The following is a 72089-nucleotide window of genomic DNA, read 5'->3' on the forward strand; positions in this document are numbered from 1 at the left end:
TTTTCAGATCGCACGGAGCTCAGCATTTCTCTCCATTCTCTGCCATAAAAATCACTTTGAGGTTGAATGAAAACACTTCATTTCCTCTCCAACAGTTGGTGTCAGATGTGACTTTTAACCAAATGTCTGAGACCTTCTTGAAGTGAACCAGCCATCCCATGCCCTTTCCAAACCAGTGGAAGCATCTGGAGAAAGAAGACTGAGAAGCAGCGTTCTGACCAGCACAAGAACCATTTCAGCGCATCCCATGAACAGAAAACACTCAACTGCTCTCCTGGTTTTCCCCTCCACCCACAACACCCATGTTGTTTCCTGTCTGTTTGTCTATGTGTAAGGGAGAGTTTTTAAGAGATTAGAATTAGAACATTGTCTATTGTCACATGTACTCAAGTTCACAACAACAAGAGCACAGTGAAAAGTTTGCAATGGCACCACCTTCAGGACAAACTACCCTAGGACAGTTTTTAGATTCAAGATAGAGAAATAAAGGGTGATAAAAGGAAAAACGTTACATTACTTCCACTTATTCACAGTATTAGTTGGAAAAAAAAATGAAATAAAGTTAAAAAGATAAACATGGCAGTCTTGAAATAAAGGGCTACAGTAGATTAGTGCAGGGTCTGACCAGACTCACAAACTACTGATCATCCGCACCATTCTCCTGTCTATCATCCATCCTGCTCCCCTTGGGCATCTCACCCACTGGCCGTCCCCTCTCCCCTCGGGCATCTCACCCCCTGCCCATCCCCACTCCCCTCAGGCATTTCACCCACAGGCCATCCCCACTCCCCTCAGGTATTTCACCCACAGGCCATCCCCACTCCCCTCGGGTATCTCACCCACTGGGTGTCCCTGCTCCCATCGTGCCTACAGCCCGCTCTACGTCAGGGGAAAACACCGAAAAGGGGGAAAAGGGGCAAATAAAAAGACAAGAAAAAGAGAAATAAACCGAAGGAGGGAGCAGCTCCGGTCGGAGCATCCCACTCCACCTCCATCTTGTCGTCTTCCTGGAGTGTGAACTACACTGTAGTGGAGTTATATGCTGACTGTTCCTATGTGTTTACCTGACACTCCAGTATTACTCAGTGGCAGAAACCAAGTTGCTGACAATCTGGGTCTGAAAGGAATGTGATTTTGGGAATTTTGGATATCTTTTAAAATGCATAATTTGGACAATATGTGCAGGAATAATGGGGCTTTGTCAACCTTAGTGAGCTACAACAATATTTGGGCACTCGTGTGAGATTGATTTGAAGTCGAATCAATGAGGGTTTGGGAATGGTTTACGTGTTGGTGATGGTAAACATCAGGTTCTGTGTTAAATTACAGAGCTGGCACTTCTAAAGGCAAAGGATTTCCTGCAGCTGGCAGAGTTGTCCCTCACAGTTTTCAGGGAAATTACAAAGACCATGTTGCTTGACTTGGTGGGTGACCTCGAGGTGGTATTGCCTGGCAGAGCGAGGAAGGCAGCAATAATTGAAATATTGGCACAGCACTTGGGTTGAGAGGAAATACAAGAAAGGCTGGGTTCTCCAGGGAGTGAAATATCAAATCAGGTGATGCTCAGCAACAATCATAGCAGCTTCAGTGAGAGGAGACAATGGGATAACTAGAGATGGCACAACACGAAAAGGACAGAGCAGAAAAATACAGAGATGAAAAGCAGAACAGAATAAAGAAAAGAGCAAGGAAAGATCAAGAAAGGGAAATGGTGTTGGAAAGAGTGGAATGAGTGAAGGTGAATTAGACCTGCAGAGAGAGGCAATGTGAGAGAATATGTCTATCAGGTTATAATGATACCGTCAAACCAGAGATTTCAGGTCCTGATGTAGAGAATCTGAATAATTTGAATAAGTTGAAGTCGAGCACAGAAATGTTTATCTTTGTCTAGGATCTACCAAGAATGTCCTCCTTCTGAGTGCAGCTGTGATATTCTCCCCAGTCAAATACACAACTCCCACTCCGCTCTTGCCTCCCCTTCCATCCTTCTGGTAACATCTATACCCCAGAATATTGAGCTGCCAGTCCTACTTTAACAGAAATCTACTGGATGCAGCCTGGACAAACCTATATTGAATTCAAAAGAACGGAGCAAAGCAAATTTGACAGATGCATCCGAGAATTAGAACAATTTAAGGACTCACAACCATCCCACGTTGAGGGCCAAAGGCTCGTGACTGATCACCCGGGAGCAGTAAGGGCCAACGATTCGGAGCTAATCCATAAAATTAAACCTTTCCTCAGTCACACTCACAACTTCAAAACAGCTAGAAAATGGCACAGGAAAATGACGGCAATGGAAAGGTAATGAACAGAGAGCTGGAACTGCCCCAAGATCCCCTCGTCAGATCAGAAGCCAAATTATTGAGGGTGAAGGTGAAAATTTGGAGCCAAGGTGTACCCGTTGTACCATAACGAGGCACGATCACTCACAATGTTGGAAACTGAGAAGGAACCCCATGGGGCACATTGGAATTCACAAGAATGAGTCTGAAAAGAAATTGAATAAAATAAATGCCATGGATCAGATTGTAACATTAATGACAAAGGACAATCTGGTGGACACACTCCTGTGAATGCAGAAGGATTGCATATGGTAGACAAGAGAAATGAATTTTTCTTTTCTCTAAGAAAATAACTCCAATTTCTTCAAACGAAGCAACAAACCTCATAACTATACAAAACCATGCAGGAGTGACACAAACTCTCCTGATAGAGAAGCATTTACTTTTCACCACAGAGAGGTTACTGAAGTCAGTCTGTTGGTAAGTAGGATGGATGGAGAGTCTCCCCCATTTTCTCTGTTTAAAGTCCAGTTGGAGTGTGACTTGTTGACTGGACCAGTGGTAGAGCAATTAGCTAAGAAATTTCCTGTGGATGGAGGTGATTTATTCCTCAGTAATGTTTTGATCGGAATAAAAGTCATTCATTCACCGAGAGTCCAGATGAGGCTGAGAGGCAAAACAGTCACAGAAACAGGTTCTGGGTATTTTCTGTCATGTATAATGACCAGAGAAATGGCTCAATAATGTCCACGCTAGTCCAAACCTGGCTCCTCCACATGATAAACAAAGGACATCACCGGAGAATCACAGGATCACTGTAAGTAGATGTGAGGGAAGCTGAAGTTACCATCTTAAACATGCAAAAGAAGCCGTCCTCAACATTCAGTCTCCGTGCATACACAGGATTGGTTCAGAAGAGAACAAATGTGATGGACCTCTGAAGCTTTGGAGGGATGCTCCCATAAGAACAAGATATGATACTCAGCTCATTGATCTCCAGTTCCGACATGACACAGTGAGAAACCACAGTGACCTCCTCAGAAGACAGACACAGGGTAAGACTGATAGAGTACACTTCATTGTCCAGTACTTACACCATGTTCTTCACAGCCCTCAACATGTCATCAATGAGGAGCAGCATCTCGACAAGATCACCCCTACACCTCTTACCTTTAAACAGACCATTGTTTGCAGCAAACTACCCAGCCTTCAGGACAACATCGACTACAACACCACACAACCCTGCCATTGCAACCTGTGCAGAACATGTCAGATCATCGACATGGGCACTACTATCAGACGCGGGAACATCACCCACCATGTACATGGCAGAAACCCATGTGACCCGGACAATGCTGTCTCCATCATACGCTGCAGGCAAGGCTGCCCCAAGGCATGGTGTATTGGTGAGCCCACACAGACACTACAGCAATGGATGAATAGACACCACACAACAATTGCCAGACAGGAATGTTCCCTCCCAGTCAGGGAACACTTCAGCGCTCAGGGACATTCAGCCTCTTACCTTTGGGTAAGTGTCCTTCAGGGCAGATTTTGAGATACACAACAATGCAGAATCACCAAGCAGAGACTGATAACCAAGTTCCGTCCCCATGAAGCCCCCCTGAACTGTGACCTTGGGTTCACGTCCTGCTACAGGTGACCCCCACCACACAGTTCTGTATCTGTAAAATCTTCCTCACTTTCCTGTTGTGTCAGCATTACCTTGATCAGTTGTTCTGATCTCTTTACTACCTTATTAAGTTTTGAATTAATTATTACACTGTCACGCACAATCTCAAAAAAAACACTCACACACAGACCCACACAGACCCTTGCTCACACACCCACATTCTCTTGCACAAACACACACACACACAGACTCACGCAGAACATTTCTCTCTCACACACACACAACACACACACACACACAAACACTCAGATACATAGGATCACACAGAATTTCTCTCACACATACACATTCTCTTTCATACACACACTCTCACATAAACAGAACTTCTCTCTCTCTTTCACACACACACATTCTCTCTCACACACACATTCTCACACAAACAGAACTCTCTCTTACACACGTCCACATTCTCGCCCATATACACACACAAACAAAAATTCTCTCTCTCTCTCTCTCTCACACACACACACATACACACATACATAGGATCACACAGACTTTCTCTCTCTCACACACACATTCTCTCTCATACACACACTCTCTCATAAACAGAACTTCTCTCTCTCTCTCTCACACAAACACATTCTCTCTCATACACACACTCTCACACAAACAGAACTCTCTCTCTCATACACACGCACACATTCTCGCTCATACACACAAACAAACAGAAATTCTCTCTTTCTCTCTCACACACACACACACACAAACACACAGAATTACAGAGACCTTCTCTCACACACGCACACTGTCTCTCAAGCACGCACACGCACACACACTCACAGATTTATGGGGTGAATCATTTCATTCAAGATATTTGTTTATTTGCAGATATATTTTATTTTTTTCAAAAAAGCACACAATTTGTATTCACAGTCAGTCAATATGCAATCCTGTAAATTCCAGCTTCAGAATAAAACCAGCTGGATTCCAAGTTAAAACTCTGGACAGATTCTGGACAGTTCCTCGCACCGACAATTCGGTGTCTAATCTGAGGTATCACCTTTTTCATAATCTTATCGGTCTGCCTGATTACCATGACAGCACAGCACTGACATTGACTTTATAAACACTTTATACACTGTCTAACACCCTTGGTCACCTGCAGAGACATATTACCTGATAATCCACTTACACCAGGTGTATGATCTTTTGCTCTCTCTGCCCTTGATCTCTCGGCCGATAAACTCTGTGTCTTTGCCTTGCTCACTCCCTGTACCTAATGAAGGAGCAACACTCCAAAAGCTTGTGTGATTTCAAATAAACCTGTTGGACTGTATCTGCATGTCGTGTGACTTCTGACTTTGTTTATATCAAGTATTATTTGTGTTACATGAAGTTTAAAACATGTAAACTGAATACCACGAAGATGCTTTATATCAGCATTTTTATCAGTGTGAATATTTCAAGGATTTTTACACAGACATTCATTCACATGATGTGGGCATCATCGGTAAAGACGGTATTTGTTGCTGATGCTGAAATGCCTCTGAGAAGGAAGGAGCAAGTTCAAATGGGGTCACATCAGTGACTGTCATCCCTGTCTTTTAAATATTACAGAGTGAGCAGTTTAAATGTTCTTTATTGTGAGCACATTTAATAATATTTGCTGCAATGATTTCAGTGACATTTGCTGTAGCCATTTTATAGAGTACTTTTGCTTAGTATATGGACTGCAATCAGTGCAAGTTACATCCATGGTGATGATTTAAGAGATATCTGATGGAAGCTTTTTTTTAAGTGATCTCCAGGAACTTTGCAGAGTGTTCCTCAACATGAGGAGTGATGCACAGTGTCGATATGGGCTAATTTGTGCACCTTAACAAAGGGAAACTTTGTGTATGTCTCACTGATCCAGGAAGGTCTGATCGATTGTCCTGTGTCTGTTTCAGGGATCATGGGGAGTGTTGACTGAACCTACTCTGTGTCTCACACAGACGTCAGGGAGAGCAGACTGACCTCACTGAGTATTTATCACTGATCCAAGGAGCCCGGATTGTCCAATTGTGATCCCAGAATGCATCAATCCATCTCATCATTGCATAAACTTCACAAATCGAACAAAAGGGTATTTTACCATGTTCTTCAGCTGTTCTCTGAACTTAGTCTGGGTCACGGCATATATACTCGTGTTTGTGCAGCAATTGAGAAGCTGGAGAATGAATCCTATATCTCGTGAAAAGTAATGTAAATACACAGCCTTGTACCCCAATCGATACATGCGTCTCCACATAGAATACACCAGAAATATTGACCATAATAGGACAAAATTCCCTGAGATAACAAACATTAAAATGATGGATTTCCTTCGGCTCTCTAAATGTCGGTCCTTGGAATGCTGCCCCCTGCTGTCAGACTGGAGTCTCCTGCGGGCTCTGTTGGCCACTAAAATGTACCTCCCAGTGAAAGCATTGAGCAGCAGAATCAAAACAAATGGTAGTGCTGGGGTCAAAATATAGTGACTTAGCTCAATCGATCCCCAGACTCGCGATAATGTAACATATTTTTTTGCCAAACAAAACCAAGGCTGGTTCCTCAGACTATACCAGGGTTGTAACATAAAATACCAGGAAATGTTCTTTAAACAGCTGACCACAGTTATTGTTCCCAGAACCACGGCTGCTGTTTTCTCAGTGCAATAGTTGCCTTTTATCTTTTGACAACAAATGGCCACACATCGATCAAAGGTGAAAGCGACCGTGAACCAGACAGAGCAGTCCATTGCTGCAAAAACCAGGACGGCATGGATGTTACACACGGGGATGGTCTTCAAAAATGTAAATTCAGTTTTATAAATAATTGGAACGTGTCTCAATATCAGATCAATGATCATGAGCAGTAAGTCCACTGCTGCCATGGCCACCAGGTAGCGAGTGATACATTTAGAAAGATCACACTTTCTCTGCGACAGAATCACAATTGTCACTATGTTAACTATGAGAAAGGAAGATAAACAAGAACATGTTATGTGAGGCTGAAAGTACAATGACACCTTATTACATTTACAGTCAAGAAGTTACAGTCGTTATTGAGATATTCAAAAGTGTTATTATATCCAGTAATGATTTAATAATGGAACATTAAGAAACAGTGGATTTATTGAACAGATATTTTGTGTCTGTCTCCAGAATACAAACAACATGCCAGAAAAAAGTTCAAATAACAAGTTGAAAGGAAGGGATGAATTAGGCACAATTACAATTGTGATGAAAATGTTGCTCAAAAAATTATTAGAACCAAAGACTGATATGTGCCAGGTTCTGGCAAAGTGCATCCAATGTTTTTCACAAAAATACTGGATGTGATAGCAGGTGCACTGGTTTTAATTATCTAATAGTCCCGAGAATCTGGTGAGAATGGAGAACAACTTCTCCTCCAATCACAGGCTAGTTCTCTCCATGCTTGGGGTTGATAGGCTCATCAGTAAATCTATCATTGACAAATGGAAGACAGAAACAACTTGTGATCAGTAATTGGGGTTTGGAGGTGGGTCAGCATGCAGCTCGGTAATTGCTGCCAGTGAGGGTCTCTCTGGGGGTAGGTGGATGAGGGCTAGGAGCAGGTGGATGGAGGTCAGGTCTAGGAGGGAGAGCCGGGGGAGGAGCCAAGTCAACCATTGCAGACAGGTCCGGGAGTGTTTTAGGGGCAAGAGGGAAGTTGTAAGTAGACTGGGAGAAGACAAGGAGGTCATAACGATGTGATGGGGAGGCCACAAGAAAACTGTCAGTATCAATCACATAAAGAGTTATGAGGATAGTCTGGGTCAAAGGCATTGAAATGACCAATCAGCCACAATCAAATTAAATAGCAGAGCAGGCTCGATGGGCTGAAAGGTCTCGTCCATTTCCTAGGCTCCTAAAGACCTATAAAGTCAATAATCAGAGCACACAGATTTAATATGATTGGCAAGAGAAGCAGATGGTGACATGAACATATTTATTATACATGATGAGTGATTAGGATTTAAAATACACAGTCTAATAGAGTGACACCTATCGATTCAATAGTAGATTATAAATATGTAACTGGAGAAATATGTGAGGGAGAAGCAGTTAAAGGTTATTGTGAAACAGAGTGTGAAGGACAGAAGAGTGGGCCTAAGACCAGTATTGTAAATGTAAGTGAGGGTAGATGTGCAAGCATGCAAGTAAAGCAAACAAAATAGATCAGGGAAAAGGGGTAAGTCAATGGTGGCACGAATTTAAGGACAGAATTCAGAATATACAGATGAAATACACGCAAAATGAGAAAGGAAAAATTTCAAATGGAGCAGCCGCCATCCATGTTAAAACTGGCATCAAACTTCAATAAAAAGCAGATAGTTGTGAAACATTGGCTGGTAGGTCAGGAACAGAAAATAAAAGTCTGCAAAGAATGACTAAAAGATTAACGAGGAGTGAACAATTTGACTACAAGAGAAACCTAGCGAGCAATATAGGGGCAAGAACAAGGTGGGCAAAAGTGAGAGGCCTTTATTGACATTGCTCATTATTACCCTCATTAACACCAAATCTCACCTCATTAATATGCAGATTCCCATTCTACCACCTACTGGACTGAAACTAGATGCTGATAATTCCCAATGTGGAAGTCAGACTGGGAACCTGGTGACTCCAGCTCACTGCTTGTTCCTCCAGCCCTCCAGCTTGGAACCCAGGCACCAACAGCTCAAGGTACAGTTTCTGGGTGGTGACCGCACACAGCCCATGGTCACAGACATTGGAATCCAACATGTGCCAGTGTCACCACACACCATCCTGGCACATCTCTGAGCCACTCGTTGGGCACTGCCAAAGAGGCCACTCCTGTGGAATGACGGCTGGGAAACATAATAGTGGGAATCAGAGATGGGAAACTGGGGAATGATGATACTGAAGGGAGGCAACTCACTATGTTAGGGGGAGGGATTCAGTGAGAGTCAGCAACACCCTGGATACAAGGAGGGGGCCAGTGCGTTCCCAACCCTGGCATATCGACCCAACGGGACTGGGGTCAGGGCTGGAGGGTACGTAGATGCAGGTGGGTTGTGCGGGGACTCAGGGAGGGATGAAGTCTGAGAGGTTAACAGGGTGGTGCAAAGAAGAAGGGTCAATTTTTCCTTGAGTGTTCCCCTGTGTGCAGAGGAGGAGGCTGGAACTCAGTGTCTGAGGGAAGCCTGCTCTTGCCTTCCATCCCGCTGTGACTCAGAAATGAAAATGGCTGCAACTGAACATGAGGCCATCAGGGTAAGTGTTTGGATGTGCAGCCTCGGGTGGGGGGCGGGGTATCTGCAAGTCCATGCAATGGGAGGCCCCTTGAAAAGGCAAGATCACTCGGATGGAGTCTCTGGGCTGAGAGGTGGCAAATGGAATTCAATGTGGAAAAGTGTGAGGTGATTCACTTTGGAAGGAGTTACAGGAGTGCAGACTACTGGGCTAATATTAAGATGCTTGGTAGTGTAGACAAACAGGACGATCTCTTTGTCCATGTACGTAGATTCCTGAAAGTTATCTCCCAGGTTGATAACATTGTTAAGAAGACATACGGTCTGTTAGCCTTTATTAGCAGAGGGATTGAGATTTGCAGCCATGAGGTCATGCTGCAACTATACGAAACTCTGGAGTGGCCGAACTTGGGTATTGTGTACAGTTCTGTTCACCGCATTATAGGAAGGATGTGGAAAGTCTGGAAAGGTTTTGAGGTGACTTACTAGGATTTTGCCTGGTAGGGAGGGACGCTGATAGACTTGTGGTTGTTTTCATTAGAGAGAAGAAAGTTGAGAGGTGACTTAATTGAGGCATATAAGGTAGTCAGAGGGTTAGATAGGGTGGACAGTGAAAACAGTTTTCCTTGGATGGTGTTTGCTAGTACGAGGGGACATAGCTTCAAATTGAGGGATGATAGATATAGGACAGATGTCAGAGGTAGTTTCTTTACTCAGAAAGTAGTAGGAATATGGAACGTCCTCCCTGCAACAGTAGTAGATTCTTCAAATTTAAGGGCATTTCAGTGGTCATTGCATAGCCATATGGATGAACATGGAATAGGGTAGGTCAGATGGGCTTCAGATTGGTTTTGCACATTGAAGCAACATTGATGGCTGAAAGGCCTGTATTGTGTTGAAATGTTTGATGTTCTATGGTCTAAGGTCACCCCTCAGTCTCCTAGTCTCCAGAGTGAAAAGTCCCAACCTCTCCAGCTTCTCGTTAAAACTCAAACATTCCAGTCCTGGTAGCATCCCAGTATATCTTCTCTGGACCATTTCCAGTTTAATCTTACCCCTTTGATAGGAGGGTGACCAGAGATGCACATAGTAACTTCAACTGTGGCCTCACCAACACCTTGTACAGCTGCACCAAGACATCCCAACTCTGATACTCAATGCTCTCCTCAATGAAAACAAACATTCTGAAAGCCTTCTTGACCACCCTGCTTAGCTGTGGCTCCAGTTTCAAGGAGCAATGATCATGTACCCCTAGATCTCTTTGTTGTATAACACTCCCCATGGCCTGACCAATGACTGGGTATGTCCTGCCCTGGTTTGACCCAGCAAAATGCAACACCTCGCATTTATCTAAATTAAACTCCATCTGCCATTCCTCAACCCAATGGCCCAATTGATGAAGATCTCACTGTATCCCCAGGTAATCTTCTTCACTGTCCACTATATCACCAATCTTATGGCATGCATAAACTTATAATCACATCTCATAAATTCTTATCCAACTTATTTCAAGAAATGCTGAATAACAGCATACCCAACACCACTCCATGTGGCACACCACTGGTCACAGTTCCCCAGTTTGAAGAACAACCTTCGAACACCACCCATTGTGTTCTACCTTCAAGCCAAATGATGTCTCCACTTGACTAGCTCTCCCTGGATTCTGTGAGATTTAACCTTACTCACCAACTTACCATGCAGTACCTTGTCAAAGGCATTTCTAAAATCCATGTACATCAGTGCCCTGATCTACTTTCTTTGTCACCCCTTCGAAAATCTTGATCAAATCTGTGAGACATGATTTCCCATGTCCCTCACACAAAGCCATGCTGACTATCCCAAATGAGTCTTTACCTCTCCAAATGCCTTTCGATCCTATCTCTCAGAATTCCTCGAACAACCTACCCATGTTAGATGTCATGCTCACTGGTTTGTATTTCCCAGGCATTTCTCTTCAGTTTTTCTTAAATACTCACAACATTAGTCACTATTCAAACCTTGGTCCCTTCACCTGTGTTTATCGATGATACAGGTATCTCCTCCATGGCTCCCGCGAGGTCCTACGATACACTTCATTAGGTGCCCAGGATTTATCTACTTTAATGTGTCTTTTGATTTCCAGCATCTCCTCTTCTGGAATGTGGATTCTGTTCAAGGCATCACTATTTACTTCCCCAGGTTCCCTAACATCTCTGCATTCTCAATGGAAAATACTGCCAAGAAACCTTCATTAAAGGATCTCACCCATCTCTTGTAGCTCCTCACATCGATGAACTTGTTGATCTTTAAGAGGTCCTATTCTGTCCCTCGTTACTCTTTTGTCCTTCATGAACTTTTCCGATCTCTTTGGATTCTCCTTTACCTTATATGCCAAAACTATCTTGTGTTCCTTTTGAGCCCTCCTGATTTCTCTCTTAAGTGTATTCCAATACCACCTATACTCCTCAAGGAATTCACTACATCCCAACTGCCTGGGCATATCATATGTCCCATTATTTTTCCTGACCAGGGCCTCAATAATTCGAGTCATTCAGGCCTCTCTACTCTTGCCATCTTTATCCATCACTCTTCCATACTGGCCATGAACTCTTCATTAACTCAATTTGGAAAGGTTCCCACTTTACCAGACTTCATTTAAACTGCAAACAGCCTTCTCCAAACACGTCTGAAAGTTCTGATTTAATACTATCAAAATTTTCCTTGCCCCAATTTAGAACTTAACTTATGACCCAGATCTATACTTTCCATAGCTATTCTAAAACTTATGGAATTGTGTTCATTGGTTCCAAAGTGCTCCCCTACTAACACTTCCATCACTTGCCCGGCCTCAGGTGGGGCATTTTTTTTAAGGGGGCATATTTTAAAGGTGAATAGAGAAAGATACAAAAAACACATGAGGGGCAATTTTTTTTTGAAATGAGAGTGGTTCGTGAGGGAGATGAGCTTCCAGAGGAAGTGGTGGATGTGGGTACAGTCACAATGTTTAAAAGACATTTTGATAAGTACATGAATAGGAAAGGGTTGGAGGGATATGGTCCAAGCACAGGCAGGTGGGACTAGTTTAGTTTAGGATTATGGTCAGCATGGATTGGTGGACCGAGGGGTCTGTTTCCGTTCTGTATGAGTCGACCACACTATTTAGTGGATGATGAGGAGAGCACCGGGAATGGGAATAATTGGACAGGTCAGACCTTGAAAGAATTTGAACACAAAAACGAGAAGATGTTGACCAAGAACTCTTGTTGGTGAAACGCACAAAGGCAAATGGTAAACCGAACGTGATGGGAGTCCAGACAGGGCAGCAGAACTTTGGGTGAGTTCTGGTTTATTGAGGTTTGACACTGTGAGGCTGAAGGTGATATCAGTGGAATACTTGAGTCTGGATTTATCAAACCCACAGACGGTGTAGTATGCAGCATACCGGATGAAGCAGGCAGGAGACAGAGATATTACAGAGGGGATGGTAATGCAATGGAGAGGATGCGGGGTCACACCTCAGGTTCAGGTTAAAGGGAGCACTGAGTTTCCAAACATTTTGGTTCAGCCTGAAGCCAGGGAGATGCATGAAGGAGAATGACAGGAAACTGAATGTGTGATGGGTACCAAAGACAATGGTATAGGTCTTTTCAAGATTAAAGTGAGAACAACAGGAGTTTAGTAGTTTATGAATCTACCGGGGGGAGATAGAGACTTAGTTACAGCAGGATCAGCAAGCAGGTGAATGGGAAATGACAAGAACAATAACAAAGTTAAATCATGATTCATAGAATTACTAGCTAGAGAGAGACACTTACTAGGAATACCAACAGCAGCGAGAGTCGGATAGTAAATGTGTTGAATAATCAGAAGTACATATTGAATCCGACGTTCCAAATACATCTGTTGATATTTTGCAGAAAAATAGTCAATTGTCCCAGAGAGACTCCGGCCCATTGTGGGAACATTAGCAGTCTGCTCTCCTCAGATTCTGATCTGTCATCTCTCCCTGTTTTGAGGAATGTTGTCGCTGAGACTCATTTATTAATAGATGGAGGAATCCATCCAGAGACTCGATTAGGGCCCACAGAGATTGACATTAATTACAGTCGCTGAACAAACAGGTTCATTGAACTCCTTTCAATCAGAATAAAGTACCAGAAAAAAATATTTTTTTATTTTCTTTAAATCTTTCTGTATACACCTTTAAAAATGGCCCACCCGTAGCCAAGGAAACCTGCCATTCACTTCATCTCTGTCCCACGTGATTTTCCAAACCTCCTCCACTTCAGTGAAAAAGTACCAATCTGAGCAGCCTTTGTACCACCTTCTGGTTTTTTTGTCCAATTCCGCTCTAAAAATTTATTTTTTTCACTTTGTGTCTCCCTCTTCCACGTCTTACTTTTCCTGTCTCTTTTCTTTTTGCTGGGTCCTCTTCCTCTTCGATCTCTCCCATGATTCACAGAACCTCAGAATGATAGAAACATTACAGGCTCATTGTACACAGGTCACTGTGTAACAGAATGAGTTGCTCTCTCCCTCTCCTTCCCCACAGCTGGACACATGTTTGCTGTTCAAGTACTTGCCAATTCCCTTGTAAACTCCTTTTGGATCTGTTTTTAAAATGTTTTCAGGAAATTGCATCTCAGATCATTATGACTCATGGTGGCTCAGTGGTTAGCACTGCTGCCTCACGGTACCAGGTTCGATTCCAACCTCAGGTGGCTGTTTGTGAGGAGTTTGCATCTTCTTCCTATGTCTGTGTGGGTTTCATCCAACTGTTTAAAGATGTGTGCATCAGGTGAATTTGCCATGCTAAATTGCCCATAGTGTTAGGTGCAATGGATGGAGAAAAATGGGTCTAGTTGGGTTACTCTTCAGAGGGTCAGTGTGGACTGGCTGGGCTGAAGGGCCTGTTTCCACAGTGCAGGAATCTAATTGTAGAATGAAAGTTGTCCTTATTTTGACTTAAGCTCCAATATCAATGACTTAAATCTGAGTCAGAATTCAGTTTTATTGTCACGTGTACTCAAGTGCAGGAATACAGAGAAAGGTTTAAAAAGTCACCATTCTCAGGTGCCATCTTTAAATACTGAATATAAAGCCAGATATAAACAAAAGAGAAGAAATAAAAGAAAGAGCCAAAAGAAAACAGTCCCGATTTTAAACTCTTCTTTCCCTGGGCCTAGAGCTGACTTGGAGTGTTGGTCAGGATAGTGAGTGTCATTCTCAGGGAATTACATGACAAGCACGCTGCTTCCAGCTCACATCCATCTGGCACCGTTTTTAATGCCCAGCTGGACACCATTTCATGAGAGTGTGAGCCAGCGGCCTAGTGAAGTATAGAGCCTGATCCTGAATGTGCTGCCGAGGAGCTGGGAGCAGACAGGGACCTGGCAGTTGGAGTGGAACAGAGGACGGATGTCCTCATCAAACCTAGACTGCCAGAGGAGGCCATGATCCCAGCCTCTGTCAGCCTGGACAGAGGTTCATCTGTCTCAGGGAATGCCCAGCAACACTGTGAGCAGGGCGATGACCTTCTCCACTCCATCAGGGTAAGTGGTACCATCTTCTTTCTGCAACCTTCCAATCACTGTATCTCTGGGACTGCACCGAGCTCTCCACCAAGGCTTGAGTGCTGCCACTTCCTCTAATACAGCAGCTCCCCTCACTTACTCTCACCATCCCAAATCAGCCCCCCCACCCCCACCGTCATAACCCTCAGGCATGGGCTATGTGCTGCCTGACCACTCACTCAGGCACCTTACCACATTTGTTCCAGTGCAGCAGCACCAATAGCTGTACCACCCCCTTTCAACTCACTCCATTTTCCCCTTTTCACTCTGTCCAGACAGAAAGCAGGTTAAACAGGGGCCAGGATGTTCGAGTGGGGTCCCTGACATTTGGCTCCCCAACCCTTCAAAGAAGGGAGTCTTGCCCCTCTCTGGAGAAGACTGGGACCGCTCCGACAGAGATGCTGAAACTTCCAGGTCTCAGTGACCAAGAATGAAGTGTTGTTCATTGCTGTCATCATTCTCCAGGGCCCCCAATGTGCATTGCACCTTAACGTGTCACAACACGGGGGTCAGCTATCAGGGACCACATTGACATGCCTGAGCAAACACAGGAACAGCAGACAGGCTTGGCAGAGGCACTCAGCAAACAGCCACAACAGTCGCAGGGCTGCACCGATGCCTTTAGCAGCTTCCAGCGTGTGAGTGGCTGCCTCCATGGAGAGGGTAGTGTCTGCCACAGAGAGCTAGGTTCAGCAGGCACAGGGTCTGCTGGATCCATGCACTACATCTACACTCCATCACTCTAATCTAAGGAGCTCAGCACCAATGGCAATGCAACACCAGATCATCAGCATTTGAGGGTCCTGGGGACACATCCATCCCCAGGGTCACCCAACCAGACCCTCCGAGAGCAGTGGGCTCCAGTGTAGGGCAGGTTTCCTCCAGCCCAGCCGCAGACCCCAGGAAGGTACCTAGAACTGGTTGTAGAATGAGAAAGAATATGTACTTGTGGCACTGTTGGCATGTTATTGTAAATAGTTTTCCACGTCTATGTGGATACCTTTTACAACAGCTCTGTCTGAGGGTGTCTGTCTGGCTGCAAATCCTTTCACTTTTCTGCCTCACATACTTTTCATACCATACCATTGAGTCGAAAATGTGTCACTCTATTCGACTGTGTATTCCAAATCCGAATATATTCATGTCACCCTGATTATTGACTTTATAGCCCCAGCCTTCCCAATCCTTCCTCATTGCTCAGCCCCTCCTGCCCAGACAACGTCCTGCCTCTCAGCCAGTTTTACATCCAGCGTGTCACTTTACCTGGGATCCCATTGGCTCTTACTGTCTTGACCAATCTTCATGAGGAACTTTCCCAAAAGCCTTGCTGAAGTCCATGTGGACCACATCAAATGCACTGCCCTCATCCACACGCCAGGTTACCACCTCAAAAATTTCAACAAAGTTATCAAACACAAACTTCCTGTCACAATTCTTGTCTCTGATTAATTATTCTCTCTTCAGTTGCAAATATAGTCTCCCTGCACTGTCCTTTTGGCCTCCTTTGCTGATGTATTTCTCTTGCAGCTGCGAGACTGAAAGGGAACCGAGATTGTCGAGCTTGCCGTTCTGAAACCACATTGGGAATTGGGGGCAGATGCCTTAAGCCAGTGTCTGCAGCCTGACAAGGCCACATGGGGAAATCCTTTTCCAATGCAGGGAGGCTTAGCAGGGAGACACCTCGACAGTTATGGCAATCTCTGCAGTTGCTCTTGTTCATGTACAGGGTCACAATCCTTGCATCACACACTCCCTGTGGAAATGTCCCCTCCTCCAGAAGGAACAGAGAGGGTAGTGCAGAAGCTGCAGGAGTGGGGTTTTCTGTGTTTGATGAGGACAGTGAAAAGTGACTGGAGCTTTGTCCATGAGTGTGTGTCAGTAGCTTTGCTAAACTCCCCCAGCTCTGCCATAACAGGGAGGCTTTTTAATGGTGTCTAGAGCTTCCTCGGTGACAATGTCCTCCCTGTGTTATAGCTCAAGGCGAGGATCTCCACATCTCTCCAACTATTTGTTACAGTGGGTGATGAACTCTCCTGCCTTTGGTTCAGTCGAGCTGTTTCTTTTCCTCATGTATCTTTCATCTTTCCCATCCCTTCATCCATACATTTCCCTGTGACGAAGTAGCTGTGGATATTCCTGCAAGGTTAGAAATGTTATTATTGGATCGTTGCTCAGCATTCTCTTGGACTGTACTTCAAATGGCTCTTTCTGAATTCAGAGCTTTATCACTCAGATCTCTCTTGTAATCGATGAGAGTGGAACTCTTGGCTTCAATGACAGGCTCTATCACAGTAACGTTAACCTCAAACCAGTCTGTGATGTTTCACTGTTGCTTCTTGTCTGTTCAGTGTGTGATATTATAGATGATGATGTCTCACAGAATGTGCCATGTCACTTCTGCTCTCTGAGTGGCCTTTGGTCACGTTGTAAAAAAAGTTGCTTTTTCTTTGAGAAAGCAGTACGTCTGATGTTAACATGAGTGTAGCATTTCTGCTTTGAATGAAAAGTAACTTCAAGGCTTATATCAATATGTTGGTACATATCAGTGATGTGGTTCTTTCAGCACAGTTATGTTTGATACCTGTTCTTGAGTGTTACCATTTGGTGTATAGGGCTGCCTTTTCATTCTCACCAACTCATTTATTAATTGATGCAGTCACCACGTTACCTGCTGTGTATGTCTTGATGCAGTGGATATTTGTATTCACAAGTGAAGTTCAAAGAAATAACCAATATTATCAGAAACTATCAAACCACAATAAAGCGATAATGTACAGGGAAAAAGATTAATTTCCTGGATAAATGCTGCATTTCATTTGGCAAAAGATAACAGTCATAAATTGCAAAATGTTTTTATCCCCAAGAGACCTGACACATACTTCACTACTCACACAAAGTTATTGCAATCAGTGTACTCCCTGTAGACTGGAGAAATGACCTTTCACCTGTTTCCACAGATTTTTTATAAATTTGTAATTTGTTTCACAATGTTGATGCTACGTGTTTTTTTTACTGAGATGTTAGAAAATAAATATTTGCTTGTTTTTTTCATTATTAAATCAAACAAATATCTGAGATGTAAATTTCTGATTTTCATGTAACAATTTCCACAATGTCCATTACAACAGAATCCATTGAAGTCCCCCACGTAGAGTAGCTTCTGAGCATAGATGGCCTGATGCTAGAAATATCACATCAATTTCCTTCATTATCCCGGTGACTTCATGTTTTCCTCATTCTTAGTTCGCTGGAGTTTCTTTTGTTAACAGCTTTGAAACTAGTCTTTCTGTCCACAACGTCCCTCTGACTCCCACTTCACTTGCAAGTTCCCTCTCTCTCTATCTACCCATTGTAGCTTTTATCTCTCTTTCTCCCTCTCGCTCTCCCTCCCCCCCCCCCCCCCCACCACAAAGCTCTTGCAGAGTCAGTTTCTCTCTTCCATTCCCCTCCTTCCTGTCTCACCTGTCCTGTTGTGGCCTCCTACTACACTCCTGGACCTGTCTGCAATGACTGACTTGACTCCTCCCTCTGGCTCTCCGTCCCAGACCTGGCCTCAATCCACCTGCTCCTCGTCCTCAGCCCACCTTCCCCCAGAGAGACCCTCACTGGCAGCAATTACCAAGCTGCAGGCTGCCACCATCCCCAAACCCCAGTCACCAATCACAAGTTGTTTCTCTCTTGCATTTGTCACTGATAGGCTCATCATAAACCTATCAGCAGCAAGCATGGAGAGAACAAACCTATGATTGGAGGAGAAATTACTCTACATTCTCACGAACTTCTCAGGACGTTTAGAAATTAAAACCAGTGCATCTGCTATCTCATCCAGCATTCCTTCGAAAACCATTGGATGTATTTTGTCAGAACCTTGGATATATCTGGTATTTCCTGAGTAACCATTCCTAATGATTATAATTGTTTTTACTTCATTCCTTCCATTCTGTTTTTTTTATTTCAGGCCTTCAACATTCACAATATTTTGCTTTAATTGTACTGTGCTCAGACTTGGATTCTGTATCAACAATATACTATCGAATTGTCAATGCCTCTTTTGTGTTATCTATATTCACTAGGAAGACCACTGTGCCATTAAATTCTCTGTTAATATAATCTTGCTTCTGATAATGTTATCGATTCCCTGTACCTGATTAAATTATAGTTTCCTTGGGACGGTTGGCCTTACTTTAATTTTTACTCTTCCCTTTCCCTGTGATGGCAGAAAAGCAATTTATTAATGATACACCGGTCTCTTCCTTCCTGTTTTTTTCCACACTATTGTGTAAGGTGAAGGAGCCTTGGGTGACAAGAGAAGAGGAGATTCTCATCAAGAGGAAGAAGGAAGTTTACTTAAGGTTGAGGAAGCAAGGGTCTGGCACAGCTTTAAAGGATTACAGGGTAGCTAGGAAAGAACACAGAAGTGGACTGTGGAGAGTTGGAGGGGGGCACAAAAAGGCCTTGGAGGGAAGGATTTGGAAAACCCAAAGGCATTGTACACGAACGTGAGATATAAGTGAATGATCAGTAAGAGGGTAGGGCTGATCAGGGATAGTGGAGGGAACCTGTGCCTAGTGTCTGCAGCGGTCAGCGAGGCCCTAAATGAGCTTTTTGTATCAGTATTATCGAGAGAGGGAGGGGCCTTTTTGATAGTGAGAACACTGTGGACCAGGTCAATGGGCTTGAACAGATTGATATTACAAAAGTGGATGTGCTGGGAATTCTGGGAAGCATCAAGACAGATAAGTTCCCAGGGCCAGACCAGATATATCCAAAGTTACTACGGGAAGCAAGGACTGAGATTGCTGTGCCTCTGGTGATGATCTTTGCATCTTCAATCCACACAGGACTAGTATTGGATGACCGGAGAGTGGAGAATGTTGTTCCTCTGTTCAAGAGAGGGAACAGGGAAATCCCTGGGAATTACAGACCAGTCAGCCTTACGTCTGTGGTAAGCAAGGTACTGAAAAGGATTCTGAGAGGTGGGATTTATGACTATTTGGAAAAACATGGTCTGATTAAAGATAGTCAGCAAGGCTTTGTGAGGGGCAGGTGATGCCTTACACACATTATTGAGTTCTTTGAGGATGTGACGAGACAAGTTGACAAAGTTTGAGCAGTGGATGTACCATATGTGGATTTCAGAAGGCCCTTTGATAAGATTCCTTACGATTGCCTCATTCAGAAGGTTAGGAGGTAAGGGATATAGGGAAGTTTTACTGTCTGGATACAGAATTGGCTGGCTGAAAGAAGACAGTGAGTGGGAGTGGATGGAAAGTACTCCACATGGAGGGTCAATGACCACATGTGTCCCACAGGGATCTGTTCTGGGGCCTCCGCTCTTTGTAGATTTTATAGATGACTTGGATGAAAAAGTGAAAGGTTAAGTTTGCCAATGACACAAATGTCAATGATGTTCGAGATTGAGGGCTGTTGCAGCTGACAACAGGACATTAACAGGATGCAGAGCTGGGCGGGGAAGTGGCAGATGGAGTTTAACCTGGATAAATGCAAAGTCATTCATTTTGGAAGGTCGAATTTGAATGCTGTATACAGGGTTAAAGACAGGATTCTTGGCAATGTGGAAGAACAGCAGGAGCTTGGGATCCACTTACATAGATCCCACAAAGTTGATAGGACTGTTAAGAAGGTGTATGGTGTACTGGCTTTCATTAACAGGGGAATTGAGTTTAAGAGCCGTGAGGTTTTGCTGCAGCTCTTTCAAACCCTGATTAGACCACACATTTGGAATATTGTGCCCAGTTCTGGTTGCCACATTTCAGTAAGAATGTAGATGCTTTTGAGAGGGCGCAAAGGAAATTATCAGAGTGCTGCCTAAATTGGAGGTCATGTCTTATGAAAAAATGTTTAGTGAGTTAAGCCTTTTCACACTGGAGAGAATAAGCAAGAGAGGTGACTTGATAGAGGTGTACAAGGTAGTGAGAGACATAGATCGAGTCGATAGCCAGAGACTTTTCCCCAGGACAGAAATGATTGTCATGAGGGGTTATAATAATAATGTGATTTGAGGAAGGTATCGAGGAGATGTCACAGGTAGGCTCTTTATGCAGAGAGTAGTGTGTGTGTGGAATGCACTGCCAGTTTTGGTAGAAGAGTCAGAGACATTAAGCAACTGTTGGACAAGCACATGGATGGCAGTAAATTGAGAGGTGTATCAGTTAGGTTGACCTTAGATTAAGATAAACGCTCAACATAACATCTTGGGCCGAAGGGCCTGTATTGTGCCGTATAGTTGTATGTTCTATGTTCTTTCAAATCCTTATTTCTGGAATGCAATTTGAGAGACAGGCACAAAATATCTGTTCAGTGCATCCACTATTTCTTCATTTCCCATTATTAAATCATTACTGGATACAATAACACATCTGAAAATCTCTATAAACATTGTAACTTATTAACTGTAACTGTAATAAGGTATAACTTTACTCTCAGTCTAAAATAACGTGTTCATGTTTATTTTCCTTTCTAATAGTTAACATTGTGACAATACTGATTCTGTCTCAGAGAAAGTGTGATCTTTCTAAATGGATCACTCGAGATGGCAAAAGTGGACGTACTGCTCATGATGATTGATCTGATTTTGAGACACATTCTAATTTTTTTATAAAACTGAATTTAAATTTCTGAAGACCACCCCCATGTGTAACATCCATGCCATCCTGGTTTTTGCAGCTATGGACTGCTCTGTCTGGTTCAATGTTGCTTTCATCTTTGATCGCTTTGTGGCCATTTGTTGTCAAAAGATGAAAGCCTACAATTGCACTGAGAAAACAGGAGCCATGGTTCTGGGAACAATAACTGTGCTCAGCTGTTTAATGATCATTTCCTGATATTTTATGTTAACACCTTGGTATAAGCTGAGGTATAAGCTGTATCAGCCCTGGTTTTGTTCGGCAAATGAATATGTAATGTTATCTCCAGTCTGAGGATCAATTGAGCTTATTCCCTGTATTCTGACCCCAAAATTCCCATTTGTTTTGATTCTGCTGCTCAATGCTTTCACTGGGAGGTACATTTTAGTGGCCAGCAGAGCCCGCAGGAGACTCCAGTCTGACAGCAGGGGCCAGCATTCCAAGGACCAACATTTGGAGAGCCGAAGGAAATCCATCATTTTCATGTTTGTTATCTCAGGGAATTTCATCCTGTTATGGTCAATGTTTCTGGTGTATTCTATGTGGAGTCGAATGTATCGGTTGGGGTATAAGTTGTGTTTTTACACCACTTTTTACAAGGATTCGTTCTCCAGCTCCTGAGTTCCTGAAAAAACACGTGTATTCCAACTTTGTGTCCCAGTGGCAATCCCACCCTAAATCCCATGTGAACCATCTCCAATCAGTCTACCATATGGAACCTTATCGAAGGCTTTACTTAAGTCCAAGTAAACAATATCTCCTGCTCTGCCTTCATCAATCTTTTTAATTACTTCCTCAAAAATTCAACCCAGTTTGTGAGACACACTTTCCCTTGCACAAAACCATGCTGACTATCTCCAATCATTCCTTGACCCTTCAAATGTATATGAATTCAGCTTTCAGAATCACCTCCAACAGCTCCAATACCGAAGTCAGGTTCACAGGCTGATAGTTCCCAGGTTTCTCTTTACAGTCTTGTTAAACAAAGGCACAACCTTAGCTCCTCTCCAGTCATCTGGCACCTCACCTGCAGTGATAGATAATACTCTGGATGTCTGATAGATAAAACTTCTACTTCTACAATATGCCTCACAATTTCCTCCCTAAATTCCCAGAATATCCTGGGATATATGTCGATCAGGTCCTGGAGATTCACTACCTTTACATTTTCTAAAATCTCTAGCACCTCCTCTGATGTAATGTGAACTGTTTCAAAACATTCATTTCCCTGAGTTCTCTCGCGTCCAGTTTTTTCTGCACAGTAAAAACTGATCTGAAATATTCATTCAATACCTCTCCCATCTCCTAAGGTTCAAACCATGGTCAGTCACCTCAGCTCCAGGACATCGCTGCAGGAGTTCCTCAGGGAAGTGTCCTCGGCCCAGTTATCTTCAGCTGCTTCATCATGGACATTCCCTCCATCATAAGGTCAGAATTCAGGATGTTTGTTGACAGTTCCACAAAGTTTAATGCTATTCCTTACTTGTCAGCCACGACATCCATCTATAGCAACATAGAGTCACAGACAAGTGCAGCAGGGAAACAGACTTTTCGGTCCAACTTGTCCATGCCGAGCAGTTACCCTAACCTAATCTAGTCCCATTTGTCAGCACTTGGCCCATTTCCTTCTAAACCCTTTATATTCATTTACCCATCCAGATGCCTTGTAAATGCTGTAATTGTTCCAGCACCCACTACTCCCTCTGGTAGCTCATTCCATACACGCACAACCCTCTGCATGAGAAAGTTGCCCTTTAGGTCCCTTTTATATCTTTAACCTTTCACCCTAAGCCAGTGCCCTCTAGTTCTGGACTCCCCTACACCAGGAAAAAGACTTTGTCTACTGATTCTATCTCTGCCCCTCATGATTTTATAAACCTCTATGCAGTCACTCCTCAGCCTCCGATGCTCCATGGAAAACAACCCCATCCCACTCAGCCTCTCCTATCGCCCAAATCCTCTAAACTTGGCAACATCCATTTTAGAATATTTTTAAAAAAGGCATTTTTTGAAATCACGTGGTTTCAGTGAAATGCTGGAGACATTTGTTGTTTTCTGACTAGGGAGAGCTAGTGTCTTGTTTGAACACTATTTTGAGTACAGTGGAGATGGTCTTTGTTTGTAGGTGAGGAACGGCAGGTTGGGAAAACAGCTGCTCATCTCATCTCTGTATCTCTCTGAGATATTCTTTTTGTGAATCTGTCGCTATCCACTTTCAACCCACCAACTCCCAGTTACCTGGATTATACATCCTTACACCCTGCTTCCAGAAGAGACTCTTTTCCATTCTCCCAGCTCCTCCCTCTCTGTCACAGGAATCCCCTGTGGCCATACCCCTCAATGATAAGTATACCACTTTGGATACTGTTGGGTGGGAGTGACCTACCAGGGGAAAGCTGCAGCGCCCAGGTCTCTGGCACTGAGCCTGGCTCTGTGGCTCAGAAGGGAAGGTGGGAGAATGGCAGAGCGATAGTGATCGGGGATTCAATGGTTTGAGGAATGGACTGGAAATTCTGTGGTAATGACCAAGACTCCCGGATGGTATGTTGCCTCCTGGGTGCTCGGGTCAGGGATGTATCTGTTCGAGTTTGCAGGATTCTTAAAGGTGGGTGAAGGGGCGGGAGAGCAGCTAGAAGTCGTAGTTCACATGGGTACCGATGATATCGGTAGCGAAAGGGATGAGGACCTTAAAAGTGAGTATAGGGAATTATGTTGGAAGGCAGGAGCAGCAGACTAATAATCCCAGGATTGCTGTCGGAGCCAAAGACTCAAGAGGTTGGGAACAGATGGCAAGTGCAGCTGAACATGTGGCTGCAGAGCTGGTGTAGGAGGAAGAGCTTTAGATATGTGGATCATTGGGATGCGTTCTGGGGAATGTTGGAGGATGGCGTGCGTCTGAAATGGAGAAACATCAACATCTTGGGTGGGAGGTTTGCTAGAACTCTTCAGGAGGGTTTAAACTAGTTTGGCAGTGAGATGGGATCCAGAGCTACAGATCAGAGGATGGTCTAGCTGGTGAACAGGCAGATACAGTAAGCAGAGAGTCTGTGAGGAGGCATAGACAGTTGGTCAGTAAAGTTGCAGTCGGTGTGATGGGTTGAAGTGTGTCTATTTTAAAACAAGAAGTGTCTGGATGAACTTAGAGCATGGATCAGTACTTGGAGCTGATGTTGTGGTCATTACGGAGAGTTGGATATCACAGGCAGGAATGGTTATTGGATGTTCCGGGGATTAGATATTTCAAAAGGAATCGGGAACGAGGTAAAAGGGATGATGGAGTTGTATTACTAATCAGGGATAGCATCGCAGCTACAGAAAGGGAGACCATCGAGGAGAGTTGGTCTATTGAGTTTGGATGAATGGAAAAGTCAGAAACAAGAAAGGAGCAGTCACTTTATTGGGGTTTTTCTACAGGCTCCTCAATAGCAACAGAGACATGGAGGAGCAGATTGGGAGGCAAATTCTGGAAAGGTGCAGAAGTAACAGGATTATTGTCATGGGTGACTATAACTTCCCTAATATTTATGGAATGTACTTAGTTCAAATAATTTTGTTGGAGCAGTTTTTGTCAGGGATGTTCAGGAAGGGTTCCTGATGCAGTATGTAGATAAGCTAACTAGAGGGGAGGCCATATTGGATTTGGTGCTTAGCAACGAACCATGCCAGGTGTCAGATCTCTCGGTCGGAGACCATTTGGATGATAGTGATCACAACTCCCTGACCTTTACTCTAGACATGGAACGGGATAGGAGCAAACAGTATGGGAAAGCATTTAATTAGGGGAGGGGGAAATTACAATGCTATTAGGCAGGGACTGTGGAACAGAAATTGGGAGCAGATATTCTCAGGGAAATTCATGACAGAGATATGGAGGTCATTTAGGGAGTACTTGCTGCAAGTGCTGGATGGGTTTGTCCAGTTGAGGCAAGGAAGGGATGGTCGGGTGAAGGAGCCTTGGATGATAAGCAATGTGTAATGTCTATCAAGAGGAATAAGGAAGCTTACTGAAGGTAAAGGAAGCAAGGGTCAGACAGGGCTCTAGAAGGTTACAAGGTAGCCAGGAAGGACCTGAAGAATGGACTTAGGAGAGCGAGAGGGCGGCATGAAAAAGCCTTGTTGGGTACAATTAAGGAAAATCCCAAGGGATTCTACACTTATGTGAGGACCAAGAGGATGGTCAGAGTGAGCGCAGAGCCAATCAGGGATAGTGGAAGGAACTTGTGCCTGCAGTCGGAGGAGGTAGGGGAGGTCCTTAATGAATACGTTGCTTCAGTATTCGCTAGTGAGAGGGACCTTGTTGTTTGTGAGGACAGCGTGAAACAGGCTGATATGCTCAAACAGGTTGATGTTAAGAAGGAGGATGTACCGGAAATTTTGAAAAAGGTGAGGATAGATAAGTCCCTTGGGCCAGTAGTACCCAAGGTTAGTACGGGAAGTGAGGGAAGAGATTGCTGCGCATTTGGTGATGATGTTTGCACCCTCACTGACCACTGGGGTAGTACCAGATGATTGGAAAGTGGCAAATGTTGTTTCCTTGTTGCGTCTAGGGATAATCCTGGGAATAACAGACCAGTCTGTCTTATGTCGGTAGTAGCCAAATTATTGGAGAGGATTCTGAGAGATAGGACTTATGATTATTTGCAAAAGCATAGCTTGATTAGAGATAGTCAGTTTGGCTTTGTGAGGGGGCAGGTCTTGCCTCACCATCCTTATTGAATTCTTAGAGGATGTGACACAACCTCCCACAACACTGATAGAGACCCCCTTGTCCTCACTTACCACCCATCCAGCATCCACAACCAGAGGATCATTAGCTGCCATTTCCACCCCCTCTAGCGGATACCACCACCAGACACTTTTTCCCTATCTCTCCCTTCTCAGCCTTCCACAGGGACAATTCACTCTGGGACAAACTGGTCCAACCCTCCTCCTTTCCCAAAACTTCCCCACACCCACATGGCACCTTCCCCTGCAACACTAGTCTCTTTACTCCCTCCGTCCTCACTCTCCAAACCCCATACCTATCTTCAAGGTGAAGCAAAACTTCACTCAATCGAGCCTATTGTATTCACTGCTCACAATGTGGTCTCCTCTACACTGGGGAGATGAAGCATGGACTGGCTCACAACTTCACAGAACACCTCCATACTGTCCACAGAAATGGCCCTGCGCTTTCTGCCACTTGTACACACCACCACATTTCCCTGGCCATTGTGTGTAGCCTGGGCTTGCTGCGGTGCTCCAGCGAAGATCAGTATGAACTGGGAGAACACATTTCTGCTGGGGGACCCTGCAGCTTTATGGACTCTGTATTGAGTTCAACAACTTTCGGACTTGACCATTTTCTCCAATGTCCTTATCCAAACACCCAACACATTGGGCACTGTCATCACATGGGCTGTATTTTTGTTCGGGCATCCCATTGTCAGAGATGGCACAAAATGTCCGCCTGTTGGTTGCAATATGGCTGTAATACCATAGTTAGCTTGCCTGGTCCAGCATTAAAGTGAGTTCATAGCGTAGCACAGAGATAACCCAAGGTAACAGGGTCTGTGCTAAACAAAGAATCTTACAAATTAACATGCAGCGAGTTCTGGAAACATAACAACTGCAGATATCTGTAAGAGACAGCTTGAAGATATTAACAAGGATAAGAAAGAAAAACATAACCCCACATTGATGGAGTGTGATTGAGTTTGTCATCTCATTAATGACATAAATGTTGCCTTCTTAGGTAAAAGAGTTAGAGTCGAAATATTTAGAGTAGGTTCAGTAAATTCCTTCACAGATGACAGGATGTGACGAGAATGAGCTATAGTGCCACTGTAAGAGAGAGGGGCCATGTTTATCGGACCATCCAGGATCAAATGGGACAGAAGCTGCTCACAACCCAATGGCAAAAGAATTCCAACAGACCTCTAAACAAATAACTTTATTGGAACTGATAGTACAACTTTTAGAACAATTAATAAGAAATAATAACATTTTGTTTGTCAAGTAATCAAGTTAGTAAACTATGTAACAGAACTTAAAAGGTGCTTAAGTGATATGCAATTATAACATGGAGAGAAAGAAACTGCTCAACACATATAAGTGAAGGAATTCTGACAACAGGTGAGAACATACAACTTCACATCTAACTAAATGTATACTAGAACTAATATTATGAATCTTACAGCAATTAGTAGGAATTAACATTTCTTTGTATCACTGGTGGTGAAGCCGGGGGAAATACAAGATGAGGAACAGAACTTAATAGGGATGTCAGTGACTACAATGAATAACAGAACTCAAGGCGCCCTTTGAGATATGCAAGTCTGGGAAATGTCTGAGAAAGACTATAACCATTAACTTTGGAATGTAGATCAATGGGGTATGTTGTGAGCATCCAAAGCCTGATGATAACGAAGTCTGGTAAATATCTCGAGATCTTGGTAACCTAGGGCTGTCCATTGAGATGTCAATTATTGATCAGGTGTTTCACAGGAAGTATAGATTAAGGGAGAAGGAACACTGACATCAGCGTTGCTTGTAATTATTGCGACACGAAAATTATGAAAATGTTGTATCTCACTAGGGAAGCCGGAGTATCATTGACATTGCCTCCAAACTGAGCTGGGCAACTGGATGACTGGCCCACACGAAAACCAGGTTTGGGGCAGTCTTTGGCTGGTCACACACTTGTGATAAAAGAGCTCGATTAAAAATAGATTGTGATGATAAACACAGAACTTGAGACTTCTCTTTGGCATCGCTTCCCAACAGGACACGACCACATGCAACCCATTGCCAGCCTCTCATGATCCCCATTAGCAGCTATCCATTCTCCCAGACAAACCTTTACACAAACCTTTGATTGCTTTTTCTCTGTGTGTGTGTCTCACTCTCTCTCTCTCTCCGTGCGTGGGCTCTATCTCAGCTCCCTCCCCACCTCACCTTCAGCATAAATATGAACCTTTTGTCAGAAACAATTAGTTTTTAAGAAAGGTCATTCACCCAAACAATGATTCTGTTTTCACCCGACAGATGCACGCAGACCTGCTGAGTCTTTTCCAGCAATTTCTGATTTTGTTTCTGATTTCCAGCATCTGCAGTGCTTATCTCTTTTTTAAGATTTTTATGGGATGGAACACCATCCCATAAAACAGATACATCAATGTTAATTGAGAAGTTTGTTGGGATATTAGTGGGACTTAACATTGCACATACACACAGAGATAGCTTCGCGCAATCGTACACACACGCACACACTTGAGGAGCCAAATAGTCTATATTTGCTCCAATTTCATATGTTTATATGTAAGTTAGGATTGCTAATTGGGCTCACAGTGTAGGATACTTGTGCATACTGGAAGATACAAAGTTTAATACACAGAAACCTGTTCTTTGCAGATGAAAAGAGTAGAAACATTCATTAACTCTGTTTGAATTCAGCAAAAAAGCACACAGCCATTCCCAGTCTCTTTATTTATAAAGCAATGCTGTAATTAATCAGAGTCAATCTACTTGGTTTAAAATTTAAACAAACCCCAGGGGTCAACTATCAATCATCAGTGATTGATGCATTATGACAGCAATGTCTCCTTTAGAGTCTACTTGCCAAGCAATCAGCACTCTTCCCTTGTAGAGTATAAATGTTCCTGTTCAACTGTATTCTTGCAAATTATCCTAATGTGTGTAAAACAATAAGCTCTGACAAAATGTCTTTTCCAGCAATGTTCAAGTTCTGTAATACCAAACAAGTATCAAATAATATTTCACCAATTACTTGCTCTTATTTTATCAGCTATTATTTGTGGTACATGAAGTTTAAAACATGGAACTGAATATCACTGTGATGCTTTATATGAGTTTTTATCTGTGTCAACTGTTCAAGAATGTTTTCACAGACATTCATTCACACAAAGTGGGCATCATCGGGAAAGCCAGTATTTGCTGCTGATGCTGAACTGCCTCTGAGAAGGAAGGAGCAAGTTCAAATGGGGTCACATCAGTGACTGTCATCCCTGTCTTTTAAATATTACACAGAGTGAGCAACTTAAATGTTCTTTATTGTGAGCACGTTAGACAATATTTGCTGCAATGATTTCAGTGACATTTGCTGTCGCCATTTTATATCATAATTTTGCTTTTTATTGTGCACTGTAATCACGTAAAGTTACATCCGTGTTGACAATTATAAAGATATTTGCTGGATTTTTTTTAAGTGCAGTTCAGGATCTTTGCACAGGGATATCTGCTGTTGAGTGTGGGACGTTATATTGATTGTGTACAGGATGTTGGTGAGGTCTCTTCTGGAGTACTGTGTGCAGTTCTTGTTGCCTTGTTGCAGGAAGGATATTGTTAAACTGGAGAGGGTTCAGTAATGATTTACCAGGGTGTTGCCGGGAATGGAGTGTTTGAGATATCAAAGTAGACTGGAGAGATGGAGACCTTTCTTCATTGGAGCACAGGAGGTTGATGCGTGAACTTTTTGAGGTTTAGGAAATCATGAGGGGCGTCGACAAGGTGAATGACAATGGTCTTTTCTTGGGGGGGGGGGATCAAAATTAGGGGGCATACTTTTAAGGTGTGAGGAGAAAGATTTCAAAAGGACATGAGGGGTAACTTTCTTACACAGAGAGTGGTTCATGTTTGGAATGAACTGCCAGAGACAGTGGTGGGTGGAGGTACAGTTACAAGGTTTAAAAGACATTCCGATATGTACATGAATATGAAACATTTGGAGGGATATGAGCCAAATGCAGGCAGGTGGGAATAGTTTAGCTGGGAAAATGGTTGGCATGGATGAGTTAGACTGAAGGGTCTGTTTCCATATTATATGACTGTCACTCAACATAAGGAGTGATGCACAGTGTCTATAGGGGCCAACTTTTGTCACTTAACCAGGGAAAGCATTGTGTTTGTCTCACTGATCCAGGAAGGACTGGTCGATTGTACTGTGTCTGTTTCAAGGATCATGGGAAGTGTTGACTAAACCTACTCTGTGTGTCTCACAGATGTCAGGGAGAGCAGACTGACCTCACTGTGTCTTTATCACTGACTCAAGGAATCTGGATTGTTCAATTGTGATCCCAGAATGACTCAATCCATCTCATCGTTTCATAAATATTACTAATTGAGCAAAAGGCTGCTTTACCATGTTCTTCAGCTGTTCTCTGAACTTAGTCTGGGTCATGGCATATATACACGTGTTTGTGCAGCTACTCAGGAGCTGGAGAATGAATCCTATATCTCGTAAAAAGTAATGTAAAAATACAGCCTTATAACCCAACCGATACAATCGCCTCCATGTAGAATACACCACAAACATTGCCCATAACAGGATGAAATTCCCTGAGATAACAAACATTAAAATTATGGATTTCCTTCGGCTCTCCAAGTGTCGGTCCTTGGAATGCTGTCCCCTGCTGTCAGACTGGAGTCTCCTGCGGGCTCTGCTGGCCACTAAAATGTACCTCCCAGTGAAAGCATTGAGCAGCAGAATCAGAACAAATGGGAGTGCTGGGGTCAGAATATAGTGGATAAACTCAATTGATCCCCAGATCAGAGATAATGTAACATATTTTTTCACCAAACAAAACCAAGGCTGGTTCCTCAGCTTATACCAAGGTGTTAACATAAAATACCAGGAAATATTCTTTAAACAGCTGAGCACAGTAATTGTTCCCAGAACCACGGCTGCTGTTCTCTCAGTGCAATAGTTGCCTTTCAACTTTTGACAACAAATGGCCACAAATCGATCAAAGGTGAAAGCGACTGTGAACCAGACAGAGCAGTCCATTGCTGCAAAAACCAGGACAGCATGAATGTTACACATGGGGACGGTCTTCAGAAATTTAAATTCATTTCTATAAATAATTGGAATGTGTCTCAAAATCAGATCTATGATTATGAGCAGTAAGTCCACTGCTGCCATGGCCACCAGATAGCGAGTGATACATTTAGAAAGATCACACTTTCTCTGTGACAGAATCACTATTGTCACTGTGTTAACTATGAGAAAGGAAAATAAACAAGAACACATTATGTTAAGCCAAGCGTAAAGTTCCACCTTATTATAGACACAGTTAATACGTTACAGTACGTTTTGAGATTTTCAACTGTGTTATTGTATTCAGTAAAGATATAATAATGGGACATAAAGAAAGAGTGGATTCATTGAACATATATTTTGAGCCTGTCTTTTGAATAACATTCGGAAAATGAGTATGAATAACAAGTTGAAAGGAAGGGACAAATTAGACACAATTACAATCATAATGAAATGTTGCTCAGGAAATTCTTAGAATCAATGGCTGACATGTCCCTGGTTCAGATGAAATGCATCCAACACTTGTCAAAAGAATGCTGGATGAGACAGCAGTTGTGCAGTTTATCATTTTCCAAAAGTAACCAGAAGCGGGTGAGAATGGAGAGCAGCTGCTCCTCCAGTCACAAGCTACATATAACCATGATTGCTGCTGATAGGTTTACTGATGTGCCTGTCAATGATGAAAGCAAGAGTGAAACAACTTATGATTGGGGAGTGGAGGTGGGGGGAAGCATGCAGCAAGGGAAGTGTGAGCAGGGAGGTTCTCTGTGAGGGAAGGTGGCCTGAGGGCTAGGAGCATGTGGATGGAGGAAAGGTCTGGCAGGGAGAGCCAGAGGGAGGAGCCAAGCCGGTCATTGCAGACAGGTCAAGGGGTGGTGTAGAGGCAAGAGGGAAACTGCAAGGAACCTGGGACAAGACAATGAGGCCATGAGGGGATTGGGATGTTATGGGGAGGCCACAACGGGTCTGAGGGGACAATGGAACCCAGTGGGATTGGGAACAATGAGAGGTCACATGAGAAGAGGTTAGACAGGAAGGAGGGAGGTGGAAGGAAGAGATAGACACTGCAAGACAGTGGGAGGGAGAGAGAGAGAGACAGAGAGATAGAGAGAGAGCAAGATTGGAAAGAGAGAGAGAGGAAGAGATTAAAAACTGGTCGAGAGAGAGAGGTTGCAATTGAAGTGGGAGACCGGGGGACTTTGCAAACAGCAGAGACTGGATTCAGATCTGTTAACAAAAGAAACTTCCACTAACTAGGAATGAGGGAAAGATGAAATCATTGAGCTGATGAATTACTTGCAAATAGACTTTGTATTTCTAGCTTTAGCCTCTAAGCGTATGTGGCCTTCTCTTTGGGAGAATTTCAGTAGATGCTATAATCATATAGATGGAGCCAATTGTTATATTTAAATCAGAAATTGACATCTGATATTTTTATTTGATTGAATAATAAATAAACAAAGAAATATTTATTTTCTCACATCTCAGTAAAAGTAGGTAGCAACAAACTGGTTTAAAACCTATTCCAACTTTGTGAATATGTGTGGAAACACATGAACGGTCACTCCTTCAGTCTGCAGGAAACATGTCTATTGTTGTAGCTTTTTGTGTCCCGTGAATTATGTGTCACTTATTTTGCGGAAAAACATTTTGCAAACTTATGCCTTTTGTTTAGTGTCCATTTGACTACAGCATCCATCCAGGAAATTAATGTTTTCCCGAAATATTGTTGCTTTATTGTGGGTTAACATTGTGGTTATTGATAATATTAATAAGTTTCCTGAGTTCTGTTCATGAATGAAAATATCCATAAGACATACACAGAAGGTAATGCGACATGTTGACTGCATCAATTAACAAAGGAGTTAGCGAGAATGTAAGGGTAGCCCTGAAAACTAAAATGTAACACTCAAGAGGAGCTGAAAAACATAAATATTTTGTGCTTTGAGACACACATCTCTCTGATATGTATCAAATTACCTATAGAGCTCTTGAAGGTCTTTTTCATTCAAAGCAGAAATGCTGCCCTCTTGTTAACATCAGACACACTGCTTTCTCCATTTAAAAGCAACTTTTCCACAACTTGACGAAAAGGCACTTTGTGGCATTCCCTTTCAGAGAGCAGAAGTGAAATGGTACATTCCGTGAGACACCATCATCTATAATACCACACCCTGAACAGACAAGAAGCAACAGTGAAACATCACAGACTGGTTTGAGGCTAACTTTACTGTGATAGAGCCTGTCATTGAGAGTTCTGCTCTCATCGATTACAAGAGAGATCTGTGTGAGAAAGCTCTGAATTCAGAAAGAGCCATTTGAAGTACAGTCCAAGAAAATGCTAAGCAACAATCCAATAATAACATTTCTAACCTTGCAGGAATATCCACAGCTACTTCATCACAGGGAAATATACAGATGAAGGGATGGGAAAGGTGAAAGATGCATGAGGAAAAGAAACAGCTCGACTGAAACAAAGGCAGGAGAGAGCATCACCCACTGTAACAAATAGTTGGAGAGATGTGGAGATCCTCGCCTTGAGCTCTAACACAGGGAGAACATTGTCACTGAGGAAGCTCTAGACAGCATTAGAAAGCCTCTCTGTTATGGCAGAGCTGGGAATCTTTAGCAAAGCTATTGACACACACTCATGGACAAAGCTCCAGTCACTTTTCACTGTCCTCATCAAGCACAGAAAACCCCACTCCTGCAGCTTCTGCACTACCCTCTCTGTTCCTTCTGGAGGAGGGGACATTTCCACAGGGAGTGTGTGATGCAAGGATTGTGACCCTGTACATGAACAAGAGCAACTGCAGAGATTGCCATAACTGTCGAGGTGTCTCCCTGCTAAGCCTCCCTGCATTGGAAAAGGATTTCCCCATGTGACCTTGTCAGGCTGCAGACACTGGCTTAAGGCATCTGCCCCCAATTCCCAATGTGGTTTCAGAACGGCAAGCTCAACAATCTCGGTTCCCTTTCAGTCTCACAGCTGCAAGAGAAATACATCAGCAAAGGAGGCCAAAAGGACAGTGCAGGGAGACTATATCTGCATTTGAAGAGAGATTAATTTCTCAGACACAGGATTTGTTACAGGAAGTTTGTGTTTGATAATGTTTTGAGGTGGTAACCTGGCGTGTTGATGAGGGCAGTGCATTTGATGTGGTCTACATGGACTTCAGCAAGGCTTTTAGTAAAGTTCCTCATGCAGATTGGTCAAGACAGTAAGAGCCAATGGGATCCCAGGTAAAGTGACATGCTGGATGTAAAACTGGCTGAGAGGCAGGAAGGAGAGGGGAATGGTTAAGGAATGTTTCTGTGACACAAAGTCTGATTTCAGTGGGGTTTCACAGAGCTCGGTGCTGGGAGCTTGCTGTCTGTTTTGTAGATGATGATTTAGACTTAAATTTAGGGGAATATGATAAGAAGTTCACAGATGGCATGAAACTCAGAAGGGTGGTAAAAAGTGAGGAGGGTATCTGTAACCTGCAGGAGGATATCAATGGACTGGGCAGTTGGGCAGAGCAGGGCCAACAGGAACTCAACCTGGAAATGTTTGCAAAGTTAAAAAATCACACAACACCAGGTTATAATCCAACAGGTTTCCTTGGAAGCACTAGCTTTCAAAGCGCTGCTTCTTCATCAGGTAGTTATGGAGCATGGCTATAAGATGCAGAAAGTTTTGCAAAAGATTTCAGTGTCATGTGGCTCGAATATCTTAATCAATCTCAGATTAAGTCTTTCATTTTTTTAGGATGGGTTTCCTAACTTCACTTCATAATTAGGTAAATCCCAAAACTCCTTTTAAGTCACATTCTCAAGATAAATACAGATTCTCCAACAAAAGGTGTCTTCTCAGCTCAGACAATGCATTAGAGGTGTGAGGTTAAAGTCTGTCGGTGTCCCAATATGGCTGTTGGACGGGTTCTCATTCCAAAGTGATATTTACAGCATCTTACATGGATTGACTGGAGGTTATGCATTATTTGAGGAAAATAAAATATAGTTCTGCAATACAGATTCACTCCATAAACTGAAAGGTGTGCTTGCAGGAAAGGCAGAGTTAGTGTAGGAAACCCATTCTAAAAGATGAAAGTTGGGGAATAGGAAATGAAAAGAATAGTAATAAAGTTACATCATGATTCACAGAATTACTAGCCAGACAGAGACACTTACTAGGAATACCAACAGCAGCGAGAGTCGGATAGTAAATGTGTTGAATAATCAGAAGTATGTATCGGATCTGACGTTCCAAATACATTCGGTGATAATTTGCAGAAAAATAGTCAATTGTCCCAGAGAGACTCCGGCCCATTGTGGTAACATTGCAGTCTGCTCTCCTCAGATTCTGATCTGTCATCTCTCCCTGTTTCGAGGAATGTTGCAGCTGAGACTCATTTATTAATAGAAGGAGGAATCCATCCAGAGACTCATTTAGGGCCCACAGAGATTGACATTAATTACAGTCACTGAACAAACAGGTTCATTGAACTTCTTTCAATCCAGTGACTTTGTACCAGAATAAAGTAAAACTTTTCCCTGGTCTGGATAGAATGTGTGAGGTTTGCTGAGTAAAGGAACAACGATAAAATGGGAGTGTGCCAAGAGGCACAGAAGTTTGCAAATAGTGCAGCGTGATGATCCAAGATAAATTGTGGCTTTGTTCTTTGAAGAAGAGATTAACAAATGACAGGTATTAAAGACTTGATGGCGTTCTTGGATAAAGTAACTGGAATTAGCTGAGTTTCAAATACTTCTGGCTATTGAGGGAGTGCAGCGTAGGTTCACGAGGTCAATTCCTGGAATGGCAGGATTGCCTTACACGGAAAGACTGAAGCGACTGGGCTGGTATACCCTTGAGTTTAGAAGACTGAGAGGGGATCTGATTGAAACGTATAGGCTTATGAAAGGACTGGACACTCTGGCAGGAGGGAACATATTTCCGTTGATGGGGGAGTGCCGAACCAGAGGACACAACTTAAAAATACGGGGTAGACCATTTAGGACAGAGTTGAGGAGAAACTACTTCACCCAGAGAGTGGTGGCTGTGTGGAATGCTCTGCCCCAGAGGGCAGTGGAGGCCCAGTCTCTGGATTCTTTTAAGAAAAAATTGGATAGAGCTCTTAAAGATAGTGGAGTCAAGGGGTATGGAGATAAGGCTGGAACAGGATACTGATTAGGAATGATCAGCCATGATCATATTGAATGGCGGTGCAGGCTCGAAGGGCAGAATGGCCTACTCCTGCATCTATTGTCTATTGTCTATATACGTAAACGTTCAAAAAGGTGAGATGCTATTTAATTGACTTATTAGGAAAATGTAAACATGCGATTGACGGAGAAATGTCATTGGCTGAGGGACATACCTCAGAGAGAAATGCTGTGCATGTAATGATTAGCTGCAGGGAGAGGGCTCTTCTGGTGCAGTGATCTTATCCCAGGCAAGTGATCCTGGATTCAAATCCCGACTGTTCCAGAGATGAGTAATAACATCCCTGAGACAGGTTGATGAGAAGGTAGATAGACTGCAGGAAGATACATTATTCTTCTTCCCTCATGGCTAGTGTTAGGACCACTGATCTTTGTAATACATACATAAATGACATAGACAAATATGTTACATAGGAAGGAGAAGATTTCAAGGTTAGACAGAAAGACAGTGAACAGTGAGAAGGATAGGATCAGACATCAGAAGATCATTTAAAACAAAATATTGCTGATGCTGCAAATCTGAAACAAACACAGAATGCTGCAGAGACTCAGCAGATCAAGCAGCATCCTTGGAGAGGGAAACAGAGTTAATGCTTCAACTCAGAGCTGAAAGGGGTGTGAAAATGGGTTATTTTATTGTTTTTACAGAGGGAGAAGATGGGGGAGATACTGCTGAGACCCCTTGTAAAAGACAAGACTATTATTAATTGTGTTGAATGAGAAAAAGAAAAGGTGTAAAATGTATCGAAATTAAGGTGTGAAAATAAGTGGGTGGTTCCACTCTACTCAGAGCAACACAAATAAGACACAAACAACAAAGCTGTGTGCCTAATGGGACTGTGTAAGAGATTGCAGGAATTAAAGAAAAATGCAGAAGAGACATGATTAGATAGATTAGATTCCCTACAGTGTGAAAACAGGTCCATCGGCCCAACAAGTCCACACTGACCCTCCGAAGAGTAACCTACCCAGACCCATCATAAAGTCAAGGTCTGAGTTGTGGAAATCAGTATTGAGTCCTTAAGGCGGTAAAGAGGAAAATGAGGGGTTGTTCCTCAAGCTTGTGCTGTCCTTTTCTCCCACTCTCCCATGAAGTGCATTGTTGGTTTCATTCAGTCCACACCATTTCCAACCAGTGGCCATGACACTGTCACTCTCTCTCTCTTTGACTTGCAGGTAAAGCCAGCCTCTCTGTGGGGCCTGCAGAGATAGGCTCAGCTCCTGTAGAAGCCACCAACTCGCTCCCTGAGGGCTCAGAGGAATGGTCACCAAGGCTGCCTTTTACAAACCCCACAGGCTCAGACTCTGAGATCTCGTTGGGAAGGTTAGACTTAGAGAGTGTGGGAGCACAAGCTGGTGAGCACCTCACTGCCACAGCTCTGCAGCTGCCTGAGGAAGAAATGCCCCAGGCCGCTGGCACTCGGAGGGACCGGCAGAGATCAGGCAGCTGCTCAGACAGGAGAGGAGCCCGTGGTGTCAGCAATCAGGAACCACATCTGAATGTACAGGGAGGAGCGGCAGATGGGGAATTGGGACACAATGGGCCCCATTACCCAGAGGCTGCTGCAGGGCAGTGAATCCTGAGTGTATTTGATAAGGTGCCACATCAAATGTTATTGCAGAAAAGAAAAGCTCATGGCATTGTGGGTAATGTAGTGACCTGGACAGAAGATTGGCTGGTGAATAGGAAGCAGACAGTAGGAATAAGTGGGTCTTTTTCAGCCTGACAGGATGTGACAGCGGTATGTCCCAGGGGTCAGTGCTGGGCTCTCAACTCTTTCCAGTTTCCGGAATGATTTGGATTGAGGGATCACAGGTATGGATGTAAATTTACTGATGACACAAAGATAGACAGGAAACTGAGTTCTGAGGAGGACAGAAGGAGCCTACAAAATGATATCAGAGGTTACGTGGCAAAGATCTGGTAAATGGAGTACAATGTGGGATGTTGGGAAATTGTCCATTTTGGAAGAAAGAATAAAAAAAACCTCATGATCTAAATGGAGAGAGGGCGAACAGCTCTGAGATGCACAGGGATCTGGGTGGTTTCTCAGTGAATCCCTGGATCCCATTATTGTCCATGTAAGAGGAGACTGGGAATGAGTTGTGTAAAAGGACTCAATGCCTGCTCAGAAAAGAATGAGTGAATGGGTCAGGACAGCAGCACAATAAAACTCTCTTGAACAATTGCACTTCCCCAGCTGAGCAGTTCCCCTCCTCTCCAGCCAACTCCAGCTCATTTTCCTCAAATGGGGAGAGGATCCTCATCCCTACCACCCAGCACTGGCCACCTGGCCATGAGAGATCTTGTTCCTGCCAATGGGATAAAGGGAGGATTGGGTCTGATGGAAGTGAAGGTACAAGCAGTTCATGGTGATGCATGAGCAGGAGGGATGGTGAGGTGTCACCAGTGAGTGAGTAGGAAGCACAGAGGGTGGGAGTAATGTATAGTCTGGGAGTAAGAGTCGATGAGTGGCCATGATACATACAACAGTGAGAGTTGTCATCCATGAGTCTCGGTGAGAGGCATGTGCAATGGTACCGTTAGAGGGAGTGCTGACCCTGACCTGTGAGTGTGAGGTAGCAGAGAGAAGATCGTGTCACTTACACTTGCAGAGCACAGTCCCTCGCTGACCTTCTCCATGTACTGTTCGACATTTCTTTGAGCTCAGGTATTATGGTCCAGGCCAGACTCGCTCAAAACAGTTCAAGTAAGTAATCCAGACTCTGTCTTTTACCAGTTGTTTTAAGCGAGTGTGACGTGGATATCCCAGGAGGGATGCAGCTGACCCAACCACTTAGTTTTAAAGAAAACAGGATTTATCAACAAGATTACCAAATAAAACACAAACAAAAACTGAACAATAACCTAACTTAAAGCCACTACATCATCCCAACATAATGATGCTGTTGCAAATACTTATAACAAATCCCCTAAACACTCCTGGGCACAAAAGGTAAAATCCAACAGGGTCTTCCAGGAGAGAAATCAGACAGAGAGAGAGAGAGAGAATGTCAGCATGGAGCTGCTTCTCTTGGGTCCAGCAGCTTCACAACACGACTGCTTACTGACCCAACCAAACCAGGGATCTGCTGAGCTGGGAGAACTTGCCACATCCCTTTCACTGTGCAAATGTTTTTTATAAACCTGAAAGCCTTTTTCCTGAGACAGTATCTGTTGGGTATAATCAAACTGGCTCTAAAACCCAACTGAGCTGAGACTTTTGGAAACCTGTGCTTTTCCAAACTTCTTAAAAAGATACTAAGGACAACATAGTCTTGTTAAAGGAGCAGCCTCATTACAGCTTCCCCTCCCCCTTAAAGAAAAATGAACCATCCATATCCAAAGGTGCCTTTACTTTAAAGCATCCTTAATGCTAAAGGTATACATTACACAGACAGTAACCACACAAACATGCATGACTACAGTTTGTTTGAGTCTGTTTTACTCCTGGCACCGAACACCTCCATTTCTCATTCATGTCTCAGCAATGCGTTGGTAATCATGTTTTCCAGTCCTGCCACCTGCACCATTTTGAAATTGAATGGCTGTGCCAACAATCTCCATCTAAACAGTCTGACATCTTTGTCCATCTATTTCTCCACAAAGTTCAGTGGGTTATGATCAGCGTATATGATTATCTCAGATACGTTATTGCTAACACAAACATTGAAATGTTGTAACTCCAACACCAAGCTCAAAGTCTCCTTCGCAACTGTCGAATATTTCTTCTGAGGAATGTTCAATTGCCTGAACAAAGTTCATTCTCACAGAAAACCAGGTTAGAGTCCAACAGACTTATTTGTAAGTACTCGCGTTCAGAACACTGCTCCTTCATCAGGAAGCGGTGGAGCTGCGAGAGCAATGCCCGGTATGTTTTCTATCTACCTGTCATCTTCTCGCAAGAGCACAGCACTGATCACTGCACCACTTTCATTGATAGCCATCTTGGGTGTCTTTGCATGACTAGCTGTGAAAAATACCAGGACAGTCGTTCACTCGGCTTTCAAAGCTGTCAAATACCTCTGACAGTTTGCTGTTCACTGAAACGTCTTGCCTTTCTTCAGCAATTCAGTGAGTGGAGCTGCCACCCTGTTAACATTTGGTATGAAATTTCAATAAAAACCACTCAATCCCAGGAACTGGAAGACTGCTCTATTTGTTCAAGTATGGAATACTCCCTAATTAACCTTGTTTTTGTATTCCATGGGGCCATGTGTCACTGTCCAATAAAATGGTAATGGAAGGTTACTTGGGCTTAGACAAATTCACTTTTCACCAGATCTATCACCAGTTCTGCCTTCCGCAGTCAATTGAACAAGTTTGATAAAGGTTGGAAATGTTCCTTCTATCTATGACTAAAAATCACCAAGTCATCTATATATATGACACATTTGGGTAATCCAGCAATGACCTTATCAGTTAGAATCGGAAATGAAGCTGGTGCATTTTTCATACCAAATGGTGTGACTGTAAACTGATACAGTCCACTCAGCGTTATGAAAGCTAAAATTGCCTTCGCTCTTTCTGATAAAGTTACCTGCCAATATTCTCTGAGCAAGCCCAAATTAGTAAATTGCTTGCCCCATCTTTTCAACAGAGTCTTACAAACATGGAATCAGATATTCTTCAGTCTTTGTAACTGCATTGACTTTGCAATAGTCCACACCTGCCCGTTGGGTACCATCTGGCTTTGGCACCATTACTCTGGGTGAGCTCCAGTCACTGTAACTCAATGATTATGGCATTTTGCAGCATGCTTTCAACCTCTTTTGAACCTGTGCAAACTTTAGAGACTTATGTTCGTAAGGATGTTGCTTAATCAGAACAGCATTTCCTATATCTACCTCGTTCTTAATTTGGTTTGTCCTTCCCAGCTTATGTCCACATATCTCCCCATGCGATTGTAATAAGTCTTTTAGGTCATTCCAATTTTCCTCTGGAAGGTAACTCGGCTCCTTTGGATTTCCTTCCCCCTGTCAAAATGCCATTTGAGCATATTCACAGGAGACACTCTGTCAAATTTCAGTGTGGAGTCCTTATCAAATACTCCATCTCACTCAATTTACTTTCAACTTGATAAGGTCCATTAAAACTTGCTTTGAACATTTCACCTTTCACGAGAAGTAACATGAACAATGTATTCCCGCTTTTAAAATTGTGAGTTTTTGATTTCTTTTCTGCCTTCTGTTTCAATGTATGCTGTGATACTTTTAAATGCTGTCTAACCAACTCCCCAGCACTACTTAATCGATCCTGAAAATTTGACGCGTAGTCCTAATATGAATTCTGATTTACTAATTTCTCCTTGATCAATTTTAGTGATCCTCTCACTTCATACTCAAAAACAAATTCAAATGGACTGAATTTGGTCAATTCATTTGGTGCATCTCTGATCGCAAAAAGCACAAATGAAATTCCCTTATCCCAATCATCTGGATAGTCTTGACTATAAGCTCTCAACGTGGTCTTTACTTTCTGATTGAACCTTTCCAACAGTCCCTGCCATTCTGGACGGTATTCAGTAGATTTGAATTGCTTTATTTCTCAGCTGTCCATAATTCTCTTTAAACACTTTGATGTAACAAATTAACCTTTGATCTGATTGTATCTCTTTGGATAGCCCAAGAGAGTATCTCCTCTCCAATCCTTTTATGTGTGATATTGCATAATGGAATGGTCTTTTAAATCTGGTGGATACATCCGTTATTGTTAACAAATACTGATTCCCTCTTTTTGGTTTAGATAGTAGTCTATGAAATCAATTAAGACTCTTGTAAAAGTTTCCCCAAATGTTGGTACAGGTATTAAAGGTGCAGGTTTTATGACTGACTGTAGTTTTCCAATTACGTGACATGTATGTTATTTCTGGCAAAAGTCAACAACATCCTTGTGCAGTCCAGGCCAATAGAAATGACTTTGTATTTTAGCCTGAGATTTTCTCACTTCTAAATGCACCCTCCCTCCCGCCGCCCGCCAGAGGGAGTCATGCACGACTCGCAGCACCTCTTTCTCTTCACCCACTGGCAATACAACTCGATGAACTTCTGCCCATTTCTCATCTGCCTGAATAACAGAATGCGAAAATGACATGATGCATGTTTGCAAGAATGTAACAAGGCAATCATGCAGCAAGGATAGAATGCAAGAATGTTGGAATGGCAGAGTGCAAGGATAACAATTAATAATGCAAACATGCATGGACATCCAAAGGACAGAATGGAAGAACAACAGAATGCAAGATCCAAATGACAGAATAGAAGAACAGAATGTAAGAATGCAAGAATCATAGAATGCGAGAATGCAAAATTGCAAAGATGCAAGAGTGACAGAATGAAAGAAAATGCAAGAACACAAAAATGACATGATGGAAGATGGAAAGAATGCAACAACGCATTCCTTTTCCTCATTAAGAAAGCATTTTTATGATAGTAACACACAGGGATACATTTGGATTCTTTATCGGTGAATGCCTTTTGATACAATTGCTTTAATTTTCATCTTTCGGCTGTAACTCCATTAATTTATCTGAGCAAAAGATGTCAACATTGTGATCAAACTATTCCTTGTTTGTGTCAACCAACTGATCCAGAATGATAGAATCCCTCCAGCCCAGCAAGTCCACACCGAACATCTTAAGGATAATCCACCCAGACCCATTCCTCAACATTTGCCCTTGGCTGATGCGCTTAACCTGCACATCCCTGAACACTGTGGGGCAACTTTGCATGGCCAATGCACCTAGCCTGGATTGAGGGAGGAAACCAGAACCCACAGAGACACAGGGAGAACATGCAAACTCCAGATATACCGCCACCCGAGGGTGGAATTGAACCCGGGTCCCTGGTGCTGTGAGGCAGCAGTGTTAACCACTGAGCCACCGTGCTATCCCAACCAGTGTCTCTGCTAATTCCACTTCAACTTTCTTATCTGAACTGTTTGATCTATCCTGTTTGAACTGGTGACTCTGTGACCTTGTTACCACATTGTCAGGTAAAATCCCAGGATACATGTCCTGCAATAGCTCAGTTGCCTGAGATTCCACTGGCTTTTCAACCACAGTAGGCTGCACTCCTACCTGTGAATGAGCTATATCATTAGGAAGGACAAATTGTATTGCTGGAGCTGTGAGTTTGTTCAGTACTCCTGCAACAAATTCTCCACTTTTCACTGGACACACGAACCTCACTTTACATAACTGAGTGCTTCTTGTCTCACTGTGAATTCCTGTTACTTGTACTTTTCCTGGCAACAGTCCTTCAGAGGTACGTATCTCCTCATCTTTCATCATCACAGACTGAGAGGATCCTGTATCTCTTAATATTGTAACCTCTTTACGTGCTGCTCCTGCCCTGTGTGAATAAACTTTAACTTCACTAATGTATGGTTTAAGACAATATGGCACTTCCTCCTTAACCAACCTCTGACCTGCTTGTAAATTCCTGGCGCAGCTTTCTATCCTCCACTGTGCTTTTCATTATCACTCCAACAAAATTCACTGGTTTATCGTGTTTTCCAACATCAGGTTTCCCAGTGCTTTTCCGATCCCACCAACACTGTGGTATCATGTGGCCGACTTTGTTGCAGTGAAAATCCTGGAGCTTTTTAATTTCTCCTTCCTCTTCAAGCGTTTTCTTTCCAACCAACTTTCAAACACTCAGAACAATGTAACTCAATGGGGAGAAAGACTGCTGATTGGTTGATAAGTCTGTGCTAATTGTTTTGAGGTCTTGGATGGGGAACACAATGGGGAACTCTTGATTTTCAATGTTGTCAAGGAAATTGTTTGGAGAAGATGTAAAGTTTGAACACAGATCTTTTGTTTTCAGAGGATCAATTTCCTATATGTCAGATACTGAGCCATGTTATGAGCTCAGTGTATTATCTGAAATCAGTTGTTGGTGTAGATTCTAGCACACTTCGGATTGTTTAGCAAGTCATGTCCAAACACAATCACATCTGATGAAAGTGATTAACACAGCAATTAGTGCTGGTACAGGTGGGGAGAAGATGGTGAGGTGGCCTGAGTAAGAGAGTAAGCAGTGCAGAGGGCTGTTGGAGTAGTAGCCTGCGTGGGGTAGGTTAGTTAGATTTGAGTGAAAATGTATGAGGGAAGATGCTGCATGCACCAGTAAGAGCTGATGATCATTAGTGTTGATGAAATGCATTAGCAGAGCTTGAGTGAGTGTGAGGCAGCAAAGAGAGCATGGTGACACTTCCCATTGCTAAGCCCAGAAGCTCCTGAAGCTTCTTCCCTTACTGCTTGGTGTTCTTCAGGACCATGGATATTGCACTGACCCAACTGGCAACTTAAAGCCAAGTGGGCAGGTTCTGGTCCCACGGTCTCCACTGTTATCCTTGAAGAAAAAGCACAGTCCATCTCTCCCACACACTGTCAATCAGGACATCCAGATCCATGTCAAGTCAAGTCGCAATCTGCCTCTATTGGCCAACAGTAGGCCAATCCTTCTGACAGTACAACTCTGAAGGGCAGTCCCTGGCTAATACAAATCCTCCTGGTGCACAGCTGGCAATTCAATATGATGCACCAGGTAGTGGGTATCCCACAGGGTCCTAGCAATGTTATCTACTTCCGCGGCTGGTGAATATGGCAAAACTGTTACTTTCTGTTTTCTGTATTTTTCATTATGGATTGCAAATGAAATAAAAAGAACTGTTGAAAAACCAGAGAATTTCAGGAGGATTGCTGCATGTTTTGAAAGCAAGTAATTTGACACTCATTGTGAGTGATGTTTACACAGCTGCTTGCCTGAGCAGTGGTTAATGTGTAGTTGCAGATGAACTGGAGCGAAGGGGTTATCTCCAGATGGAACTTTAGGCTGTACATGTAGCTGACTAGCCAGTGGTCTAGCAATCAATTACGTACAGTTTAGGCCTTCGGTCTAACAATAAGCATGTGTCCATTTCTCAGGTAAACAAACAGCCTGAGGTTGTGAAGCTTTTCAGATCGCACGGAGCTCAGCATTTCTCTCCATTCTCTGCCATAAAAATCACTTTGAGGTTGAATGAAAACACTTCATTTCCTCTCCAACAGTTGGTGTCAGATGTGACTTTTAACCAAATGTCTGAGACCTTCTTGAAGTGAACCAGCCATCCCATGCCCTTTCCAAACCAGTGGAAGCATCTGGAGAAAGAAGACTGAGAAGCAGCGTTCTGACCAGCACAAGAACCATTTCAGCGCATCCCATGAACAGAAAACACTCAACTGCTCTCCTGGTTTTCCCTCCACCCACAACACCCATGTTGTTTCCTGTCTGTTTGTCTATGTGTAAGGGAGAGTTTTTAAGAGATTAGAATTAGAACATTGTCTATTGTCACATGTACTCAAGTTCACAACAACAAGAGCACAGTGAAAAGTTTGCAATGGCACCACCTTCAGGACAAACTACCCTAGGACAGTTTTTAGATTCAAGATAGAGAAATAAAGGGTGATAAAAGGAAAAACGTTACATTACTTCCACTTATTCACAGTATTAGTTGGAAAAAAAAATGAAATAAAGTTAAAAAGATAAACATGGCAGTCTTGAAATAAAGGGCTACAGTAGATTAGTGCAGGGTCTGACCAGACTCACAAACTACTGATCATCCGCACCATTCTCCTGTCTATCATCCATCCTGCTCCCCTTGGGCATCTCACCCACTGGCCGTCCCCTCTCCCCTCGGGCATCTCACCCCCTGCCCATCCCCACTCCCCTCAGGCATTTCACCCACAGGCCATCCCCACTCCCCTCAGGTATTTCACCCACAGGCCATCCCCACTCCCCTCGGGTATCTCACCCACTGGGTGTCCCTGCTCCCATCGTGCCTACAGCCCGCTCTACGTCAGGGGAAAACACCAAAAAGGGGGAAAAGGGGCAAAGAAAAAGACAAGAAAAAGAGAAATAAACTGAAGGAGGGAGCAGCTCCGGTCGGAGCATCCCACTCCACCTCCATCTTGTCGTCTTCCTGGAGTGTGAACTACACTGTAGTGGAGTTATATGCTGACTGTTCCTATGTGTTTACCTGACACTCCAGTATTACTCAGTGGCAGAAACCAAGTTGCTGACAATCTGGGTCTGAAAGGAATGTGATTTTGGGAATTTTGGATATCTTTTAAAATGCATAATTTGGACAATATGTGCAGGAATAATGGGGCTTTGTCAACCTTAGTGAGCTACAACAATATTTGGGCACTCGTGTGAGATTGATTTGAAGTCGAATCAATGAGGGTTTGGGAATGGTTTACGTGTTGGTGATGGTAAACATCAGGTTCTGTGTTAAATTACAGAGCTGGCACTTCTAAAGGCAAAGGATTTCCTGCAGCTGGCAGAGTTGTCCCTCACAGTTTTCAGGGAAATTACAAAGACCATGTTGCTTGACTTGGTGGGTGACCTCGAGGTGGTATTGCCTGGCAGAGCGAGGAAGGCAGCAATAATTGAAATATTGGCACAGCACTTGGGTTGAGAGGAAATACAAGAAAGGCTGGGTTCTCCAGGGAGTGAAATATCAAATCAGGTGATGCTCAGCAACAATCATAGCAGCTTCAGTGAGAGGAGACAATGGGATAACTAGAGATGGCACAACACGAAAAGGACAGAGCAGAAAAATACAGAGATGAAAAGCAGAACAGAATAAAGAAAAGAGCAAGGAAAGATCAAGAAAGGGAAATGGTGTTGGAAAGAGTGGAATGAGTGAAGGTGAATTAGACCTGCAGAGAGAGGCAATGTGAGAGAATATGTCTATCAGGTTATAATGATACCGTCAAACCAGAGATTTCAGGTCCTGATGTAGAGAATCTGAATAATTTGAATAAGTTGAAGTCGAGCACAGAAATGTTTATCTTTGTCTAGGATCTACCAAGAATGTCCTCCTTCTGAGTGCAGCTGTGATATTCTCCCCAGTCAAATACACAACTCCCACTCCGCTCTTGCCTCCCCTTCCATCCTTCTGGTAACATCTATACCCCAGAATATTGAGCTGCCAGTCCTACTTTAACAGAAATCTACTGGATGCAGCCTGGACAAACCTATATTGAATTCAAAAGAACGGAGCAAAGCAAATTTGACAGATGCATCCGAGAATTAGAACAATTTAAGGACTCACAACCATCCCACGTTGAGGGCCAAAGGCTCGTGACTGATCACCCGGGAGCAGTAAGGGCCAACGATTCGGAGCTAATCCATAAAATTAAACCTTTCCTCAGTCACACTCACAACTTCAAAACAGCTAGAAAATGGCACAGGAAAATGACGGCAATGGAAAGGTAATGAACAGAGAGCTGGAACTGCCCCAAGATCCCCTCGTCAGATCAGAAGCCAAATTATTGAGGGTGAAGGTGAAAATTTGGAGCCAAGGTGTACCCGTTGTACCATAACGAGGCACGATCACTCACAATGTTGGAAACTGAGAAGGAACCCCATGGGGCACATTGGAATTCACAAGAATGAGTCTGAAAAGAAATTGAATAAAATAAATGCCATGGATCAGATTGTAACATTAATGACAAAGGACAATCTGGTGGACACACTCCTGTGAATGCAGAAGGATTGCATATGGTAGACAAGAGAAATGAATTTTTCTTTTCTCTAAGAAAATAACTCCAATTTCTTCAAACGAAGCAACAAACCTCATAACTATACAAAACCATGCAGGAGTGACACAAACTCTCCTGATAGAGAAGCATTTACTTTTCACCACAGAGAGGTTACTGAAGTCAGTCTGTTGGTAAGTAGGATGGATGGAGAGTCTCCCCCATTTTCTCTGTTTAAAGTCCAGTTGGAGTGTGACTTGTTGACTGGACCAGTGGTAGAGCAATTAGCTAAGAAATTTCCTGTGGATGGAGGTGATTTATTCCTCAGTAATGTTTTGATCGGAATAAAAGTCATTCATTCACCGAGAGTCCAGATGAGGCTGAGAGGCAAAACAGTCACAGAAACAGGTTCTGGGTATTTTCTGTCATGTATAATGACCAGAGAAATGGCTCAATAATGTCCACGCTAGTCCAAACCTGGCTCCTCCACATGATAAACAAAGGACATCACCGGAGAATCACAGGATCACTGTAAGTAGATGTGAGGGAAGCTGAAGTTACCATCTTAAACATGCAAAAGAAGCCGTCCTCAACATTCAGTCTCCGTGCATACACAGGATTGGTTCAGAAGAGAACAAATGTGATGGACCTCTGAAGCTTTGGAGGGATGCTCCCATAAGAACAAGATATGATACTCAGCTCATTGATCTCCAGTTCCGACATGACACAGTGAGAAACCACAGTGACCTCCTCAGAAGACAGACACAGGGTAAGACTGATAGAGTACACTTCATTGTCCAGTACTTACACCATGTTCTTCACAGCCCTCAACATGTCATCAATGAGGAGCAGCATCTCGACAAGATCACCCCTACACCTCTTACCTTTAAACAGACCATTGTTTGCAGCAAACTACCCAGCCTTCAGGACAACATCGACTACAACACCACACAACCCTGCCATTGCAACCTGTGCAGAACATGTCAGATCATCGACATGGGCACTACTATCAGACGCGGGAACATCACCCACCATGTACATGGCAGAAACCCATGTGACCCGGACAATGCTGTCTCCATCATACGCTGCAGGCAAGGCTGCCCCAAGGCATGGTGTATTGGTGAGCCCACACAGACACTACAGCAATGGATGAATAGACACCACACAACAATTGCCAGACAGGAATGTTCCCTCCCAGTCAGGGAACACTTCAGCGCTCAGGGACATTCAGCCTCTTACCTTTGGGTAAGTGTCCTTCAGGGCAGATTTTGAGATACACAACAATGCAGAATCACCAAGCAGAGACTGATAACCAAGTTCCGTCCCCATGAAGCCCCCCTGAACTGTGACCTTGGGTTCACGTCCTGCTACAGGTGACCCCCACCACACAGTTCTGTATCTGTAAAATCTTCCTCACTTTCCTGTTGTGTCAGCATTACCTTGATCAGTTGTTCTGATCTCTTTACTACCTTATTAAGTTTTGAATTAATTATTACACTGTCACGCACAATCTCAAAAAAAACACTCACACACAGACCCACACAGACCCTTGCTCACACACCCACATTCTCTTGCACAAACACACACACACACAGACTCACGCAGAACATTTCTCTCTCACACACACACAACACACACACACACACAAACACTCAGATACATAGGATCACACAGAATTTCTCTCACACATACACATTCTCTTTCATACACACACTCTCACATAAACAGAACTTCTCTCTCTCTTTCACACACACACATTCTCTCTCACACACACATTCTCACACAAACAGAACTCTCTCTTACACACGTCCACATTCTCGCCCATATACACACACAAACAAAAATTCTCTCTCTCTCTCTCTCTCACACACACACACATACACACATACATAGGATCACACAGACTTTCTCTCTCTCACACACACATTCTCTCTCATACACACACTCTCTCATAAACAGAACTTCTCTCTCTCTCTCTCACACAAACACATTCTCTCTCATACACACACTCTCACACAAACAGAACTCTCTCTCTCATACACACGCACACATTCTCGCTCATACACACAAACAAACAGAAATTCTCTCTTTCTCTCTCACACACACACACACACAAACACACAGAATTACAGAGACCTTCTCTCACACACGCACACTGTCTCTCAAGCACGCACACGCACACACACTCACAGATCTATGGGGTGAATCATTTCATTCAAGATATTTGTTTATTTGCAGATATATTTTATTTTTTTCAAAAAAGCACACAATTTGTATTCACAGTCAGTCAATATGCAATCCTGTAAATTCCAACTTCAGAATAAAACCAGCTGGATTCCAAGTTAAAACTCTGGACAGATTCTGGACAGTTCCTCGCACCGACAATTCGGTGTCTAATCTGAGGTATCACCTTTTTCATAATCTTATCGGTCTGCCTGATTACCATGACAGCACAGCACTGACATTGACTTTATAAACACTTTATACACTGTCTAACACCCTTGGTCACCTGCAGAGACATATTACCTGATAATCCACTTACACCAGGTGTATGATCTTTTGCTCTCTCTGCCCTTGATCTCTCGGCCGATAAACTCTGTGTCTTTGCCTTGCTCACTCCCTGTACCTAATGAAGGAGCAACACTCCAAAAGCTTGTGTGATTTCAAATAGACCTGTTGGACTGTATCTGCATGTCGTGTGACTTCTGACTTTGTTTATATCAAGTATTATTTGTGTTACATGAAGTTTAAAACATGTAAACTGAATACCACGAAGATGTTTTATATCAGCATTTTTATCAGTGTGAATATTTCAAGGATTTTTACACAGACATTCATTCACATGATGTGGGCATCATCGGTAAAGACGGTATTTGTTGCTGATGCTGAAATGCCTCTGAGAAGGAAGGAGCAAGTTCAAATGGGGTCACATCAGTGACTGTCATCCCTGTCTTTTAAATATTACAGAGTGAGCAGTTTAAATGTTCTTTATTGTGAGCACATTTAATAATATTTGCTGCAATGATTTCAGTGACATTTGCTGTAGCCATTTTATAGAGTACTTTTGCTTAGTATATGGACTGCAATCAGTGCAAGTTACATCCATGGTGATGATTTAAGAGATATCTGATGGAAGCTTTTTTTTAAGTGATCTCCAGGAACTTTGCAGAGTGTTCCTCAACATGAGGAGTGATGTACAGTGTCGATATGGGCTAATTTGTGCACCTTAACAAAGGGAAACTTTGTGTATGTCTCACTGATCCAGGAAGGTCTGATCGATTGTCCTGTGTCTGTTTCAGGGATCATGGGGAGTGTTGACTGAACCTACTCTGTGTCTCACACAGACGTCAGGGAGAGCAGACTGACCTCACTGAGTATTTATCACTGATCCAAGGAGCCCGGATTGTCCAATTGTGATCCCAGAATGCATCAATCCATCTCATCATTGCATAAACTTCACAAATCGAACAAAAGGGTATTTTACCATGTTCTTCAGCTGTTCTCTGAACTTAGTCTGGGTCACGGCATATATACTCGTGTTTGTGCAGCAATTGAGAAGCTGGAGAATGAATCCTATATCTTGTGAAAAGTAATGTAAATACAAAGCCTTGTACCCCAATCGATACATGCGTCTCCACATAGAATACACCAGAAATATTGACCATAATAGGACAAAATTCCCTGAGATAACAAACATTAAAATGATGGATTTCCTTCGGCTCTCTAAATGTCGGTCCTTGGAATGCTGCCCCCTGCTGTCAGACTGGAGTTTCCTGCGGGCTCTGTTGGCCACTAAAATGTACCTCCCAGTGAAAGCATTGAGCAGCAGAATCAAAACAAATGGTAGTGCTGGGGTCAAAATATAGTGACTTAGCTCAATCGATCCCCAGACTCGCGATAATGTAACATATTTTTTTGCCAAACAAAACCAAGGCTGGTTCCTCAGACTATACCAGGGTTGTAACATAAAATACCAGGAAATGTTCTTTAAACAGCTGACCACAGTTATTGTTCCCAGAACCACGGCTGCTGTTTTCTCAGTGCAATAGTTGCCTTTTATCTTTTGACAACAAATGGCCACACATCGATCAAAGGTGAAAGCGACCGTGAACCAGACAGAGCAGTCCATTGCTGCAAAAACCAGGACGGCATGGATGTTACACACGGGGATGGTCTTCAGAAATGTAAATTCAGTTTTATAAATAATTGGAATGTGTCTCAATATCAGATCAATGATCATGAGCAGTAAGTCCACTGCTGCCATGGCCACCAGGTAGCGAGTGATACATTTAGAAAGATCACACTTTCTCTGCGACAGAATCACAATTGTCACTATGTTAACTATGAGAAAGGAAGATAAACAAGAACATGTTATGTGAGGCTGAAAGTACAATGACACCTTATTACATTTACAGTCAAGAAGTTACAGTCGTTATTGAGATATTCAAAAGTGTTATTATATCCAGTAATGATTTAATAATGGAACATTAAGAAACAGTGGATTTATTGAACAGATATTTTGTGTCTGTCTCCAGAATACAAACAACATGCCAGAAAAAAGTTCAAATAACAAGTTGAAAGGAAGGGATGAATTAGGCACAATTACAATTGTGATGAAAATGTTGCTCAAAAAATTATTAGAACCAAAGACTGATATGTGCCAGGTTCTGGCAAAGTGCATCCAATGTTTTTCACAAAAATACTGGATGTGATAGCAGGTGCACTGGTTTTAATTATCTAATAGTCCCGAGAATCTGGTGAGAATGGAGAACAACTTCTCCTCCAATCACAGGCTAGTTCTCTCCATGCTTGGGGTTGATAGGCTCATCAGTAAATCTATCATTGACAAATGGAAGACAGAAACAACTTGTGATCAGTAATTGGGGTTTGGAGGTGGGTCAGCATGCAGCTCGGTAATTGCTGCCAGTGAGGGTCTCTCTGGGGGTAGGTGGATGAGGGCTAGGAGCAGGTGGATGGAGGTCAGGTCTAGGAGGGAGAGCCGGGGGAGGAGCCAAGTCAACCATTGCAGACAGGTCCGGGAGTGTTTTAGGGGCAAGAGGGAAGTTGTAAGTAGACTGGGAGAAGACAAGGAGGTCATAACGATGTGATGGGGAGGCCACAAGAAAACTGTCAGTATCAATCACATAAAGAGTTATGAGGATAGTCTGGGTCAAAGGCATTGAAATGACCAATCAGCCACAATCAAATTAAATAGCAGAGCAGGCTCGATGGGCTGAAAGGTCTCGTCCATTTCCTAGGCTCCTAAAGACCTATAAAGTCAATAATCAGAGCACACAGATTTAATATGATTGGCAAGAGAAGCAGATGGTGACATGAACATATTTATTATACATGATGAGTGATTAGGATTTAAAATACACAGTCTAATAGAGTGACACCTATCGATTCAATAGTAGATTATAAATATGTAACTGGAGAAATATGTGAGGGAGAAGCAGTTAAAGGTTATTGTGAAACAGAGTGTGAAGGACAGAAGAGTGGGCCTAAGACCAGTATTGTAAATGTAAGTGAGGGTAGATGTGCAAGCATGCAAGTAAAGCAAACAAAATAGATCAGGGAAAAGGGGTAAGTCAATGGTAGCACGAATTTAAGGACAGAATTCAGAATATACAGATGAAAGACACGCAAAATGAGAAAGGAAAAATTTCAAATGGAGCAGCTGCCATCCATGTTAAAACTGGCATCAAACTTCAATAAAAAGCAGATAGTTGTGAAACATTGGCTGGTAGGTCAGGAACAGAAAATAAAAGTCTGCAAAGAATGACTAAAAGATTAACGAGGAGTGAACAATTTGACTACAAGAGAAACCTAGCGAGCAATATAGGGGCAAGAACAAGGTGGGCAAAAGTGAGAGGCCTTTATTGACATTGCTCATTATTACCCTCATTAACACCAAATCTCACCTCATTAATATGCAGATTCCCATTCTACCACCTACTGGACTGAAACTAGATGCTGATAATTCCCAATGTGGAAGTCAGACTGGGAACCTGGTGACTCCAGCTCACTGCTTGTTCCTCCAGCCCTCCAGCTTGGAACCCAGGCACCAACAGCTCAAGGTACAGTTTCTGGGTGGTGACCGCACACAGCCCATGGTCACAGACATTGGAATCCAACATGTGCCAGTGTCACCACACACCATCCTGGCACATCTCTGAGCCACTCATTGGGCACTGCCAAAGAAGCCACTCCTGTGGAATGACGGCTGGGAAACATAATAGTGGGAATCAGAGATGGGAAGCTGGGGAATGATGATACTGAAGGGAGGCAACTCACTATGTTAGGGGGAGGGATTCAGTGAGAGTCAGCAACACCCTGGATACAAGGAGGGGGCCAGTGCGTTCCCAACCCTGGCATATCGACCCAACGGGACTGGGGTCAGGGCTCGAGGGTACGTAGATGCAGGTGGGTTGTGCGGGGACTCAGGGAGGGATGAAGTCTGAGAGGTTAACAGGGTGGTGCAAAGAAGAAGGGTCAATTTTTCCTTGAGTGTTCCCCTGTGTGCAGAGGAGGAGGCTGGAACTCAGTGTCTGAGGGAAGCCTGCTCTTGCCTTCCATCCCGCTGTGACTCAGAAATGAAAATGGCTGCAACTGAACATGAGGCCATCAGGGTAAGTGTTTGGATGTGCAGCCTCGGGTGGGGGGCGGGGTATCTGCAAGTCCATGCAATGGGAGGCCCCTTGAAAAGGCAAGATCACTCGGATGGAGTCTCTGGGCTGAGAGGTGGCAAATGGAATTCAATGTGGAAAAGTGTGAGGTGATTCACTTTGGAAGGAGTTACAGGAGTGCAGACTACTGGGCTAATATTAAGATGCTTGGTAGTGTAGACAAACAGGACGATCTCTTTGTCCATGTACGTAGATTCCTGAAAGTTATCTCCCAGGTTGATAACATTGTTAAGAAGACATACGGTCTGTTAGCCTTTATTAGCAGAGGGATTGAGATTTGCAGCCATGAGGTCATGCTGCAACTATACGAAACTCTGGAGTGGCCGAACTTGGGTATTGTGTACAGTTCTGTTCACCGCATTATAGGAAGGATGTGGAAAGTCTGGAAAGGTTTTGAGGTGACTTACTAGGATTTTGCCTGGTAGGGAGGGACGCTGATAGACTTGTGGTTGTTTTCATTAGAGAGAAGAAAGTTGAGAGGTGACTTAATTGAGGCATATAAGGTAGTCAGAGGGTTAGATAGGGTGGACAGTGAAAACAGTTTTCCTTGGATGGTGTTTGCTAGTACGAGGGGACATAGCTTCAAATTGAGGGATGATAGATATAGGACAGATGTCAGAGGTAGTTTCTTTACTCAGAAAGTAGTAGGAATATGGAACGTCCTCCCTGCAACAGTAGTAGATTCTTCAAATTTAAGGGCATTTCAGTGGTCATTGCATAGCCATATGGATGAACATGGAATAGGGTAGGTCAGATGGGCTTCAGATTGGTTTTGCACATTGAAGCAACATTGATGGCTGAAAGGCCTGTATTGTGTTGAAATGTTTGATGTTCTATGGTCTAAGGTCACCCCTCAGTCTCCTAGTCTCCAGAGTGAAAAGTCCCAACCTCTCCAGCTTCTCGTTAAAACTCAAACATTCCAGTCCTGGTAGCATCCCAGTATATCTTCTCTGGACCATTTCCAGTTTAATCTTACCCCTTTGATAGGAGGGTGACCAGAGATGCACATAGTAACTTCAACTGTGGCCTCACCAACACCTTGTACAGCTGCACCAAGACATCCCAACTCTGATACTCAATGCTCTCCTCAATGAAAACAAACATTCTGAAAGCCTTCTTGACCACCCTGCTTAGCTGTGGCTCCAGTTTCAAGGAGCAATGATCATGTACCCCTAGATCTCTTTGTTGTATAACACTCCCCATGGCCTGACCAATGACTGGGTATGTCCTGCCCTGGTTTGACCCAGCAAAATGCAACACCTCGCATTTATCTAAATTAAACTCCATCTGCCATTCCTCAACCCAATGGCCCAATTGATGAAGATCTCACTGTATCCCCAGGTAATCTTCTTCACTGTCCACTATATCACCAATCTTATGGCATGCATAAACTTATAATCACATCTCATAAATTCTTATCCAACTTATTTCAAGAAATGCTGAATAACAGCATACCCAACACCACTCCATGTGGCACACCACTGGTCACAGTTCCCCAGTTTGAAGAACAACCTTCGAACACCACCCATTGTGTTCTACCTTCAAGCCAAATGATGTCTCCACTTGACTAGCTCTCCCTGGATTCTGTGAGATTTAACCTTACTCACCAACTTACCATGCAGTACCTTGTCAAAGGCATTTCTAAAATCCATGTACATCAAATCTACCACAGTGCCCTGATCTACTTTCTTAGTCACCCCTTCGAAAATCTTGATCAAATCTGTGAGACATGATTTCCCATGTCCCTCACACCAAGCCATGCTGACTATCCCAAATGAGTCTTTACCTCTCCAAATGCCTTTCGATCCTATCTCTCAGAATTCCTCGAACAACCTACCCATGTTAGATGTCATGCTCACTGGTTTGTATTTCCCAGGCATTTCTCTTCAGTTTTTCTTAAATACTCACAACATTCGTCACTATTCAAACCTTGGTCCCTTCACCTGTGTTTATCGATGATACAGGTATCTCCTCCATGGCTCCCGCGAGGTCCTACGATACACTTCATTAGGTGCTCAGGATTTATCTACTTTAATGTGTCTTTTGATTTCCAGCATCTCCTCTTCTGGAATGTGGATTCTGTTCAAGGCATCACTATTTACTTCCCCAGGTTCCCTAACATCTCTGCATTCTCAATGGAAAATACTGCCAAGAAACCTTCATTAAAGGATCTCACCCATCTCTTGTAGCTCCTCACATCGATGAACTTGTTGATCTTTAAGAGGTCCTATTCTGTCCCTCGTTACTCTTTTGTCCTTCATGAACTTTTCCGATCTCTTTGGATTCTCCTTTACCTTATATGCCAAAACTATCTTGTGTTCCTTTTGAGCCCTCCTGATTTCTCTCTTAAGTGTATTCCAATACCACCTATACTCCTCAAGGAATTCACTACATCCCAACTGCCTGGGCATATCATATGTCCCATTATTTTTCCTGACCAGGGCCTCAATAATTCGAGTCATTCAGGCCTCTCTACTCTTGCCGTCTTTATCTATCACTCTTCCATACTGGCCATGAACTCTTCATTAACTCAATTTGGAAAGGTTCCCACTTTACCAGACTTCATTTAAACTGCAAACAGCCTTCTCCAAACACGTCTGAAAGTTCTGATTTAATACTATCAAAATTTTCCTTGCCCCAATTTAGAACTTAACTTATGACCCAGATCTATACTTTCCATAGCTATTCTAAAACTTATGGAATTGTGTTCATTGGTTCCAAAGTGCTCCCCTATTAACACTTCCATCACTTGCCCAGCCTCAGGTGGGGCATTTTTTTTAAGGGGGCATATTTTAAAGGTGAATAGAGAAAGATACAAAAAAAACATGAGGGGCAATTTTTTTTTGCAATGAGAGTGGTTCGTGAGGGAGATGAGCTTCCAGAGGAAGTGGTGGATGTGGGTACAGTCACAATGTTTAAAAGACATTTTGATAAGTACATGAATAGGAAAGGGTTGGAGGGATATGGTCCAAGCACAGGCAGGTGGGACTAGTTTAGTTTAGGATTATGGTCAGCATGGATTGGTTGGACCGAGGGGTCAGTTTCCGTTCTGTATGAGTCAACCACACTATTTAGTGGATGATGACGAGAGCACCGGGAATGGGAATAATTGGACAGGTCAGACCTTGAAAGAATTTGAACACAAAAACGAGAAGATGTTGACCAAGAACTCTTGTTGGTGAAACGCACAAAGGCAAATGGTAAACCGAACGTGATGGGAGTCCAGGCAGGGCAGCAGAACTTTGGGTGAGTTCTGGTTTATTGAGGTCTGACACTGTGAGGCTGAAGGTGATATCAGTGGAATACTTGAGTCTGGATTTATCAAACCCACAGACGGTGTAGTATGCAGCATACCGGATGAAGCAGGCAGGAGACAGAGATATTACAGAGGGGATGGTAATGCAATGGAGAGGATGCGGGGTCACACCTCAGGTTCAGGTTAAAGGGAGCACTGAGTTTCCAAACATTTTGGTTCAGCCTGAAGCCAGGGAGATGCATGAAGGAGAATGACAGGAAACTGAATGTGTGATGGGAACCAAAGACAATGGTATTGGTCTTCTCAAGATTAAAGTGAGAACAACAAGAGTCTAGTAGTTTATGAATCTACCGGGGGGAGATAGAGACTTAGTTACAGCAGGATCAGCAAGCAGGTGAATGGGAAATGACAAGAACGATAACAAAGTTAAATCATGATTCATAGAATTACTAGCCAGAGAGAGACATTTACTAGGAATACCAACAGCAGCGAGAGTCGGATAGTAAATGTGTTGAATAATCAGAAGTACATATTGAATCCGACGTTCCAAATACATCTGTTGATATTTTGCAGAAAAATAGTCAATTGTCCCAGAGAGACTCCGGCCCATTGTGGGAACATTAGCAGTCTGCTCTCCTCAGATTCTGATCTGTCATCTCTCCCTGTTTTGAGGAATGTTGTAGCTGAGACTCATTTATTAATAGATGGAGGAATCCATCCAGAGACTCGATTAGGGCCCACAGAGATTGACATTAATTACAGTCGCTGAACAAACAGGTTCATTGAACTCCTTTCAATCAGAATAAAGTACCAGAAAAAAATATTTTTTTATTTTCTTTAAATCTTTCTGTATACACCTTTAAAAATGGCCCACCCGTAGCCAAGGAAACCTGCCATTCACTTCATCTCTGTCCCACGTGATTTTCCAAACCTCCTCCACTTCAGTGAAAAAGTACCAATCTGAGCAGCCTTTGTACCACCTTCTGGTTTTTTTGTCCAATTCCGCTCTAAAAATTTATTTTTTTCACTTTGTGTCTCCCTCTTCCACGTCTTACTTTTCCTGTCTCTTTTCTTTTTGCTGGGTCCTCTTCCTCTTCGATCTCTCCCATGATTCACAGAACCTCAGAACGATAGAAACATTACAGGCTCATTGTACACAGGTCACTGTGTAACAGAATGAGTTGCTCTCTCCCTCTCCTTCCCCACAGCTGGACACATGTTTGCTGTTCAAGTACTTGCCAATTCCCTTGTAAACTCCTTTTGGATCTGTTTTTAAAATGTTTTCAGGAAATTGCATCTCAGATCATTATGACTCATGGTGGCTCAGTGGTTAGCACTGCTGCCTCACGGTACCAGGTTCGATTCCAACCTCAGGTGGCTGTTTGTGAGGAGTTTGCATCTTCTTCCTATGTCTGTGTGGGTTTCATCCAACTGTTTAAAGATGTGTGCATCAGGTGAATTTGCCATGCTAAATTGCCCATAGTGTTAGGTGCAATGGATGGAGAAAAATGGGTCTAGTTGGGTTACTCTTCAGAGGGTCAGTGTGGACTGGCTGGGCTGAAGGGCCTGTTTCCACAGTGCAGGAATCTAATTGTATAATGAAAGTTGTCCTTATTTTGACTTAAGATCCAATATCAATGACTTAAATCTGAGTCAGAATTCAGTTTTATTGTCACGTGTCCTCAAGTGCAGGAGTACAGAGAAAGGTTTAAAAAGTCACCATTCTCAGGTGCCATCTTTAAATACTGAATATAAAGCCAGATATAAACAAAAGAGAAGAAATAAAAGAAAGAGCCAAAAGAAAACAGTCCCGATTTTAAACTCTTCTTTCCCTGGGCCTAGAGCTGACTTGGAGTGTTGGTCAGGATAGTGAGTGTCATTATCAGGGAATTACATGACAAGCACGCTGCTTCCAGCTCACACACATCTGGCACCGTTTTTAATGCCCAGCTGGACACCATTTCATGAGAGTGTGAGCCAGCGGCCTTGTGAAGTATAGAGCCTGATCCTGAATGTGCTGCTGAGGAGCTGGGAGCAGACAGGGACCTGTCAGTTGGAGTGGAAGAGAAGGACGGATGTCCTCATCAAACCTAGACTGCCAGAGGAGGCCATGATCCCAGACTCTGTCAGCCTGGACAGAGGTTCATCTGTCTCAGGGAATGCCCAGCAACACTGTGAGCAGGGCGATGACCTTCTCCACTCCATCAGGGTAAGTGGTACCATCTTCTTTCTGCAACCTTCCAATCACTGTATCTCTGGGACTGCACCAAGCTCTCAACCAAGCCTTGAGTACTGCCACTTCCTCTAATACAGCAGCTCCCCTCACTTACTCTCACCATCCCAAATCAGCCCCCCCACCCCCACCGTCATAACCCTCAGGCATGGGCTATGTCTGCCTGACCACTCACTCAGGCACCTTACCACATTTGTCCCAGTGCAGCAGCACCAATAGCTGTACCACCCCCTTTCAACTCACTCCATTTCCCCCTTTTCACTCTGTCCAGACAGAAAGTAGGTTAAACAGGGGCCAGGATGTTCGAGTGGGGTCCCTGACATTTGGCTCCCCAACCCTTCAAAGAAGAGAGTCTTGCCCCTCTCTGGAGAAGACTGGGACAGCTCCGACAGAGATGCTGAAACTTTCAGGTCTCAGTGACCAAGAATGAAGTGTTGTTCATTGCTGTCATCATTCTCCAGGGCTCCCAATGTGCATTGCACCTTAACGTGTCACAACACGGGGGTCAGCTATCAGGGACCACATTGACATGCCTGAGCAAACACAGGAACAGCAGACAGGCTTGGCAGAGGCACTCAGCAAACAGCCACAACAGTTACAGGGCTGCACCGATGCCTTTAGCAGCCTCCAGCGTGTGAGTGGCTGCCTCCATGGAGAGGTTCGTGTCTGCCACAGAGAGCTAGGTTCAGCAGGCACAGGGTCTGCTGGATATGTGCACCAGATCGACACTCCATCACTCTAACCTAAGGAGCTCAGCACCAATGGCAATGCAACACCAGATCATCAGCATTTGATGGTCCTGGGGACACACCCATCCCCAGGGTCACCCAACCAGACCCTCCGAGAGCAGTGGGCTCCAGTGTAGGGCAGGTGTCCTCCAGCCCAGCTGCAGACCCCAGGAAGGTACCTAGAACTGGTTGTAGAATGAGAAAGAATATGTACTTGTGGCACAGTTGGCATGTTGTTGTAAATAGTTTTCCACGTCTGTGTGAATACCTTTTAAAACAGCTCTGTCTGAGGGTGTCTGTCTGGCTGCAAATCCTTTCACTTTTCTGCCTCACATACTTTTCAAGTTCCATACCATTGAGTCGAAAATGTGTCACTCTATTCGACTGTGTATTCCAAATCCGAATATATTTATGTCACTCAGATTATTGACTTTACAGCCCCAGCCTTCCCAATCCTTCCTCATTGCTCAGCCCCTCCTGCCCAGACAACATCCTGCCTCTCAGCCAGTTTTACATCCAGCATGTCACTTTACCTGGGATTCCATTGGCTCTTACTGTCTTGACCAATCTTCATGAGGGACTTTCCCAAAAGCCTTGCTGAAGTCCATGTAGACCACATCAAATGCACTGCCCTCATCCACACGCCAGGTTACCTCCTCAAAAATTTCATCAAAGTTATCAAACACAAACTTCCTGTTACAAATCCTGTGCTGATTAAGTATTCTCTCTTCAAGTGCAGATATAGTCTCCTTTCGGCCTCCTTTGCTGATGTATTTCTCTTGCAGCTGCGAGACTGAAAGGGAACCAAGATTGTCGAGCTTGCCGTTCTGAAACCACATTGGGAATTGGGGGCAGATGCCTTAAGCCAGTGTCTGCAGCCTGACAAGGTCACATGGGGAAATCCTTTTCCAATGCAGGGAGGCTGAGCAGGGAGACACCTCGACAGTTATGGCAATCTCTGCAGTTGCTCTTGTTCATGTACAGGGTCACAATCCTTGCATCACACACTCCCTGTGGAAATGTCCCCTCCTCCAGAAGGAACAGAGAGGGTAGTGCAGAAGCTGCAGGAGTGTGGTTTTCTGTGTTTGATGAGGACAGTGAAAAGTGACTGGAGCTTTGTCCATGAGTGTGTGTCAATAGCTTTGGTAAAGCCCTCCACTGTGGGTTTGATTCCCAGCTCTGCCATAACAGGGAGGCTTTTTAATGGTGTCTAGAGCTTCCTCGGTGACAATGTCCTCCCTGTGTTAGAGCTCAAGGCGAGGATCTCCACATCTCTCCAATTATTTTTTACAGTGGGTGATGATCTCTCCTGCCTTTGTTTCAGTCGAGCTGTTTCTTTTCCTCATGCATCTTTCACCTTTCCCATCCCTTCATCCATACATTTCCCTGTGATGAAGTAGCTGTGGATATTCCTGCAAGGTTAGAAATGTTTTTTTTGAATCGTTGCTCAGCATTCTCTTGGACTGTACTTCAAATGGCTCTTTCTACATTCAGAGCTTTCTCACTCAGATCTCTCTTGTAATCGATGAGAGTGGAACTCTTGGCTTCAATGACAGGCTCTATCACAGTAATGTTAGCCTCAAACCAGTCTGTGATGTTTCACTGTTGCTTCTTGTCTGTTCAGTGTGTGATATTATAGATGATGATGTCTCACAGAATGTGCCATGTCACTTCTGCTCTCTGAGTGGCCTTTGGTCACGTTGTGAAAAAGTTGCTTTTTCTTTGAGAAAGCAGTGTGTCTGATGTTAACATGAGTGTAGCATTTCTGTTTTGAATGAAAAATGACTTCAAATTTATATCAGTATGTTGGTACATATCAGTCTTGTGGGTCTTTCAGCACAGTTATGTTTGATACCTGCTCTTGAGTGTTCCCATTTGGTGCATAGGGCTGCCTTTTCATTCTCACCAACTCATTTATAACTTGATGCAGTCACCACGTTACCTGCTGTGTATGTCTTGATGCAGTGGATATTTGCATTCACAAGTGAAGTTCAAAGAAATAACCAATATTATCAGAAACTATCAAACCACAATAAAGCGATAATGTACAGGGAAAAGATTAATTTCCTGGATGAATGCTGCACTTCATTTGGCAAAAGACAACAGTCATAAAGTGCAAAATGTTTTTATCCCCAAGAGACCTGACACATACTTCACTACTCACACAAAGTTTTTGCAATCAGTGTACTCCCTGTAGACTGGAGAAATGACCTTTCATCTGTTTCCACAGATTTTTTATAAATTTGTAATTTGTTTCACAATGTTGATGCTACGTGTTTTTTTTACTGAGATGTCAGAAAATAAATATTTGCTTGTTTTTTTCATTATTAAATCAAACAAAAATCTGAGATGTCTATTTCAGATTTAAATGTAACAATTTCCACAATGTCCATTACAATAGAATCCATTGAAGTCCCCCACGTAGAGTAGCTTCTGAGCATAGTTGGCCTGATGCTTGAAATACCACGTCCATTTACTTCATTATCCCGGTGATTTCATGTCTTCCTCATTCTTAGTTCAATGGAGTTTCTTTTGTTAACAGCTTTGAAACTAGTCTTTGTTGTCCACAATGTCCCTCTGACTCCCACTTCACTTGCAAGTTCCCTCTCTCTCTATCTACCCATCGTAGCTTTTATTCCTCTTTCTCCCTCTCGCACTCTCCCCCTCCCCCTCCCCCTCCCCCTCCACACCGCCCCCCCCCCCCCCCCCCCCCCAAATCTCTTGCAGTGTCAGTCTCTCTCTTCCATTCCCCTCCTTCCTGTCTCACCTGTCCTGTTGTGGCCTCTCCACCTTCCCCATCCCACTGGTTTCCCAGTATTCCCTCAGCCCCGTTGTGTCAGCACTGACTCTTAACAGTTTTCTTGTAGCCTCCCCATAATTTCCCAATCCCGATATGGCATGTTATCCCCTCCCAGTCTCCTTGCAGCTTCCCTCTTCCCCCTACTACACTCCTGGACCTGTCTGCAATGACTGACTTGGCTCCTCTCTCTGGCTCTCTATCCCAGACCTGGCCTCAATCTACCTGCTCCTCGTCCTCAGCCCACCTTCCCCCAGAGAGACCCTCACTGGCTGCAATTACCAAGCTGCAGGCTGCCACCATCCCCAAACCCCAGTCACCAATCACAAGTTGTTTCTCTCTTGCATTTATCACTGATAGGCTCATCATAAACCTATCAGCAGCAAGCATGTAGAGAACAAACCTGTGATTGGAGGAGAAATTACTCTGCATTCTCACGAACTTCTCAGGACGTTTAGAAATTAAAACCAGTGCATCTGCTATCTCATCCAGCATTCCTTCGATAACCATTGGATGTATTTTATCAGAACCTGGGATATATCTGATATTTCCTGAGCAATCATTCCTAATGATTATAATTGTTTTTACTTCATTCCTTCCATTCTGTTTTTTTTATTTCAGACCTTCAACATTCACAATATTTTGCTTTAATTGTACTGTGCTCAGACTTGGATTCTGTATCAACAATATACTATCGAATTGTCAATGCCTCTTTTGTGTTATCTATATTCACTAGGAAGACCACTGTGCCATTAAATTCTCTGTTAATATAATCTTGCTTCTGATAATGTTTTCGATTCCCTGTACCTGATTAAATTATAGTTTCCTTGGGATGGTTGGCCTTACTTTAATTTTTACTCTTCCCTTTCCCTGTGATGCCACAAAAGCAATTTATTAATGATACACCAGTCTCTTCCTTCCTGTTTGTTTCCACACTATTGTGTAAGGTGAAGGAGCCTTGGGTGAAAAGAGAAGAGGAGATTCTCATCAAGAGGAAGAAGGAAGTTTACTTCAGGTTGTGGAAGCAAGGGTCTGGCACAAGGATTTAAAGGATTACAGGGTAGCTAGGAAAGAACACAGAAGTGGACTGAGGAGAGCTAGGAGGGGGGCCCGAAAAGGCCTTGGACGGAAGGATTCGTACACGAGCGTGAGATATAAATGAATGATCAGGAAGACGGTAGGGCCGATCAGGAACCTGTGCCTGGTGTCTGCAGAGGTTGGCGAAGCCCTAAATGAGCTTTTTGTATCAGTAATATTGAGAGAGGGAGGGGCCTTTTTGATAGTGAGAACACTGTGGACCAGGTCAATGGGCTTGAACAGATTGATATTACAAAAGTGGATGTGCTGGGAATTCTGGGAAGAATCAAGACAGATAAGTTCCCAGGGCCAGACCAGATATATCCAAAGTTACTACGGAAGCAAGGAATGAGGTTGCTGTGCCTCTGGTGATGATCTTTGCATCTTCAATCCACACGGGACTGGTATTGGATGACTGAGAGTGGAAAATGTTGTTGAAAATGGAAATCCCTGGGAATTACAGACTAGTCAGCCTTACGTCTGTGGTAAGCAAGATACTGAAAAGGATTCTGAGTGATAGGATTTATGACTATTTGGAAAAACATGGTCTGATTAAAGATAGTCAGCAAGGCTTTGTGAGGGGCAGGTGATGCCTTACACACATTATTGAGTTCTTTGAGGATATGACGAGACAAGTTGACAAAGTTTGAGCAGTGGATGTGCCATATGTGGATTTCAGTAGGCCCTTTGATAAGATTCGCTATGATTGCCTCATTCAGAAGGTTAGGAGGTAAGGGATATAGGGAAATTTTAGTGTCTGGATACAGAATTGGCTGGCTAAAAGAAGACAGTGAGTGGTAGTGGATGGAAAGTATTCCACATGGAGGGTCAGTGACCACTGGTGTCCCACAGGGATCTGTTCTGGGGTCTCTGCTCTTTGTAGATTTTATAGATGACTTGGAGGAAAAAGTGAAAGGTTAAGTTTGCCCATGACACAAATGTCAATGGTGTTTGAGATAGCATTGAGGGCTGTTGTAGCCGACAACAGGATATTAACAGGATGCAGAGCTGGGTGGGGAAGTGGCAGAGGGGGTTCAACCTGGATAAATGCAAAGTGATTCATTTTGGAAGGTCAAATTTGAATGCTGTATACAGGGTTAAAGACAGGATTCTTGGCAGTGTGGAAGAACAGCAGGAGCTTGGGATCCACATACATAGATCCCACAAAGTTGATAGGATTGTTAAGAAGGTGTATGGTGTACTGGCTTTCATTAACAGGGGAATTGAGTTTAAGAGCCGTGAGGTTTTGCTGCAGCTCTTTCAAACCCTGGTTAGATCACACATTTGGAATATTGTGCCCAGTTCTGGTTGCCACATTTCAGGAAGAATGTAGATGGTTTTGAGAGGGCGCAAAGGAAATTATCAGAGTGCTGCCTAAATTGGCGGTCATGTCTTATGAAAAAAAGTTTAGTGAGTTAAGCCTTTTCACACTGGAGAGAATAAGCAAGAGAGGTGACTTGATAGAGGTGTACAAGGTAGTGAGAGACATAGATCGAGTCGATAGCCAGAGACTTTTCCCCAGGACAGAAATGATTGTCATGAGGGGTTATAATAATAATGTGATTTGAGGAAGGTATCGAGGAGATGTCACAGGTAGGCTCTTTATGCAGAGAGTAGTGTGTGTGTGGAATGCACTGCCAGTTTTGGTGGAAGAGTCAGAGACATTAAGCAACTGTTGGACAAGCACATGGATGGCAGTAAATTGAGAGGTGTGTCAGTTAGGTTGACCTTAGATGAAGATAAATGCTCAGCATAACATCTTGGGCCGAAGGGCCTGTATTGTGCCGTATAGTTGTATGTTCTATGTTCTTTCAAATCCTTATTTCTGGAATGCAATTTGAGAGACAGGCACAAAATATCTGTTCAATGCATCCACTATTTCTTCATTTCCCATTATTAAATCATTACTGGATACAATAACACATCTGAAAATCTCTATAAATATTGTAACTTATTAACTGTAACTGTAATAAGGTATAACTTTACTCTCAGTCTAAAATAACGTGTTCATGTTTATTTTCCTTTCTAATAGTTAACATTGTGACAATACTGATTCTGTCTCAGAGAAAGTGTGATCTTTCTAAATGGATCACTCGAGATGGCAAAAGTGGACGTACTGCTCATGATGATTGATCTGATTTTGAGACACATTCTAATTTTTTTATAAAACTGAATTTAAATTTCTGAAGACCACCCCCATGTGTAACATCTATGCCATCCTGGTTTTTGCAGCTATGGACTGCTCTGTCTGGTTCAATGTTGCTTTCATCTTTGATCGCTTTGTGGCCATTTGTTGTCAAAAGATGAAAGCCTACAATTGCACTGAGAAAACAGGAGCCATGGTTCTGGAAACAATAACTGTGCTCAGCTGTTTCATGATCATTTCCTGGTATTTTATGTTAACACCTTGGTATAAGCTGAGATATAAGCTGTATCAGCCCTGGTTTTGTTCGGCAAATGAATATGTAATGTTATCTCCAGTCTGGGGATCAATTGAACTTATTCCCTGTATTCTGACCCCAAAATTCCCATTTGTTTTGATTCTGCTGCTCAATGATTTCACTGGGAGGTACATTTTAGTGGCCAGCAGAGCTCCCAGGAGACTCCAGTCTGACAGCAGGGGCCAGCATTCCAAGGACCGACACTTGGAGAGCTGAAGGAAATCCATAATTTTCATGTTTGTTATCTCAGGGAATTTCATCCTGTTATGGTCAATGTTTCTGGTGTATTCTATGTGGAGTCGAATGTATCGGTTGGGGTATAAGTTGTGTTTACACCACTTTTTACAAGGATTCGTTCTCCAGCTCCTGAGTTCCTGAAAAAACACGTGTATTCCAACTTTGTGTCCCAGTGGCAAGCCTACCCTAAATCCCATGTGAACCATCTCCAATCAGTCTACCATATGAAACCTTGTCGAAGGCTTTACTTAAGTCTAAGTAAACAATATCTCCTGCTCTGCCTTCATCAATCTTTTTAATTACTTCCTCAAAAATTCAACCCAGTTTGTGAGACACTCTTTCCCTTGCACAAAACCATGCTGACTATCTCCAATCATTCCTTGACCTTTCAAATGTATATGAACTCAGCTTTCAGAATCACTTCCAACAGCTCCAATACCGAAGTCAGGTTCACAGGCTGATAGTTCCCAGGTTTCTCCTTACATTCTTGTTAAACAAAGGCACAACCTTAGCTACTCTCCAGTCATCTCGCACCTCACCTGCAGTGATAGATAATACTCTGGATGTCTGATAGATAATAGTTCTACTTCTACAATATGCCTCACAAATTCCTACCTAAATTCCCACAATATCCTGGGATACATGTTGATCAGGTCCTGGAGATTCACTACCTTTACATTTTCTAAAATCTCTAGTACCTTCTCTGATGTAATGTGAACTGTTTCAAAACATTCATTTCCCTGAGTTCTCTCGTGTCCAGTTCTTTCTGCACAGTAAAAACTGATCTGAAATATTCATTCAATACCTCTCCCATCTCCTAAGGTTCAAACCGAAGACGACCTCTTTAACCATAAAGGGGTAGCACTCTCTCTCGTTCATAGAATCCCAATAATGTGGAAACAGGCCATTTGGCCCAACAGGTCCACAGTGAGCTTCTGAAGTGTAACCCACCTAGACCGATTGCCCGACCCTATTATCTGATATTTACCCCTGACTAATGCACCTAACCTACACATCCCTGAACACTATGGGCTATTTAGCATGGTCAATCCACCTGACCCACACATCTTTGGACCGTGGGAGGAAACCCCCACAGACACAGGGAGAATGCTCAAACTCCACCCAGACAATCACCAGAGGCTGGAATCAAACCCAGGTCCCTGGCACTGTGAGGCAGCAGTGCTAACCACTGAGCCACCACTGCTCTCTTGGTCTTAATGGACTTGTTAAAGCTTTTTCAATTATTTTATATTTATTTGCCAAGGGTATCATCTTTGCCTTCATGAACTCCCTCTTAAGAATGCTCCTATACTCTCGATATTGTTCAAGAGTTTCATTTCAACCCAGTTGTCTATATCTAAGATACAATTCTTTATTCTTGACTCAAACATCAGTGTCCTTATTAATCCATCGTTCTCTAAACCTACCCGCCTAATCTTTCACTATAACAGGAACGTAACGACTCTGAACTGCCTTATTATCACACTTTTGAAGGCCAGTCTTTAGAAAATACATTCACTCCACATGCTATCAAGAAATAGCTGAGACACTGTATAAAGCAATGGCCCTGTAAATACTTTGTAAGTGGGACACGGCTCCAACACTAGCTGTGCCCTGATTTGAACTGTTCCAGTATAGTTGCAATACTAGTAAATTCTTGAAAATATAGGAATTTAAGCAGATAAATCTTACAAAAAAATACAACAAAGCAAATCCAAATAATTAACACCCCATCAGTCTAATCTCAATTAATAGTGACATGGTGGAAAGTGTCATCTGGAGAGCAACCGAGCTGCACTCCCTCAGCAATAAGTTGTTCACTGATGTTCATTTCTGCAGGGTTGCCCAGCACCAGACCTCATAACATATATTATCCAAACAAGGATAAAAGAGTTGAACTCCTGAGATGAGGTGAGAGAGACTGCACTTGACATCACAGCTGTAAGTGACCAAGTCTGACCTGAAGGAAACCTAAAATAAAGCGAAATAAGATGAAACTCTCATTGGTTGGAGTCATACCTGGCACATTGGAGGATGGGTGTGGTTGTTGGAAGTCAGTCACCTCAGCTCCAGGACATCTTTGCAGGAGCTCTTCAGGGAAGTGTCCTCAGCCCAGTTATCTTCAGCTGCTTTATCATGGACAATCCCTCCATCATAAAGTCAGAATTCAGGATGTTTGTTGACAGTTCCACAAAGTTTAATGCTATTCCTTACTTGTCAGCCACGACATCCATCGAGAGCAACATAGAGTCACAGACAAGTGCAACAGGGAAACAGACTTTTCGGTCCAACTTGTCCATGCCGAGCAGTTACCCTAACCTAATCTAGTCCCATTTGTCAGCACTTGGCCCATTTCCTTCTAAACCCTTTCTATTCATTTACCCATCCAGATGCCTTGTAAATGCTGTAATTGTTCCAGCACCCACTACTCCCTCTGGTAGCTCATTCCATACACACACAACCCTCTGCATGAGAAAGTTGCCCCTTAGGTCCCTTTTATATCTTTAACCTTTCACCCTAAGCCAGTGCCCTCTAGTTCTGGACTCCCCTACACCAGGAAAAAGACTTTGTCTACTGATTCTATCTCTGCCCCTCATGATTTTATAAACCTCTATGCAGTCACTCCTCAGCCTCCGATGCTCCATGGAAAACAACCCCATCCCACTCAGCCTCTCCTATCACCCAAATCCTCTAAACTTGGCAACATCCATTTTAGAATATTTTTAAAAAAGGCATTTTTTGAAATCACGTGGTTTCAGTGAAATGCTGGAGACATTTGTTGTTTTCTGACTAGGGAGAGCTAGTGTCTTGTTTGAACACTATTTTGAGTACAGTGGAGATGGTCTTTGTTTGTAGGTGAGGAACGGCAGGTTGGGAAAACAGCTGCTCATCTCATCTCTGTATCTCTCTGAGATACTCTTTTTGTGAATCTGTCGCTATCCACTATAAACCCACCAACTCCCAGTTACCTGGATTATACATCCTTACACCCTGCTTCCAGAAGAGACTCTTTTCCATTCTCCCAGCTCCTCCCTCTCTGTCACAGGAATCCCCTGTGGCCATTCCCCTCAATGATAAGTATACCACTTTGGATACTGTTGGGTGGGAGTGACCTACCAGGGGAAAGCTGCAGCGCCCAGGTCTCTGGCACTGAGGCTGGCTCTGTGGCTCAGAAGGGAAGGTGGGAGAATGGCAGAGCGATAGTGATCGGGGATTCAATGGTTTGAGGAATAGACTGGAGATTCTGTGGTAATGACCAAGACTCCCGGATGGTATGTTGCCTCCTGGGTGCTCGGGTCAGGGATGTATCTGTTCGAGTTTGCAGGATTCTTAAAGGTGGGTGGAGGGGCGGGAGAGCAGCTAGAAGTCGTAGTTCACATGGGTACCGATGATATCGGTAGCGAAAGGGATGAGGACCTTAAAAGTGAGTATAGGGAATTATGTTGGAAGGCAGGAGCAGCAGACTAATAATCCCAGGATTGCTGTCGGAGCCAAAGACTCAAGAGGTTGGGAACAGATGGCAAGTGCAGCTGAACATGTGGCTGCAGAGCTGGTGTAGGAGGAAGAGCTTTAGATATGTGGATCATTGGGATGCGTTCTGGGGAATGTTGGAGGATGGCGTGCGTCTGAACTGGAGAAACATCAACATCTTGGGTGGGAGGTTTGCTAGAACTCTTCAGGAGGGTTTAAACTAGTTTGGCAGTGAGATGGGATCCAGAGCTACAGATCAGAGGATGGTCTAGCTGGTGAACAGTCAGATACAGTACGCAGAGAGTCTGTGAGGAGGCATAGATAGTTGGTCAGTAAAGTTGCAGTTGGTGTGATGGGTTGAAGTGTGTCTATTTTAAAACAAGAAGTGTCTGGATGAACTTAGAGCATGGATCAGTACTTGGAGCTGATGTTGTGGTCATTACGGAGAGTTGGATATCACAGGCAGGAATGGTCGTTGGATGTTCCGGGGATTAGATATTTCAAAAGGAATCGGGAACGAGGTAAAAGGGATGATGGAGTTGTATTACTAATCAGGGATAGCATCGCAGCTACAGAAAGGGAGACCATCGAGGAGAGTTGGTCTATTGAGTTTGGATGAATGGAAAAGTCAGAAAAAAGAAAGGAGCAGTCACTGTATTGGGGTTTTTCTACAGGCTCCTCAATAGCAACAGAGACACAGAGGAGCAGATTAGGAGGCAAATTCTGGAAAGGTGCAGAAGTAACAGGATTGTTGTCATGGGTGACTATAACTTCCCTAATATTTATGGAATGTACTTAGTTCAAATAATTTTGTTGGAGCAGTTTTTGTCAGGTATGTTCAGGAAGGGTTCCTGATGCAGTATGTAGATAAGCTAACTAGAGGGGAGGCCATATTGGATTTGGTGCTTAGCAATGAACCATGCCAGGTGTCAGATCTCTCGGTCGGAGACCATTTGGATGATAGTGATCACAACTCCCTGACCTTTACTATAGACATGGGACGGGATAGGAGCAAAGGGTATGGGAAAGCAATCAATTAGGGGAGGGGTAAATTACAATGCTATTAGGCAGGGACTGTGGAACAGAAATTGGGAGCAGATATTCTCAGGGAAATGCATGACAGAAATATGGAGGTCATTTAGGGAGCACTTGCTGCAAGTGCTGGATAGGTTTGTCCAGTTGAGGCAAGGAAGGGATGGTAGGGTGAAGGAGCCTTGGATGACAAGC

The sequence above is a fragment of the Chiloscyllium punctatum genome, chromosome 15 (assembly GCF_047496795.1).
Source record: "Chiloscyllium punctatum isolate Juve2018m chromosome 15, sChiPun1.3, whole genome shotgun sequence".
NCBI lineage: Eukaryota > Metazoa > Chordata > Chondrichthyes > Orectolobiformes > Hemiscylliidae > Chiloscyllium > Chiloscyllium punctatum.